We start from the raw sequence: 70,398 nt of genomic DNA on the forward strand, positions 1-70,398 counted from the left end.
AACGTATTTTTTCCACCTCTCGCTCTATGAGAAAACAACAACTCGATGATAAGACAGCCGACCAGTCACAGCCCGGGGGTGAGAGTGTGTGAGGTCCATGCAGTCTGACAGGACCTGGTCTTGGACAATTGTTAATAGAAAACCAGGACAAGGCCAGGCGAGTGTAGGCCACACACGTTACAGACGATGAAGGAGGAGGACGAGGGAAACGACCCCAAGGCTTACAACTTCCTAAATACCCCCCCCACTTCCCCCCGGCTCAGGAGCATGCCGAGAAAACACGCAGCCGACCCGTCTCGGAATGGGGACTTAATGAGAAGCGAGTGGAGGGGGAGGCGGCCAGGGCTTTCATTTTCCTGCCTTCATCAGCGAGTGTGCATTTATTTAAATGCAAATGCCCTCATGCATTATTTATACAGTAAAGCACATTTGAGAGCGATGGCGTTAAATAAAGACTCCAGCTGCCTGGGAGTGGAGCTTGAGCTGCTGGCTATTCTTGCTCTGGACGAGGTTAGTGAGGGGCTGCTCAGCTCAGCAGGGAGGGGTGCACTAGGGCCCCATCTGTCAGCGCCCCAGGGATGTGGTCCTTTCACAATATTAGCGCCTCTTACATTTTCAAAGTGTGAATCTCAGAGGGCGGGGAGAAATCAACCAAAGACCTTGATGCATGTGCTTGTAAGCCATGGACACAGACAATGGGAGAGGGAAGGAGGGAAGGCCTGGGGTGGGGGCGGAGGTGGGTGGGAGAGGTCAAGGCGGGGGAGGGGGGAAGGGGATGAATGTAATACTTTCAACAATAAAGATTTTTAAAAAATGCTAACTTTCCTTCAACTACTTTTATCAGCCAAAGATGACAACCTTTTAACACACACACACACACACACACACACACACACACACAGGAAACTGTTCTTGTGGTTTGATATCCCATCCAACAAGTCTTTGCATGGAGTCTGGGGGGGTCACGAGGAGCACTGAACCCGATCTTGGCTCCCCAGGATAGCCTGAGCCCACTGGTCTGCAGGCGAAGAGAAGAGAGAGCAATGGCTTTTTTTTTTTTTAAATATATTTTATTAATATTTTACAGAGAGGAAGGGAGAGGGATAGAGAGCTAGAAACATCGATGAGAGAGAAACATCGATCAGCTGCCTCCTGCACACCTCCGACTGGGGATGTGCCCGCAACCCAGGTACGTGCCCTTGACCGGAATCGAACCCGGGACCCTTCAGTCTGCAGGCCGACGCTCTATCCACTGAGCCAAACCGGTTTTGGCTCCTCTTATTTTTACATATATTTTTATTGATTTCAGGGAGGAAGGGAGAGGGAGGGATAGAGACATCAGTGATGAGAGAGAATCATGGACCAGCTGCCTCCTGCGCACCCCACACTGGGGATCGAGCCTGCAACCCGGGCCTGTGCCCCGACCTGGACTCAAACCGTGACCTCCTGGTTCCTAGGTGGACACCCAACCACGGAGCCACCCGGCCGGCCTCCCTCTGTCTCTGAAATGCTGTCTGCTGCTCAACGACGATCAGAATAAACGTCTCCTTTCCATATGCTCCCGTGCCCGGAAGCCGGTGTGCCGAGGTGGAGGCGTTGTGGAGGCTCAGAAACGAGGAATGCCATCGGAACGCTGGCTCCCTCAGGGACCCGGCGAGTTTCCTTCTGTTCCCGACCTCTCTGAGCTTTATTTTCATGGGAAGGGTGCTAACGACACCTCCCTGGAGGAGTTCTGCTAGGCATTAAAAATGGAATGCGCGAGGCAGAGGGGCCACTCCGCATCTTAGTCGCTACTCATGCCGGTCCACCGAGCGCTCTTGTTCTATGTGGGTCCCTCCCCCATCCCATCGAAGCACCTTCCTCACAGTGGACACCAGTGTTACATCAGTTTCAGGGGTACACCCCGGCGATGACACCTGACCTGACATGACCTGACATGACTTACTTAGGGATCGTCCCCAGTAAGGCTCACGCCCTGGCACCACACATGGTTATGACGATAGCATTGCCTATATTGCCTGTGCTGTTCTCACACCCCGTGACCGTTCTGTAACAGCCAATTTGCACTTCTCAATCCCCTCACCCTTGTCACCCAGCGCCCCAGCTCCCCACCCATCCGGCAACAATCAAAATGTTCTCTGGATCTAGGAGTCTGTTTCTGTTCTGCTGGTTCATTTATTTTGTTATTTAGATCCAGTCGTGGATAAATGTGTATTTATTGACGTTTTATTGTTCGTATAGTTCGCCTTTTTAAAATGTTTTTCTTCTTAAAGAAAACCCTCTAATATTTCATGTCATACTGTGTTGGTGGTGTGGACTCCTTTAGCTTTTCTTGTCTGGGAAGCTCTTCATCCGACCTGCGATGCTAAGTGATAGCTTTGCTGGGTGAAGTAGCCTTGGTTGTAGGTTCTTGCTGTTCATCACTTTGAATGTTTTTTGCCACTCCTTCCTGGCCTGCAAAGTTTCTGATGATAAATCAGCTGACGGTCTTATGGGAGCTCCCTTGTAGGTAACTAACTGCTGTTCTCTTGCTGCTTTTAAGACTCTCTCTTTGTGTCTAACCCTTGGCGTTTTAATTAGGATGTGTCTCGGAGTGGGCCTCTTTGGGTTCTCCCTGTTTGGGACCCTCTGTGCTTCCTGGACTTGCCTGTCTATTTCCTTTACCAGGTTAGGGAAGTTTTCTATCATTATTTTCAAATCGGTTTTTAATTTCTTGCTTCCTCTTTTATATAAACTCTTTATATTAGATGTCTGCCATTAATTTCCAGATTTGATGTCTAAACTCATGACAAGAAAACAATTAGTGCCCCAACAAGTGTAGTTCAACAGGCTTCAGGAAAATTTGCTTACTGCTGTGTCAAAAATATACATTACTCAGATGATATGAACCTGGAATACTTTATTTTAGGTGATCAAGATTCTGGGTTTTAAGGAAATGACTTTAAAGCAGTTAATTATGTTTACATTTATTTTGCAACCATTTGAATACAAACATTATAAAAATATACTTATATTTGTGTACCCCATCTTCATCCCTTATCACCACACAGTGCTAACGAACAATTCGTCATTCTAACAGCTCCTTTTCCCAGCCCTGCACCCCAAAACTAAACCAATGAAGCAGGCAACCTGGCCAAAGATCTCTGAATAATGAAGGTTAATCTGTAGTTAAGTATTAACTAATTAAGAAGGAAGAAACATAGGGGTGCAGACACGTGCATGTGTGTGTGTGTGTGTGTGTGTGTGTGTAAAACAAGAACATAAGAATGATGCCAGTAAGTTTATTTCCCATTTACTTTAAAACTATGGATTTCCCCATTGCTATAATTTGAATAATTATACCTAACTACCCATCGGATCATGAAACTAACTGTAGACTCTTAATTCAGCCCCCTAGCAATTTAATGAATTAAACGTATTTGCATTTCCTAAATAAAATGTCTCCCAGTGTGTTATCTCCCATTAGAGATCAGCTATTGTGAATCCTGGTGGAGAATTCGGCAGAAATGTGTGTTTAGTGTTTCCTATGCATATTCATTTGCCCAGAAACCAATAAAAATGCTAGAAACAAGGCTCCTGAGTGACATATATGACTAACAGGGCATTTATGCACCTAGTGAATATGCTCTTATATAAAAATGGGAAGTTTTTATTTTCTGTAGGTGTTGTCCTCATAACTTAGATCTGTTGTTAATATTTAAGCAACATTCTACTCCTGTGTTGTCGTAAGTCACAAACATAATTTACAAATATCTTATGTAGGTTTGTGCATTAAATGTTCCATAAAATTCAAGGATTTAAAAATATTAAGTGTTTAGAAGGTAACCTTGGAGAATATGTCTGTATTTTCTGAAATTGGGGCGCTTATGCATCTTAAAGCAGTGTCGTCCATGCATATCCCAGATCCCTCAAGTGACCAGCTGTATGCTCTGCACATGCTCGTTATAGTTGCAATTAATCCTATCTAATAAAGACACAATATGCAAATTGACTGTAACTCCATGACAAAGATGGCAGCGCCCAGGGACAATAAGGAGGGAATATGCAAATTGAGGTGACAAGGCGAGAGGCGGAAAGGCGGCTGCAGCCAGAGCGAAGGCGGTGCCGGCAGCCAGGGGAAGGAAGGCCTATTCTTGCCAAATCTTCGTGCATCGGGCCTCTAGTCCTACCTAATAAAAGAGTAATATGCAAATTAACCATCAGTCCGCTACACCCACAAGCCACGCCCACCAGCCAATCAGGAGAGAGTATGCAAATTAACCCAACCAAGATGGCTACGGCCACAGAGAGCAGGAGGGAGGCTTGGGTTTCCCCGGCGATGGAGGAAGCCAAGCTTTCCGCCTGCCCTTGCCGGCCCAGGCCTCCACTCAAGGCTACAAAGTTTCAATTGTAGAAGATAAATAAACCCCAGATACCAGGGCCTCCGCTTGGGTCGCCGGGGGGCGTGGCCGGCCTGCAAACCACCACAGGCCCCTCACCCACGCCACCCCACGCCCCAAGGGAACCCCCACCCTGATCTGGGACACCCTTCAGGGCAAACCAGCCAGCCCCCACCCATGCACCAGGCCTCTATCCTATCTAATAAAAGAATAATATACAAATTGACCATCACTCCAACACACAAGATGGCTGCCCCCATGTGGACAAAAGATGGCCACTACAAGATGGCCAGCAGGGGAGGGCAGTTGGGAGGGACCAGGCCTGCAAGGGAGGGCAGTTGGGGGGGGACCAGGCCTGCAGGGGAGGGCAGTTGGGGGGGGACCAGGCCTGCAGGGGAGGGCAGTTAGGGGCAAACAGGCTGGCAGGGGAGTGGTTAGGGGGTGATCAGGCTGGCAGACAGAGCGGTTAGGGGCAATCAGGAAGGCAGGCAGGCGAGCAGTCAGGAGCCAGCAGTCCTGGATTGTGAGAGGGATGTCCCACTGCCGGGCCTAAATGGGCAGTCGGACATCCCTCGAGGGGTCCCAGATTGGAGAGGGTGCAGGCTGGGCTGAGGGACACCCTCCCCTACCCCCCCCCCCCGCCCCGGGCAGGAATTTCGTGCACCGGGCCTCTAGTTAATATATAAAAGCCTAAGTGACTGTTTGACTGTCCAACTGGTCACTATGACGTGCACTGACCACCAGGGGGCAGACACTCAACGCAGGAGCTGCCCCCTGGTGATCAGGGCACTCCCACAGTGGGAGCGCCGCTCAGCTGACTGAGGGGCACCAGACGCCGGGCTCGCAGCTGGCGAGCGCCATTCTGGCAGTGCGCGCCTCTCCCCTGGACACTCCCCCTGCACGCCCCTCCCCCAACTGGACCGGGACCGGGATCGGACCGCCCTCAGGACTGATGGGCATGAGCCTGTGGCCACTCCTCAGTCATGGGTGTGCTGGTCTCCTCCGAGGACGGGTGCGCGGAGACCTCAGTGAAGTGGCAGTGAGCCTGCCGTGGGCGGCGGAGGCCGGCACAGCCAGGCCGGGATGAGCGGGAGCGTCATGGCGCCCAGCCCCGGCTCGGGCTCCTTCCCCGTCGCCTGCTGCTTCGCACGCTGCGCCATCCCTCGGGGGATGTGGGACTGCCGTTTTTGGCCTGATCCCTGCCGGCCAGGCCGAGGGACCCCACCAGTGCACGAATCCATGTACCGGGCTCTTGTTTATTTATAAGGAAACTTCTTGAGACAGTTAAAGTGGAAACCGGGGTGTCCCCCCCAAAATGTATATACACTTTAACAGCTGATATCTCACTTCATTTTCATTCCTTTGGGGGTTTAACTGATTTGAAATAATGGGAGAAGCCAAAGTAAGTTTTTTTAAAATATATTTTATTGTTTTTTTTTTACAGAGAGGAAAGGAGAGGCATAGAGAGTGAGAAACATTGGTGAGAGAGAAACATCGATCAGCTGCCTCCTGCACACCCCCTACTGGGGATGTGCCCGCAACCAAGGTACATGCCCTTGACCGGAATCGAACCCGGGACCCCTCAGTCTGCAGGCCGACACTCTATCCACTGAGCCAAACCAGTTAGGGCCAAAGTAAGTTTTGAACAAAGAAAATTCACCCTAGAGTGCGATTGGACTGTTTTTACGGGGATGCAGGAAAGATGACCGTCGGTGAGTGGAGGGCATGCAAACACGGAACAGAATGATTTTTGATGTTTGAGATGCTGTGGCTTCCCATTATCAGCAGCGCCTGGACCAGAACGGCCATCCGTTTGACATCAGGCGTTAACAAAAAAAATTTAAAAATTACTCATTTCTGGGGATTCTGTTAAAGGTTGAACATGAACTGAAGGTTAATAAACACGGACTTTGTAATCGTTCGAAGCGCGTACACACTTTTGGGGACACCTGCCACAGGCCTCGCGAACATTTCTGCCGTCCCCCCTCCAGCGGCTCAGACCCAGGTTAGCTCTCCTCTCCCCGCGGCATTCTCCTTTCAGCCGCCCTCGCCCTCGCCTTGCCCTCGCCCTGACCTCGCCCTGGCCCGCACCCCGACCCTCGCCCTCTCCACGGCTCCCCCAGATTTGACCAAACAAGAGATCTTCTCCGCCTACAACACCCTGGGCCAAAGTGGTAAACAAAGCCACGGGGTTCTGGTGCAGGGCCTTCCGTGGCCAACCCGGAGGCTCACCACTGCCCCCTGGTGGTGAGACGTGTGCCTTTAGGGAGGAAAGGGGAGGCTGCCCCCCCAGGGCGGGGCGGAGGGGGGGGAAGGGGGAGAGGACCTGCCTTCCTTCCCACGGGAATCCTGGTCACAAAAGGATGCCCTCCCAGGTGTCTCAGCAGGTCACCTCGTCATTTAACCCCAGGCTCCCTCTGCTCTGCGCTTCCCCTTGAATTCTGAACCCCCGTTTCCGAGCACCTACGTCAGCAGCTCGTGTGGGGCAGATCCAGTAGCAGAAATGCTCGGGGACAAGACAACAAAGGCAGGTCAAACAGACGGGGCAGCGTCTCAGACCAAACCCCGTTTTCCTGGATTCTAGCCCCCAGGGCTGTGGGGTGCAGCCGCAGCAGCAGCAGCAGCAGCAGCGTGAGCCCCGGCCGGTGTGGCTCCGTGGTTGAGCATTGATCTGTGCACCAGGAGGTTACGGTCGGGGCACAGGCCCGGGTTGCGGGCTCGATCCCCAGTAGGGGGTGTGCGGGAGGCAGCCCATCCATGATTCTCTCTCATTGTGGATGTTTCTCTCTCTCTCCCTGTCTCCTGTCCTCTCTGAGAGCAATAAAAACCTGGGGGGGTGTTTTTAAAGAAGCAGGCACTAACATTAACGAGGTTTCCCCAAGCCCCACGCCAGAGGCAGGCCCTGCGGCGAACACTTCCTGGCGCCTGCGGCCAGCGATGGAGACCACATTTCTGTGTAGAAAGGTCCCAGCGGCACCTTCAAAGGCTCTGCTCTCCCCGAGGGCGACTGGGAGGGGAGCATCGCAGAGTCCAGCAAGGTTCTGAGTGACTTTCCCCCAGGGGACACGGGACGGGCCTGGGACATCCTTTTTCAATTGTTTACTATCTTGGGGGGACGGAGGGGATGGTATCCAGTAAGCAGAGGCCAGTCCAGGGGTGGGCAAACTTTTTGACTCGAGGGCCACAGTGGGTTCTTAAACTGGACCGGAGGGCCGGAACAAAAGCATGGATGGAGTGTTTGTGTGAAGTAATATAAATTCAAAGTAAAGGAGCGGAGGGGAGAGCAAGAGAACCGGATAGAACAGCTGGATCCGGCCCGCGGGCTGCAGTTTGCCCACGGCTGGGCCAGAGATAATGCTAGGCATCGTCCGATGCACGGGAAAGCCCCCCCCCGGCCCCCCTGCTCCCCCCAAATGATCCAATCCAAAGTATCACTAGCTCCAAGGTTTGGAGACCAGGTGGAGCAGTGGTCGGCGAACTCACTAGTCCACAGAGCCCAAGATCCACAGGACAACGATTGAAATTTCTTTTGAGAGCCCAATTTTTTAAACTTAAACTTCTTCTAACGCCACTTCTTCAACATAGACTCGCCCAGGCCGTGGCATTTTGTGGAAGAGCCACACTCCAGGGGCCAAAGAGCCGCAGGTGGCTCGCGAGCCGCGGGTTGCCGACCGTGGAGGTGGAGGGTGCGGCGGTCCTGGAGTCAGTCAGACCGACGTAGCTCCTCAATCTGTCGTCTGGGCCCGTAGCCTACACGTTCCCACCGACCAGGAACAGCCAGAATCCCACCCCCCCCGAGGGTCGCGGGCGGGCGGCTGGGTGAGCTGAGGACACAAACCGCTCGCCACGGGGCCCCCAGGGGAGGCCTGCGACGTGCATGTTGTTACGATCCCGCTTTGATCACCAGTTTTCCACTCAAGAGGGAGAAAGGGCTTTTTACGTGCAAATGGAAGAAAAAATATAATTAGGAAAACTAGAGAGAGACACATTTTTTTAAATATATTTTATTGATTTTTTACAGAGAGGAAGGAAGATGGACAGAGAGTTAGAAACATCGATGAGAGAGGAACATCGATCAGCCGCCTCCTGCACACCTCCCACTGGGGATGTGCCCGCAACCCAGGTACATGCCCTTGACCGGAATCGAACCCGGGACCCTTCAGTCCGCAGGCCGACGCTCTATCCACTGAGCCAAACCGGTTTTGGCAAGAGAGACACATTTTTATTCAATAAAAGCTTAATTCTCACCCTCCCGCGTCAGCACGGGAGCTGGCTTAAAGGGCCGTCCACCCGCACCATCGCTCGGCTGCCCCACACTCTCCCGCGCCTGAAGATGACTACCGCGTGGAGCCGTCCTTCAGATCATCTGAGCCGCGTCCTGCCCTCGCCTCTCCGTGTACATTTCACAGGCACCGAGGCACCGTCTGAAAAAACCTGGCTGAGACTTGTGTGGAGATGGCGTTGAACGGAGAGAGCCGTTGGGATTCACGTGGGAATCAGTACCTCCATCTATTTCGGCCTTCTTTGACAAAATGTCCAGCAAGGTGCTCATTTCAATGCCATTAGTCCGCTTTTGTGTTTTATTTTTTTAGACCAGCCGTGGGCAAACTACGGCCCGCGGGCCGGATCCGGCTGTTCTATCCGGTTCTCTGGCTCTCCCCTCCGCTCCTTTACTTTGAATTTCTATTCGTTCACACAAACACTCCATCCATGCTTTTGTTCCGGCCCTCCGGTCCAGTTTAAGAACCCATGGTGGCCCTCGAGTTAAAAAGTTTGCCCACCCCTGGCCTAGGGCGACCTGGCTGCCTGCATTCATTTGCTGTCACAGTGTACCTACAGCTGGCTTTGGATAGCCTGGGCATGCGTTTGCACTGAAACAGCACATTTGTGCTGTGGTTTCTGCTCCAAATTCATCCCTTTTCTCTCCTTACGCGGCCGCAGCGGACCGGCCTGCGGTTCAGAACCCCACAGCAGGGCCCCGGTCCTCCTCGCCCCTCCCTCCGCCGCGGGGAGCCGGCTCCGGGGGTCCCCACGGCCAGATCACGAAAACCCTCTGTTCTGTCAACAATAGAGATACGTTTTCAAAAATTCTTCTTTTGTTCCCGTTTGCAAAGCCGGGTTACTTTTTCCCGAGCGAGGGCAGAGTTTTGCACGCACGCTCTCACCACAGCTGTTGAGAACAGCCTCAGCTACTTCCCCGGTCTCTTCCCGTGGAGAAGGAACGGAACCGTGTTCCACGTGGGACCAAGCGAGCGTTCCGAGAAGAAAGCGCTCTGTCTGCGGCCCATTGTGCTCTGAGACACGGCAGGACGCGGCCGGCTGGCCTCGGGTTCACACCGCTCGCACCTGAATTCGTGGGCGGGAACGGCGTCGGCCTCAGCTCTGGCTTGTCCCCGTGTGGTGTCTGCTCTCTCTCTGGACACGCGTCCCCACACCCGTGATGAGCGAGAATCACGGACCGCCTGCCTCCTGCCCACCTCACTCTGGGGGTCCAGCCCCCAACCCGGGCCCATGCCCCGACCTGGACTCTAACCCTGACCTCCTGGCTCCTAGGTCGACACCCAGCCACGGAGCCACACCGGCCGCACTCCTTCTGTCTTTTAAATGCTGTCTCTGCCCAACGACGATCAGAATAAATGTCTCCTTTCTATACGCTCCCGTACCCGGAAGGGACACACGCCTGAGGGGACATACCTGAGGGGACACACGCCTGTGGGGACACACGCCTGAGGGCACACGCCTGAGGACACACGCGGAAGGGGCGGAGGCAGCCTTCCCCAGTGACTAGTCCTCAGGGCCCCACCGTCAGGGCCCCCCCAGCCTCCCAGGAACCAGCTCTGCACGTTGGTGGTGCCAGGAGGTGAGCCCTGCTCCTGCCCCCGCTCTGAGCTCTCACTGAGGGGAAGGCCCTGCTCCTGCTCCTGCTCCTGCTCCTGCTCTGAGCTCTCACTGAGGGGAAGGCCCTGCTCCTGCTCCTGCTCCTGCCCCCGCTCTGAGCTCTCACTGAGGGGAAGGCCCTGCTCCTGCTCCTGCTCCTGCTCTGAGCTCTCACTGAGGGGAAGGCCCTGCTCCCGCTCTGAGCTCTCACTGAGGGGAAGGCCCTGCTCCTGCTCCTGCTCCTGCTCCGCTCTGAGCTCTCACTGAGGGGAAGGCCCTGCTCCTGCTCCCGCTCTGAGCTCTCACTGAGGGGAAGGCCCTGCTCCTGCTCCTGCTCCTGCCCCGCTCTGAGCTCTCACTGAGGGGAAGGCCCTGCTCCTGCTCCTGCTCTGAGCTCTCACTGAGGGGAAGGCCCTGCTCCTGCTCCTGCTCTGAGCTCTCACTGAGGGGAAGGCCCTGCTCCTGCTCTGCTCCCGCTCTGAGCTCTCACTGAGGGGAAGGCACTGCTCCTGCCCCGCTCTGAGCTCTCACTGAGGGGAAGGCCCTGCTCCTGCTCCTGCTCCCGCTCTGAGCTCTCACTGAGGGGAAGGCCCTGCTCCTGCTCTGCTCCCGCTCTGAGCTCTCACTGAGGGGAAGGCCCTGCTCCTGCTCCTGCTCCTGCTCCCGCTCTGAGCTCTCACTGAGGGGAAGGCCCTGCTCCTGCTCCTGCTCTGAGCTCTCACTGAGGGGAAGGCCCTGCTCCTGCTCCTGCTCCCGCTCTGAGCTCTCACTGAGGGGAAGGCCCTGCTCCTGCTCCTGCTCCCGCTCTGAGCTCTCACTGAGGGGAAGGCCCTGCTCCTGCTCCTGCTCTGAGCTCTCACTGAGGGGAAGGCCCTGCTCCTGCTCCTGCTCTGAGCTCTCACTGAGGGGAAGGCCCTGCTCCTGCTCCTGCTCTGAGCTCTCACTGAGGGGAAGGCCCTGCTCCTGCTCCTGCTCCCGCTCTGAGCTCTCACTGAGGGGAAGGCCCTGCTCCTGCTCCTGCTCTGAGCTCTCACTGAGGGGAAGGCCCTGCTCCTGCTCTGCTCCCGCTCTGAGCTCTCACTGAGGGGAAGGCCCTGCTCCTGCTCCTGCTCCTGCTCCCGCTCTGAGCTCTCACTGAGGGGAAGGCCCTGCTCCTGCTCCTGCTCTGAGCTCTCACTGAGGGGAAGGCCCTGCTCCTGCTCCTGCTCCTGCCCCCGCTCTGAGCTCTCACTGAGGGGAAGGCCCTGCTCCTGCTCCTGCTCCTGCTCCTGCTCCTGCTCCTGCTCCCGCTCTGAGCTCTCACTGAGGGGAAGGCGCTGCTCCTGCTCCTGCTCCTGCTCCTGCTCCCGCTCTGAGCTCTCACTGAGGGGAAGGCCCTGCTCCTGCTCCTGCTCCCGCTCTGAGCTCTCACTGAGGGGAAGGCCCTGCTCCTGCTCCTGCTCCTGCTCCTGCTCTGAGCTCTCACTGAGGGGAAGGCCCTGCTCCTGCCCCGCTCTGAGCTCTCACTGAGGGGAAGGCCCTGCTCCTGCTCCTGCTCCCGCTCTGAGCTCTCACTGAGGGGAAGGCCCTGCTCCTGCTCCTGCCCCGCTCTGAGCTCTCACTGAGGGGAAGGCCCTGCTCCTGCTCCTGCTCCTGCTCCTGCTCTGAGCTCTCACTGAGGGGAAGGCCCTGCTCCTGCTCCTGCTCTGAGCTCTCACTGAGGGGAAGGCCCTGCTCCTGCTCCTGCTCCCGCTCTGAGCTCTCACTGAGGGGAAGGCCCTGCTCCTGCTCCTGCTCCTGCTCCCGCTCTGAGCTCTCACTGAGGGGAAGGCCCTGCTCCTGCTCCTGCTCCTGCTCCCGCTCTGAGCTCTCACTGAGGGGAAGGCCCTGCTCCTGCTCCTGCTCCTGCCCCGCTCTGAGCTCTCACTGAGGGGAAGGCCCTGCTCCTGCTCCTGCTCTGAGCTCTCACTGAGGGGAAGGCCCTGCTCCTGCTCCTGCTCCTGCTCTGAGCTCTCACTGAGGGGAAGGCCCTGCTCCTGCTCCTGCTCCTGCTCTGAGCTCTCACTGAGGGGAAGGCCCTGCCCCCGCTCTGAGCTCTCACTGAGGGGAAGGCCCTGCTCCTGCTCTGAGCTCTCACTGAGGGGAAGGCCCTGCTCCTGCTCCTGCTCCTGCCCCCGCTCTGAGCTCTCACTGAGGGGAAGGCCGTGGCCGGTGGCTTTGGTGTGAACGGAGCAGGACCGGTTACAAGGACATGGCTGCGAACTTGTCTTAAAACGGGAGCGAGAGTGAGAGTGTGGCGGCGTGGCCCAGTGCTGAGAGCCTCCGCCTGCGCACCCAAGGGTCCAGGGTTCGACTCCCGACCAGGCACGTACCTGGGTTGCAGGTTGATCCGGGCCCCCGTCGGGGTGCGTGCGGGAGGCGTCCAATTCACGTGTCTCCCACATCGATGTCTCCCTCCCTCCCTCCCTCCCTCCCTCCCTCCCTCCCTCCCTCTCCTTCCCACCCCCCTAAAAACCATGGGAAAACACCTTTGGGTGAGGATTCACAAGCACAAAAAAGGGGAAAAGAGAGAGGGGTCGCGTAGAGAACGAAGGGCCTCTCTTCATGAAGGCTGAGATGCAGCCCGCGTTCCCTCCACACGGAATTCCCAGCTGGAGGCGAAACTACGTCTTTACTTAAAAACGGAGCCGGTTTGAGGACTCCGAGTGAAGTCGTCACAGATTGCCACCAGAAACCCCTTCAGAATTCACCGGCCGACTTCCCTCCCTTCCGACGCGACTTCGCGGGTCATTTCTCGCTCAAAGACGCGTCCGACTTAACGGGCTCGGGACGCGGCGGGAGGCGTGCCCTGGCTGACGTAGTTTTCAGGACGATTAATGAAAAGCGGATTCCTGCTCTCGCCTTCTCCGCGTGAGTCTGATCTGCTTCACTGCAGCGAGTTAAGGGGGTTCCGGCGGCGGCTCCTCACAAACACTCTGCTCCCCAAGACCCGTTAGTCCTCAGCCCCCCACCTTCTGTCCTGTGAGAGAACAGAGCACCCGTGACGTGGACCCTTCCCCCCAGCGGGGGGGGGGGGGGGGAGGTGCTGGGGTTCTGCTTATAAAGCACAACACCCTCCAGAACCAGAGACCACGAAGCGGATCACGCCAGACGTGGGTTCAAGACCACAGCCGCCGCCGAGGAACCGTGGGCGACACGTCCGTTTCCCCACAGCTCGCTGCTCCCACGCGGCCCTCGGGGCGAAAAAGGCTTCTTCCCTGAATGACAATCCCCCCTCCCCCCGCCCCCCCCCCCCGACCCCCCGTGTGTGGGGCGATACGGGCCGTCCTGAGGGCAGCCCCGGGGATGAAGGGGATCAGAGGCCATGTCCGCGTGACGTGGAACTCGGCCTGCTTTCCGGGTGAGACTCTGGCCCTCGTGGCGCTGCCCAATCGTGTCTCCACCCGGCGTCACCCCTGCGATCCCGCAGGAGCTGGGTGTCCCCTCCAGGAGCCCAGGGGGCTGCCCGACCCCTCGCACTGTTCCCACGCTGGGCGGGCCGACCCGGAAAGGCAGGCCCCACCCCTCACCGTGTGCAGTGGGATCAGTGACGGCGATCGGGGTCCAGAGCACAGAGCGACGCTTCCCGGAGAATCAACGGACAGGCTCCATGGCCAAACCTGGGGTCAGGACGCAACCCCCTTCGGCAACAAACCCCGTGGGTGTGGGGACAGAGGGCGACGCCACGAATGACACGTGTTTTCATCCCAAGTCGGAGGTTTTGGGGTCTTTTTTACAAGGATTTGAGGGTCACGCAGAGAAGTACAATGTTTTACACAGGACCGCAAACAGCAAGCTTCTGAACAAGAATGAGCTTGGTACACAATTCGTATCTTTCGTTTCAGCCGAACGGCGAACGGACAGGAAAGCTCGCCATGACCGTCTATCGGCTGTCGTAACCCCCTCGCCAGGACGGTGGGCAAAGGGGAACGGCGAGCGGGCCCTCCCCCTCAGTCTCCTTGCTGAGTGTAACATCCTATCTACCTAAGAGAAGGGTGTATGCAAATGAACCGTCACTCCGTCACAAAGATGGTGGCGCCCATAGCGGCGGGGTGGGACGCTGGTGGCATCACCCTGGCAACGCGAGCCCAGGGTCTTGTGCCCCAGCCACGCGGAGGGAGGGGAGGGAGGGGCCTCTGGGGCGACGTGAGCTCAGCGTCCTGCACCCCAGCCACGCGGAGGGAGGGAGGGAGGGAGGGGCCTCTGGGGCGACGTGAGCTCAGCGTCCTGCACCCCAGCCACGCGGAGGGAGGGAGGGGCCTCTGGGGGCGTCGCGAGCTCAGCGTCCTACACCCCAGCCACGCGGAGGGAGGGAGGGGCCTCTGGGGGCGATGTGAGCTCAGCGTCCTGCACCCCAGCCACGCGGAGGGAGGGAGGGGCCTCTGGGGGCGTCGCGAGCTCAGCGTCCTACACCCCAGCCACGCGGAGGGAGGGAGGGGCCTCTGGGGGCGATGTGAGCTCAGCGTCCTGCACCCCAGCCACGCGGAGGGAGGGAGGGGCCTCTGGGGGCGACGTGAGCTCAGCGTCCTGCACCCCAGCCACGCGGAGGGAGGGAGGGGCCTCTGGGGGCGACGTGAGCCCAGCGTCCTGCACCCCAGCCACACGGAGGGAGGGAGGGGCCTCTGGGGGCGACGTGAGCTCAGCGTCCTGTGCCCCAGCCACGCGGAGGGAGGGAGGGGCCTCTGAGGGTGATGTGAGCTCAGCGTCCTGCACCCCAGCCACGCGGAGGGAGGGAGGGAGGGGCCTCTGGGGGTGGTGTGAGCTCAGCGTCCTGCACCCCAGCCACGCAGAGGGAGGGAGGGAGGGAGGGGCCTCTGGGGGTGGTGTGAGCTCAGCGTCCTGCACCCCAGCCACGCGGAGGGAGGGAGGGGCCTCTGGGGCGACGTGAGCCCAGCGTTTTGCACCCCAGCCACGCGGAGGGAGGGAGGGAGGGGCCTCTGGGGGTGACGTGAGCTCAGCGTCCTGCACCCCAGCCACGTGGAGGGAGGGCGGGGCCTCTGGGGGTGACGTGAGCCCAGCGTCCTGCACCCCAGCCACGTGGAGGGAGGGAGGGGCCTCTGGGGTGACGCGAGCTCGGCGTCCTGCACCCCAGCCACGTGGAGGGAGGGAGGGAGGGAGGGAGGGGCCTCTGGGGTGACGCGAGCTCGGCGTCCTGCACCCCAGCCACGCGGAGGGAGGGAGGGAGGGAGGGGCCTCTGGGGGTGACGTGAGCTCAGTGTCCTGTGCCCCAGCCACACGGAGGGAGGGAGGGAGGGAGGGAGGGGCCTCTGGGGCGACGTGAGCTCAGCGTCCTGTGCCCCAGCCACGCGGAGGGAGGGAGGGAGGGAGGAGCCTCTGTCCAGAGGCCGGGGTGCCGGATGCTGGCGTCGTTGCAGGCCGATCTGAGGGACTCCCCTCCCCCACGCACGAATGTCATGCACCGGGCCTCTAGTCATTTACAAACAGTCACCGGGGTCTTTCTCCACATCCAGAAGACCCGGCGGGGTGAGCATACGCGGAGGGAGGCGTGGGATCATCTGCAGATGGCAACGTGCACCCACTAGCGACTTGGTCCCACGGCCGCTCGCCTGACATCGCCGGCAAACGAGTGACTCTCAGCGCACGCCGTCCGCCGCGCGAACACGGGTTTCTCCTGCTGACACGTGTCCCGTGACACGCGGATCCGAACTCCTAGGCTCACTTTGAACCACGTTCCTTTCTCCTGTTTTTTTTCAGGTTTCCTCTCTCTGACGTCACTTTTTTTATAAAGTTCCGGGTTGGAGGTAAGTGACCCTAAGGTGAGGAGCGAGACGCACCTGAACGGCACGTCGTAGAAGCCGTGGGGCGCTCCCTCCTCGCGTTGCCGCTTAACGGAAAGTCAGCGGCTCCGCGGAGGAGAAGCTCCCGTGCTGATCAGGAAGGCGGGCGTCGCTGCGTGTTCGGGGCGACGGGAGGCGGTCCAGCAGGCGGGGGGGAGCGGGGGGGGGGGGGGGGAGCGGGGGGACAGTGAGCCGTCACTGTGACCTCTTAGAAGCTGTTGCTGAACAAATGGTTAGTGTGTGAGCTTAAAGGGTTCCGTCAGCCCTGGGTCTCCTTTCTGCTGCATCCAGTTGTTATTATTATTGTTGTTGTTGTTGGTGGTGCATTAGTGGGTAGATGAGGAGTGGTCTCTGGTTCTGGAGGGTGTTGTGCTACTGGGGGTCGAGCCTGCAACCCAGGCCTGTGCCCTGCCCGGGAATCGAACCCTGACCTCCTGGTTTGTAGGTCGGTGCTCAACCCCTGAGCCACCCCAGCCGGGCCAGTTCATGAACTTTTATAACCAGGGGTGCTGCTTCCTCCTGTCGGCCTGCCCACTCCCTTCCTTCCTCACCAAGCCCTTCCCGGGTGCTCGTTCTGCGTACGTTAAACCCGTGGCCGGCAAACGGCGGCTCGCGAGCCACCTGCGGCTCTTTGGCCCCTGGAGGGTGGCTCTTCCACGAAATACCCCGGCCTGGGCGAGTCTATGTTGAAGAAGTGGCGTTAGAGGAAGTTTAAGTTTAAAAAATGTGGCTCTCCGAAGAAATGTCCATCGTTGTCCTGCTGATATTTGGCTCTGTGGACTCATGGGTTTGCCGACCACTGCCTTCACGGCGTCTTTTCCCCGGAGGAGAGATGCCTTCGGCACCAGCCCTGGGCTGTTCTGTGCCCACACGGAGCTATGACACCTGTGTGGTTTGTGGGGTCCAGGGCAGGTCGCCCCACGAAGTGCCTGCCTCTGTGGCGTGCCGATGTTCCGAGCAGATGTTTTGTAGGCCCTTCCTGGCGACCTGGAAGAACTTGAATCTGGGGCCTTACCAGCGATCCCCCCTGTTGACCTCTGTGTGTAGGGAGGACAGACTGATTGACTAAGGTCTGTTCATCTCATCGTCCTGCGGGGACCCCCCCCCTGACGCCCTGGGCACCTCCCTCGTCCCCGGCTCAGGGTGTCTTACATCCCTTGTCCCCACTCGTACCCCTGAACCTCTCGCGCACGTGGGGTCTCGGACTCTCCTGTGTGGGGATCCCCTACAGACGCAGGCGTGGAATTCGTTTTCTTCCTCTTGCTGCTCTGTCTTGTGCGTTTGCTTCTGAGACCAGCCAGGAGGACCTTGAGGACAGAGGGAAATTTCATCCTTCTGGATCAAGAAATTCCATGTTTTCATCTATACTAATAAAAGGGTAATATGCTAATTAGACCGGGAGGCCTTCTGGATGTCCTTCCGGACAAAGCCATGGTGGCAGGGCTGAGGCACAGGCAGGTTAGGGGCGATCAGGCCAGCGGAGGGTGGGGGGCAGTTGGGGTGAGCAGGCTGGCAGGCAGGTGAGCAGTTAGGAGCCAGCAGTCCCGGATTGCAAAAGGGATGTCCGACTGCCAGTTTAGGCCCGATCCAAATTGGCATTCGGACATGCCCCGAGCGGTCCCAGATAGGAGAGGGTGCAGGCCGGGCTGAGGGACACACCCTCCCCCCCTGCCCCCATGCACAAATTTTGTGCACCAGGCCACTAGTTAAATATATTTTTATTGAGTTCAGAGAGGAAGGGAGAGGGAGAGAGAGAGATAAAAACATCCATGAGGAAAGAGAATCACGGATCGGTTGCCTCCTGCATGCCCCCTACTGGGGATCAAGCCTGCAACCCAGGCCTGTGCCCTGCCTGGGAATCGAACCCTGACCTCCTGGTTCGTAGGTCGGTGCTCAACCCCTGAGCCACCCCAGCCGGGCCAGTTCATGAACTTTTATAACCAGGGGTGCTGCTTCCTCCTGTCAGCCTGCCCACTCCCTTCCTTCCTCACCAAGCCCCGAGGACATCAGATTGTGATCGGCACCAAACCTTCCTAAGAACACAGCCTCGGGCCTGCCGGCTCCAGAAACAGAGCTTCAGCCGCCACAGCGATAAGGTCTGGCTCTCAGCTGTGCTTCAGCCCCGGGCCCGTGACACGGATCGGCCGCGGAGCGCACCCTCACGGAACAGGGAACACCCCGTGGCGGCACCAGGACCCACCAAGGTCAGCCGCTCCCTCCCTGCCCAGGCCTGGCGCCTCCGCACCGAGCGGTGTGATCCTCCCCATAAACCAACCCTGGAAGCCGGCGGGAGCCACGTCGTCCGTGAGCACCAGCTCCCCGAGACTCGGCTCCGTGCCGTTTCCCCGACTAATACACTCCCTTCCCGGCTGCGAACTCGCGAGTGCCGGTGGCTCAGGCCCAAGGACCCTTCCGCCCGCACCGTGTTCACTCTGCTCTCATTTCCTGCTGCTCTGCACGATTAAATGCTAAGCAGGGGTCTTCACACTTTTTAAACAGGGGGCCAGTTCCCTGTCCCTCAGACCGTGGGAGGGCCGGACTATAGTTTAAAAAAAACACTATGAACAAATTCCTATGCGCACTGCGGGCCCGGGACGCGTCGGCTGCTAAGCAGGACGGGCAACGGCCCCCGGCGGGCCGGATCCATGTCCTCGGCGGGCCGCCTGTGGCCCGCGGGCCGTCGTTTGAGGACGCCTGGCTAACCCCAACCATCAGATGTTTCCCTAGAACAAAGTGACACGGAGCCACATAAGCACAGGCCTGCCTCGATTTATATTTAAATACATATTTTTATTGATGTCAGAGAGGAAGGGAGAGGGAGAGAGAGAGAAGCATCCAGGATGAGAGGGAATCATGGACCGGCTGCCTCCCGCACGCCCCACCCTGGGTTCGGAGCCCGCAACCCGGGACTGTGCTCTGACTGGGAATCGAACCCTGACCTCCTGGCTCAGAGGTCGACTCAACCCCGGAGCCACGCGGCCGGGCTGATCATTTAAATGATTATTCACTCTCTTCTTGGAAAAGGTGAGCGGGATTTCATTACATGGCACAGCGTGCAGTACGGCGTCCCTTCCTCTTCTCCGAGAGTGAAGGCCGCTCTCTCTCCTCTGGGCGCAGCGGTGACAGCATCGGCCTGGGGCGGGGGGAGGGGGCGGGGTGCTCAGCTCCTTTATCGGGACATCTACGTCCTCCCTCCCGGGCCACTGGCTCCCGGGACATTCCAGACGTGCAGGTTCTGCTCTCCTGGGTCGGCATGGAAACCAACCCTGAGGGCCCAGCCACAAGGCCAGCAGGAACTTTCCGGTTGGCGATGGAGGGAGGAGGCCCCTGGGCCTTGGCGAGGGGCTAACCGCGGGCGAACCCTCGCCCAAAGTGTCCCGCACGCTTGTTGGGCAACCATAGCGTTGGCAGCGCTGAAATGGGAGAATTCCCCTGAAAAAAAAAACAAAAAAACACCCAGGTTTCGACTTCCGGTGAAAAGGGGAAAACTCTGGCCCTAGCTGGTGCGGCTCCGTGGCTAGAGCGTCGGCCTGAGGACTGAAGGGTCCCGGGTTCGATTCCAGACGAGGGCGCGTACCTCGGTTGCAGGTTCCCAGGCCCTGGTCGGCGTGTGTGCAGGAGGCCACGGGTGGATGTGTCTCTCCCTCTCCCTCGCACTCTCTCTACAAACCAATGGGAAAATATCCTCGGGGGAGGATTGACACGATGAATGAATGAATGGATGAATGAATGGATGGATGAATGAATGCATGAATGGATGAATGGATGAATGGATGAATGGATGAATGGATGAATGAATGAATGAATGGATGGATGGATGGATGGATGGGAAAGCTCTGAGGGCCCGCGGTGCACCCTCAGGAGCCGCACCTGCTGGGTCCGGTGGCTGTGGCACCGGGGATCCTGCGCGTCTCGCCCGTCCCCTCCCCGGGTCCCGAGGGCACCCATGTCCGACACCGTGGGCGCGACAGATGCCGTGGCGGAAGCGGGGTGCCGGTCCGCGTCAGCGCCTCCCGGACGGGCCCCCGGCTCCGAGGCCCGGCCTGTGCCTCCCTCACGGCTCGGGGCTCAGCTCAGCGCTCACTGTCCCCCCGTCGCTGAGCCGTCGGCTTTTCCTGTCTGTTTCTGGAGACGAGGCAGAGTTCCACTGGAAACGGGGGGCTGGTTGGTTCTGATTTGAACCATTCGTGCGACCTCCTTCCCTTAGGTCCTCCCACACTCCGCGTTTTTCTGTGGTTTCCAAGCACAGATGCTCCCTCGTCCTGGCATTTCCCCGTCGTGAGGAAATTCAGTGTATTCTTCTTTTTTTTTTTTTTTTTCACATTCAACATTATTTGTATAAGTTTCAGGCACACAGCACGGTGGCCAGATGATGACATATTTTACAAAGCCTCCCCGCCCCCCCCGATATTCCATCCCGCCCAGCCCCGTACCTGGGGTGATGTGAAGCCCGCGGGGCAGGTTAGGGGGCGCAGAAAGCAAAGCAGGGGAGCCCCCGGGGTGAAGGCAAAGGGAGAGACACAGGCTCCCTGCCCACGGGAGGGGCAGGCACTCCCAGGGAACGGTGCAGCCGTGGAGACGGCGTTCGGGACCGAGAGGCCAGGACTCCACGTCCTGCTCCTCCCGACAACACGCCTCCCGCTGGGGTCTGGAGCGGGTGGTCAGGGAGGCGCTTAATGTCTAACCAGGGGTCCTCAAACGACGGCCCGCGGGCCACGTGCGGCCCGCCGAGGACAAGGATCCGGCCCGCCGGGTGCCGCTGCCCGTCCTGCTTAGCAGCCGACGCGTCCCGGGCCCGCAGTGCGCATAGGAATTTGTTCATAGTTTTTTTTTTTAAACTAGAGTCCGGCCCTCCCACGGTCTGAGGGACAGGGAACCGGCCCCCTGTTTAAAAAGTTTGGGGACCCCTGGACTCACCCCATGAGAATGTGCCCATGCTGGCTGCCTGAGGCAGACGGGTCTTAACGTAAATGGTGGGAGGGAGGTAATGGTTTTGTAAATTAATCAGTATCACAGCCCAGAGCTCCATTTGCCTGGTTAACTACTTTTCCCTGCCTCACCCACTCCACCTTCACCAGAGAAAGTCATCCGTGGGCTCCGCATTCATGTCTGCTCAGCGGGACACGTGTCCGTGCGTGTCTATGCGTGTCCGTGCGTGTCTACGCGTGTCCGTGCGTGTCTATGCGTGTCTGTGCGTGTGTGGCCTGTGGTGGCCTCTCACGCGTCAGTTTCCACCTTCGACGGCCCGCACTGACAGCGTGGACGCCTTTTTCTCCCGTCAAACTGCCCCGAAGCCACGGGTGTGTGCTCCCCTCCGGAGCGGGGCGAGGGCTCAGCTTTACCGTGACCCACTCTACGAGGTCCCGGCAGCGGCTCGAGTGGGAGCAGGTCACCCCGAGTCAGGCGTGGGCTCCGGGTCTGGAGACTGGAGAGCCTGCACCCGCCTTCCCAGCTGGGAGTGGGGGGCTTTGGGCCTGTCACTCGTAAGACCCAGCTTCCTTCATAAAACTGATACGGTAATAGTTCTGTCCGAATAAGGACCAAATCATAGAATCATCAACTGTGTCACTAAATAGTCTTCATTGTTAACATAACTTGATAATGACTGAATAGTTTTCATGACTCACATAGTAATATTTTAAAAATATATTATATCGCCCGGTCGGTGTGGCTCAGTGGCTGAGCATTGACCTATGAACCAGGACAGCGGTCAGCAAACTGCGGCTCGGGAGCCACATGCGGCTCTTTGGCCCCTTGAGGGTGGCTCTTCCACAAAATACCATGGCCTGGGCGAGTCTATTTTGAAGAAGTGGCGTTAGAAGAAGTTTAAGTTTAAAAAATTTGGCTCTCCAAAGAAATTTCCACCGTTGTCCTGTTGATATTCGGCTCCGTGGACGGATGAGTTTGCCAACCCCTGAACCAGGAGGTCACGGTTCGATTCCCGCTCAGGGCACATGGCTGGGTGGCAGGCCCGATCCCCAGTGTGGGGCGTGCAGGAGGCAGCCGGTCCGTGATTCTCTCTCCTCATGGATGTTTCTCTCTCTCTCCCTCTCCCTTCCTCTCCGAGGTCAATACAAACACCCTTTACATGTATGCACACACGTGTGTATACTCTAATGGGCACAGGCTGTCAGACTGAAGCTGTTATTCCACAGCCTCTCCTCTTCTCCTCCTTCGTGTACACGGACTCATGCTGGAACTGCTGTGGGGTCAGAGGAGAGTCGCGGGAAGAGCCGCAGGGACCCACTCGTCCCCCGAGGTCACTGAGGAACGTGCCCCCCTGGTGGGCATCGTGCCTCCCCTCTTGCGGGAGACCACCCCTCTGTGTGTGCGTTGTCTGCGGGGCCCTCCGCTCTGTGTCAAGGGGTCACAGCCTCTAGCCCAGCCGTGGGCAAACTATGGCCCGCGGGCCGGATCCGGCTGTTCTATCCGGTTCTCTTGCTCTCCCCTCCGCTCCTTTACTTTGAATTTATATGAGTTCACACAAACACTCCATCCATGCTTTGGTTCCGGCCCTCCGGTCCAGTGTAAGAACCCACGGTGGCCCTCGAGTCAGAAAGTTTGCCCGCCCCTGCCTAGCTGCACAGACAGGCTCCTGCGGGGTCAGGGCGTTCGCAGGACCCGCTCCTCCAGCCGCCCCACCCACAGCCACGGCGGGCGGTGTGGGGCAGCTTCACGCCTCACGTTGGCTTTGGGCGAAGGTGGGACGTGGCCATGAGTGGCCGAGAGGACCTCAGTGGATGGACAGGGTCGTCCGCCAGCTCCTGTGAAGCACGGGGAGCCCCCGGCGTCCCAGCGGCCGAGGGCCCCGGTGCCCGAGCTGTCGGTGTCACGGCACTGAGTCCGTTTAATTCCTCTCCCGGACAAACGCGTGCTCAGTGGTGGTGGACCATTGGGTACCAAGGCCCCCTCTGAATATATATCCTGAGGGTCCCCAACACCAGTCAGAAAGAGGGCATGCGCCCCTCTGTGCATAGCAGCACAACTCACCACAGCGAAGATCTGGACGCAGCCACGTGCCCATGCGTGGACGAGCGGATAGAAAGAGGTGGTGCAGCCCTAACCGGTGTGGCTCAGTGGATAGAGCGTCGGCCTGCGGACGGAAAGGTCCCAGGTTCGATTCCGGTCAAGGGCATGTACCTTGGTTGCGGGCACATCCCCAGTGGGAGGTGTGCAGGAGGCAGCTGATGGATGTTTCTCTCTCACCGATGTTTCTAACTCTCTCTCCCTCTCCCTTCCTCTCTGTAGAAAATCAATAAAATATATTTTTTTAAAAAAAGAAAGCTGTGGTGCATTTACACCGTGGAACACTACGCAGCTGTGAAAAAGAAGGATCTCTCACCCTTGGAGACAGCGTGGAGGGACCTGGGGAGTATTATGCTGAGTGAAATACGTCCGTCAGAGAAAGACAAGGATCACATGATCTCATTTACATGTGGAATCTAATGAACAAAATGAACTGATGAGCAGAATAGACCCAGAGACACTGAAGCATAGAATAGACTGAAGATCCTCATAGGGAAGGGGTGTGTGTGGGGGGGGCGGGGTGGGGAGTGGGAAGATTAACCAAAGACCTTGTATGCATATGTGCTTAACCCATGGATACAGACAATAGTGGGGTGAAGGCCAGGGGGGCGCAGGAACTGGGTGGAGGGGGGCCACGGGGAGGACATGGGGCCATCTGCAATCCTCTCAACAATAAACACCAATGAATACACAGAGAAAACCACAAGATGCAGACGAGAACAGGAGGTTGCTGAGAAAGACGGGCCCATGGTGACAACAGATCCGCGTCGTTAGGAAGGGAAGGAAGAGAACTTTCCAGACCTTCCTCGTCGCGCCGCCCCGAGGGCCCAGGGCGTGGGCGGCTGCCTGCGATCCAGGAAGGGGCTCTGACCAGACCTGCACGCCTGGCCCTGACCCCACTTCCCACCTCCTGACGGGGAGAACGCGCCTCTGCGCTCACGCCTCGGCTGCACTCGCTCAAGGGGACGGAGCCCCGAGACCATGACCAGGCTGGGAGGAGATCCTTTTGGATCTGCGCAGTCGCACGTGCGTCGCAGCGAGCCGTGGACGTGGGCACCGCTTGCTAATGACCACGGGGCTGGGGACAGTCGTGAGCCGCTGGGGGACACGCCACGGAGGACACGCCGCTGGGGGACACGCCACGGAGGACACGCCACGGAGGACACGCTGCTGGGGGACACGCCACGGAGGACACGCCACGGAGGACACGCCGCTGGAGGACACGCCGCGGAGGACATGCCGCTGGGGGACACGCCGCGGAGGACACGCCGCTGGGGGACACGCCGCGGAGGACACGCCGCTGGGGGACACGCCGCGGAGGACACGCCGCTGGGGGACACGCCGCTGGGGGACACGCCGCTGGGGGACACGCCGCGGAGGACACGCCGCTGGGGGACACGCCGCGGAGGACACGCCGCTGGGGGACACGCCACGGAGGACACGCCACGGAGGACACGCCGCTGGAGGACACGCTGCGGAGGACACGCCGCTGGGGGACACGCCGCGGAGGACACGCCGCTGGGGGACACGCCGCGGAGGACACGCCACGGAGGACACGCTGCTGGGGGACACGCCGCGGAGGACACGCCGCTGGGGGACACGCCGCGGAGGACACGCCGCTGGGGGACACGTCACGGAGGACACGCCACTGGGGGACACGCCACGGAGGACACGCCACTGGGGGACACGCCACGGAGGACACGCCGCTGGGGGACACGCCGCGGAGGACACGCCGCTGGGGGACACGCCGCGGAGGACACGCCGCTGGGGGACACGCCGCGGAGGACACGCCGCTGGGGGACACACCGCCGCTGGGGGACACGCCGCGGAGGACACGCAGGTAGGAGTTCAAGGGCAGGGGCGAGCACGGTGTTATTTGGGCACAACTCACACAGGGACCTGTTGAAATGTGCGCTGGGTTCTCAGGACGAGGTGGCCAGCCAAGCCCGGTCATTAACAGGGAAAATAATTAACAAGTCACTGCGGGGAGAACTGTCAACACCAGGGAAAACAATGACTCAGCGCCAACCCAGCGCCTCAGGGACGGGCACGACAGAAACGATTTCAAGCCGCGATAAGAACGGCCCGGGCCGGTCAAGGACTCACGGCTGTCGGGACAAGAACGACGGCGTCGAGGGCAGAGAACGACGGGGCGGGTGCTGCAGAGAGGAAGGCGTCTGCACGTGTGAGGCCGTCTGCAGGACGGAACTGAACGCGGTGCATTCTATGGCCACACTGAACCCCGCCTCTGACAACGCAGAAAACGGGGACCCCGCCAGAGACGGGGTCGCTGGAGCCCGCCGCGCTTTCTCGGGTTCTGGGTCCCATTCGGTTCTTCCTCGACGCGACGTGCCGGCGAGGGCGGTCTGAGCGGGTGGTTCTGCATTTTAAGACGAGACCGCTCGAATGGCGTCACGTCGAGGGCTTCTGCGTCCCTTGGCAGACATGGCATGAAAGAGGGTTCCGTGAACAGCTGATAGAGTTCAGTTCAATGACTTCAGTCCCCTCACCCTATCCAGCCGTGGGCAAACTACGGCCCGCGGGCCGGATCCGGCTGTTCTATCCGGTTCTCTTGCTCTCCCCTCCGCTCCTTTACTTTGAATTTATATTAGTTCACACAAACACTCCATCCATGCTTTTGTTCCGGCCCTCCGGTCCAGTTTAAGAACCCATGGTGGCCCTCGAGTCAAAAAGTTTGCCCACCCCTGCCCTATACTCATCTTATTTAGAAATAGTAGGCATTTGTGGACATTCCTGTACCACCTGCAGAATCCTAGCTGCTTTGGCCTAAGGCCGTGGTCGGCAAACCGCGGCTCGCGAGCCACCTGCGGCTCTCTGGCCCCTTGAGTGTGGCTCTTCCACAAAATACCACGGGGCCTGGGCGAGTCTGTTTTGAAGAAGCGGCGTTAGAAGAGGTTTACGTGTAAAAAATTTGGCTCTCCAAAGAAATTTCCATCGTTGTCCCGTGGATATTGGGCTCTGTGGACGAAGGAGTCTGCCGACCGCTGGGCTGAGGAGACGGAGCAGTTGAAGGAGCAGCCGCAGCCGCCCCTTCGCCCTCATCGCCACGCCGCGTCCCGGCCGCAGCAGGTCATGCCGATTCTTGTTCTCTCCTCACCGGCGGGAACTGTCTGTTTGCATCTGCATTCTTTTCTGAGAGATCAAGATTCCAATGCCAATGTTTATTTGTTTGTTTTCTTTTTTTAAAAAAATATATTTGTATGGATTTCAGAGAGGAAGGGAGAGGGAGAGAGAGAGAAACATCCATGATGAGAGAGAATCATGGATCGGTTGCCTCCTGCAGACCCCACACTGGGGTTGGAGCCCGCAACCCTGGCCTGTGCCCTGACCGGGAATAGAACGCTGACCTCCTGGTTCATAGGTCAATGCTCAACCCCTGAGTCACCCTGGCCAGGCAGGTGGGTTTTTTCTTATACAGTTTTTTTTCCTTCTAAATCAAGTTCAAATGCCATATCAGGGGTCCTCAAACGACGGCCCGTGGGCCACATGCGGCCCGCCGAGGACATGGATCCGGCCCGCCAGGTGCCGCTGCCTGTCCTGCTTAGCAGCCGATGCGTCCCGGGCCCGCAGTGCGCATAGGAATTTGTTCATAGTTTTTTTTTTAAACTATAGTCCGGCCCTCCAACGGTCTGAGGGACAGTGAACTGGCCCACTGTTTAAAAAGTTTGAGGACCCCTGCAAGTAGTTTTCCTGGCTCAGAAGAAAACAGCGTGTTTGGCACCGCAGGGGACCCCCTGTGGTTTCACGACATCGCCTGTCCCCTGGCCCCTCTGTTCCTGACTTCTCCCCAGCCCGGCCTGCTTTCAAGTTGTGGAAAAATTAACCCCCGCCCCCCCGCCCCCGCCAGGTCCCATGTGTCCAGAGCACGCGGTTCCCCAGGTCTGAGGACCACCCACCGCTGCCCTTCCCCTCGGCCCCGAGAGGCCCAGCCACCTTCTCAGGCAGCTCCTGCACGTTATTCCTCGCCACAGCCGCTCCTGGCCGCATCTCCCAACGGCCTGGGCGAGGGGCACCTTCCGCGTCACAGGGGCTCGGTGGGGGCAGCTTTGGGTGAGCCGAGGACGGTGCCCACATTCAGGATGATGCCCCGGGCAAACGCACCTCCCGGCTTCTTGGAAACTGGAGAAGCACCAAGCGTGTTTGTGTCCAGATTCCAAGTACCTCTGGCCGCTCCACAGGCCTGGCCGCCTGCCTCCGTCTGCTATTGGCCCGGAAAGCTGCTCCACCTGCTTTGCCAGTTTCCCTGCCACAGGGGAGGGAGGCCCGCAGCGGCACTGGATCTAATCTCAGAGCTGGAGCAGCAGCAGCCGCTCTGAGCGAGAAGCCAGGCTCTGAGCTCATTCCTGTGGGACTGTTCTCGCTGGGGCTCAGGCGCAGGAGCCCCGCTGGAGAGCCGCTAGGACCAGGACCAGGACCAGGACCAGGACCAGAACCAGGACCAGGACCAGACCCGGACCAGGACCAGGACCAGGACCAGAACCAGAACCAGGACCCAGATCAGGACCAGGACCCGGACCAGTCCAAGAACCGGACCAGACCAGGACCAGGACCAGTCCAGGACCGGGACCAGGACCAGGACCAGGACCAGACCCGGACCAGACCAGGACCCAGATCAGGACCAGGACCAGGACCCGGACCAGGACCAGACCCATGGCCAGCTCGGCGCTGCAGTGGGTGGGCCTGCTGCTGGGCGGGGCGGGCGCGGTGGGCACCGTGGCCGTGACCATCATGCCACAGTGGAAGGTGTCCGCCTTCATCGGGAGCAACATCGTGGTCTTCGAGACGCTGTGGGAGGGGCTGTGGATGAGCTGCCGCAGCCACACCAACCTCCGGCTGCAGTGCAAGGTCTACGACTCGCTGCTGGCCCTGCCCACCGACCTGCAGGCGGCCCGCGGGCTGATGTGTGCGGCCTGCGCCCTGGCCGCCCTGGCCTCGCTGGCCGCCGCGCTGGGCATGCGCTGTACCCGGTGCGCCGGGGCCGAGGCCAAGGCCAAGGGCGCGACCCTGCTGGCCGCCGGGGTCCTGTTCATGGTGGTGGGCGTGGCGGTGCTGGCGCCCGTGAGCTGGGTGGCCGCGTCCATCATCCGGGACTTCTACGACCCCACCCTGGACGACGGCCGGAAGCGCGAGCTGGGGGAGGCGCTGTACCTGGGCTGGGTCTCCGCGCTGCTGCTCGTGGCCGGGGGCGCCGTCCTGTCCTGCGTGTCCTACGTCCCCGGGGAGGGCGGGCGCCCCAGGTACCAGCTGCCCGCCCGCCGCGCGGCCCCCAGGAGCTGGCGCTCGGAGAGGAAGCCTGGCAGCCTGCCCTCCCGAAGCCAGTACGTGTAGGTGGGCAGGGATTTTCTCTTCTTTTTATTCTTTATTCTATGGAGAGTGTACTATTCTACTTCTGAATGTTTTTTTCTTGAGTATTTTCTTGATTTCAGAGAGGAAGGGAGAGGGAGAGGGAGAGAAGCATCCATGATGAGAGAGAATCATGAACCAGCTGCCTCCTGCACACCCTGCGCTGAGGATGGAGCCCGCAACCCGGGCCCGTGCCCTGACCGGGAATCGAACCCTGACCTCCTGGTTCACAGGTCGACGCCCAACCCCTGAGCCACGCCGGCCACACCGTGTGGAGGTTCTGACTTGACCAAGCAGGTGGCCGCAATGCCCACTGTTCCCTACGAGCGGAGCCCGCGGCCTGGACTCCTGGTTCTCACCCGCGGAGCATCCACCCGCCCCGTCGCGGAGGGCGGTTCTGTGGGGCTCAGAGCGCAGCCGAGGAGACAGGGAGACGCGCGCCTCAGCGGTCCGTCCGTCCGTCCGGAGGTTTGCTTCTCACCGTGTGCATGCCCTTCCCCCCGTGACCTGAGCCGGCCTCGCTGACGACCCGTCACCAGGATCCCCCCAGGACCCGTCACCGGGATCCCCCCAGGCCCGGGACACAGCCGTGTGCGCGGATGGGAGGATGTTTGTGACTCCCGGAGTGTGGGTCCGGCTCCTGTGGTTCTTATTCTAAAGGAGAAGCAAGCGGATCCATTCCACAGTCAACAGGACCCACCCCGGGCCCCTCAGGGCCTGGGGCAAGGCTGGAGGCGGGATATGAAAGGTTGAAACCAGCTCTGGGTTTGGACAAAAGGTTTTAATCCGCAGATAAAGGCAACACCGTGGCCCTCTGGCTCCTGCCGGCTCTTCCCCGGGGGCCTGCCTTTCCTCCGATTAGATCAACGATCTGTAACGGCAGGTCTGTGTCAGGGGCTGCATTCTGCAAACGGCTTTCGCCAGACCTACACTCAGGAGGCGGCCAGACCGGGACCAGGAAACTTTAAAGACGGCAGGGAGCGAAGCGTCTTCCTTCTTAACTGCGTCTCAGCTGGGGGTGTACGTTCTGATAAGAAGTCACGTATGTAGGTAGATGAATCGCGTGATGACTGCGCGAATAAAGACTTTGGTTTTTACCAACATAAACAACAGGACAGGAAAATAAAATGCCTTGATTCTATTTGCTAACCAAAATCCAACCGACCGGAAAAAAAACAAAAAACCCACGCGAATTCTTTCTGAACGTGGTCTTCTCCCGTGGGGGCCCCCATCAGGATCGTCATTCCGGGGGTCCAGATAAATTCCCCACGCACCCCGTTTTTGTTGTGTTTGAGGACGGTGTAGAAACAGTCTAGTGCTGTGTTTCCTCCAAATTGGATGCGATGGATCGTCTCATTTGAAAGTTTGTATCCACATTTTCTTATCTTACGTGACCTGTATGTCACCTGCTTCATGTCCTTTGTATTAATCAATTTGCCTTTTATATAAATTTTATGTTTTTCACTGTTCTCCATTTTTTTCTGTTTTGTTAACTTGAAACGAGTTTTTGAAAACCTAATGCTTTGGGGTCTCTAATGTTAAAAAGAATATCAAGGCCACATTTTAGAGATAAAAGTAGATCAGCATTAGCTTTCAAGACTATAAAATACTGTGTAGTTTTTAATAATAATATACTTACCTGGTAATCATTGAATTCATACACTAGTAATTGATGAATATAATACACTAGTAATTTATTAAGGTAGTGCTACAGGTCCCAACATCCACCTACTACAAATGTCGCGTATGTAAAAGCCATTTCTAGAAAACTTTCCATTGCTAAGTGCATTTTTACCTCCAGGAAGTAGTATCTGTACTAACAAAAGGATAATATGCAAATTGGTCAGGACGCCCTCACAGTAACGACCAAACAGCAGGCTGCGTGGGGCGACCAGGCCAGCCAGTGGGGCAGTGAGGGGCGACCAGGCTGGCAGAGGGGGGCCGTGAGGGGTGACCAGGCCAGCGGGGGGGGGGAGGGCAGTAAGGAATGACCAGGCCGGCAGGCATAGGTGGTTGGGGTGATCAGGCTGGCAAGGGGGGCAGTTGGGGGCGACCAGGCTGGCTGGGGGTGGGCAGTAAGGAATGACCAGGCTGGCAGGCATAGGTGGTTGGGGTGATCAGGCTGGCAGGGGGGGGCAGTTGGGGGCGACCAGGCTGGCTGGGGGGGGGCAGTAAGGAATGACCAGGCCGGCAGGCATAGGTGGTTGGGGTGATCAGGCTGGCAAGGGGGACAGTTGGGGGCGACCAGGCTGGCTGGGGGGGGGGGGGTGGGCAGTAAGGAATGACCAGGCCGGCAGGCATAGGTGGTTGGGGTGATCAGGCTGGCAGGGGGGGGCAGTTGGGGGCGACCAGGCTGGCTGGGGGGGGGGGGCAGTAAGGAATGACCAGGCCGGCAGGCAGAGGTGGTTAGGAGTGATCAGGCTGGCAGGGGGGGGAAGTTAGGGGCGATCAGGCAGGCAGGCAGGTGAACAGTTAGGAGCCAGCAGTCCTGGATTGTGAGAGGGATGTCTGACTGCTGATTTAACCGGCAGTCGGACATCCCCAAGGGGTCCCGGATTGGAGACGGTGCAGGCTGGGCTGAGGGGACCCCCCCCCCGTGACTAATTTCGTGCACCAGGCCTCTAGTTAATTAATAACAGTGGTTCATGTTTAGGGGCTTGTACTGTATGCTGGGACCTCTAGTACTTTATATGAATTAGAGCATTAGATATTTTACGATATGGACATGATTAGTTCAATCCACAGATGAGCACACCTTGGAACACACAGTTCATGGTACAAACGTAAGAAACATTCAAACCTGTAAGAATTTTTTTATGAATTTATTTACGCCAAACTGATGACAATGGCCGGGAAGCAAAACCTCGACAAGTTGAGAAAACATCTCAGAGAAAGGCAGTTTTCAGCTTATTCTATACAGTAGAGGCCGGTACACGAAATTCGTGCACTTGGAGGGTCAGGGGGGAGTCCCTCAGCCCGGCCTGCACCCTCTCGCGGTCTAGGAGTCCTCGGGGGATGTCTGTCGGTCGGACATTTTTAGCGCTGGTGCAGAGGCCGGGGAGGCTACCATCACCGCCGCTGCGCTCGCCAGCCATGAGCCCGGCTTCTGGCTGCACAGAAGTCCCCCCTGTGAGAGAGCACTGACCCCCAGGGGGCAGCTCCTGCATTGAGCGTCTGCCCCCTGGTGGTCAGTGCGCGTCATAGCGACCGGTCGTCCTGCAATTTGGTCAATTTGCATATTAGCCTTTTATTATATAGAATTAGACTCAAAGGAGGAGAGTAAGGGGGTTTGTTACATGAAGTCCATGGGGTGGTGAGGGGGCGGGAGAAAGCAAAGCAGGGAGACCTCTGGGATGAGGTCCGAGGGAGAGACACACGCCCTTTCCACGGGAGGGGCAGGCGATCACAGTGAACAGTGCAGCCGTGGGGACGGCGTTCGGGGACCAGATGACCTGTGGGCCCTGTGGCTCCGCTCTGGGGGAGGGTGGGCCCTGTGGCTCTGCTCTGGGGGAGGGTGGGCCCTGTGGTCTATGCTCTGGGGAGGGTGGGCCCCGTGGTCTATGCTCTGGGTAGGGTGGGGAGGGTGGGCCCTGTGATCTATGCTCTGGGGAGGGTGGGCCCGTGGTCTTCACTCTTGGAGAGGGTGGGCCCGTGGTCTTCACTCTTGGGGAGGGTGGGCCCTGTGGTCTACGCTCTGGGGAGGGTGGGCCCGAGGGTCTGAAAAAGGGGACGTCGACATTCGAAGGTGAGTTTACAAGATGCAAACAGACAACGGCTCAGTGAAGGCAAAGACTGACGTCGTCAGGGAAGCTGAGTCCCGGACACGACTCCCCGTGACCTGCTCCGGCTGGGAAGCCTCACGTCACACCCTCCTGTGGTGACTTCCGGCCCTGACTCTGTGGGGGCCGCCTGCAGGCTCCCCGAGCTCGTGAGGGGCAGCAGGCGGCCCCTGTTCGCTCACGATTGATCTCCCAAGAATCAGCAGGAAGAATAAGGACTGTCTGACTTCCCAGCTCACGTCCTTTCTCTCCAGAAAACAGATTTTCTCCAGCCCGGTGTCGATCACACACGGCACTTTGTGCAAACACCTGCTCAGCGGCTGTGGCCGGAGCACTCGGCTGGCGATTCCCTGGCGGCGAAGTGCTGTCGGGTCCGAGGCACTGTTCCTCTCACCAGGAGAGAAAAACAGGACTGCCACGGAGCCCTTGGGAGAAGAAGCCCGATCGTCTAAGGCAGGGGTCCTCAAACGACGGCCCGCGGGCCACAGGCGGCCCGCCGAGGACATGGATCTGGCCCGCCGGGTGTCGTTGCCTGTCCTGCTTAGCAGCCGACGCGTCCCGGGCCCGCAGTGCGCATAGGAATTTGTTCATAGTTTTTTTTTTTAAACTATAGTCCGGCCCTCCAATGGTCTGAGGGACAGGGAACTGGCCCCTGTTTAAAAAGTTTGAGGACCCCTGGTCTAAGGTCTGTCATTCATCGAACAACCGTGTTGACTTAGGGGCTCCCCCGGGTGTCCCACACCCCAGGGCCCGTCCCTCATCTTTTCCCAACAGAGAGGCCAGGCTGCTGGTTCTCCTAGGGACCCAGCCTTGAGCAGCTCAAACCCCGTTCCACTCTCCCCCCGTGATGTCAGCGCCCTCTTCCCTCCGAGGCTGAACACGCCTCCCAGGTGTGTGTTCCCGCCGACCTTCTCCCCAGGCTCCCCCTCGGCTTTATTGTAAAACTAGGGGCCCAGCGCACGAAATTCATGTAAGGGCAGGTTCCCTAGCCCTGCCGGCTGCCGGCCGGGGCCTCCCTTCACTCTGTGCTGCCCCCTGGTGGTCAGCACACATCACAGTGAGCGATCGAACTCCCCGTTGGTCAAACACCCAAGGGGACACTTTGCATATTAGGCTTTTATATGTATAGACTAGAGGCCCGATGCACGAAGATTCGTACAAGAATTGGCCTTCCTTCCCCTGGCGGCCAGCACTGCCTTCACTCCAACCAGAGCGGCCTTTCCACCATCCCAACTGCTCAGAGGCCCAGAGTGGCTGGGGCGCTCAGCACCTGTGTATGCAAATTAACCTGCCATCTTTGTTGTGTTAATTTGCATACTCACTCCTGATTGGCTCGTGGGCTTCGTGAAGGTACGGTCAATTTGCGTCTTACTCTTTTATTAGTGTGGATGCAGGTCAGGCTCCGTAACTCCATGCCTGGTGTCCGCAGGGACGCTCCGCTGCCTGGGTGGGGCGGGAGGACCCTCAGCGCAGCTGCCGGGAGCCTGTGTCACCGCCTCCACGGCGAGGCACCCCAGTCACACCCGTCAGAGCCAGCGCGATAGCAGCCCACAGGGCCGTCCAGAAACCAGCTGACCCACACGCCAAGGGGCGTGTGCCACATCCTTAGGAGGAACCTGGGATTGAGGGGGGCTGGTTGGAGGCAGATTATGTGCCAGGGGACATCCTATCGGGAGCTTCCCAGGCAGGTCTGTGGGAAGAGGGGGATGTGATGGAAGCAACACCGCTGGCGGGGGACGGGTGTGGCCCCCTCACCAGACGCCCCCCCACACCCTTTCCAAATTCGTGCAGGGGTAGGGTCCCTAGGCTTGGCCGGCAATCAGGGCCAGTCTGTGGGGTGACCAGCGGGGCAATCGTGGGGGCCCCCTGACACCCACCTTGGCTGACCTGGCGCCACCCGCCACCTCCACCAGGTGATCGGGGAGTGGCGCCACCCACTCACCAGCTGGCCCCCGGTTGCCTCCCTCTGCGGGGCAACCAGTGAGGCGATTGGTGGGCCCCCACGGGCACCCGCCTTTACTGGCCTGGAGCATGCGGGCTGGGGACAGCTCCTGCGTTGAGCGTCTGCCCCCTGGTGGTCAGTGCGCGTCACAGCGACCAGTTGTTCCACCGGTCATTCCGCTGTTCGGTCGATTTGCATATTAGGTTTTTATTATATAGGATTTTTATTGATTTCAGAGGGAGGGGGAGGGAGAGAGAAACATTAGTGATGAGAGAGAATCATGGACCGGCTGCCTCTTGCACGCCCCACACTGGGCATCAAGCCCACCACCTGGGTATGTGCCCTGACCGGAAATTGAACGGTGACCTCCTGGTTCCTAGGTCATTGCTTAGCCTCTGAGCCACCCGGCCGGGCATTGGTGCTTTGGGTTAAGCCACCAATCCTCTAAGAACTCTGTGAATCACACATGGAGTCATGACAACACCGAGTTCAAGGAGGAGACACAGACACAGATAATCTACCTCCCCTGCGTTTGAACCTCAGAGGTTAAACAGATGCATGCGCGGGGGTCGTGAAAATGCAAACACTCGTCAACCGCCGACTCCATCACCCTTTGAGAACGAAACGCATCTTCGTGAGCTGCCTTGTTATTCGACACGTGCCTGCACTTTGGGGGACACGTGCCTGCACTTTGGGGGACACGCTGTGACCCACTGACTCAGAGCCTCTGCTCTTCCTCCTACATAACTCACCAAGAGCACCTACAGCTCCAACAGGCCTTAGGATAGTGATTATATGTGGCTTTAAATTCTAGCTTTAAAAAGTCTCTCTCTCTCTCTCTCTCTCTCTCTCTCTCTCTCTCTCTCTCTCTCATATCCCCCCCTCAGAGACCTAGTCTTTCCCCAGATAATCAGCCTCCCTGTCCCCTCCACCCCCCCCACCCTACCCCCAAGGCAGTCTGGGCCCAGTTAAGGTCACAAGGTCGGGACCCTGCCGGCGAAGGGACCACCTCCCTCCGCTCACTCAGCTCAGCCCTGCTTCCCCCCGGAACGCACCCAGCCACCACCCGCTAGTGTGGATGCCCCGGCTCCTGCTGCGAAGGCCTCGGGCTGCCTCAGCAGAACCTCTGCCCCTCCTCCCAACTCGGATGCGGCACTCGGCCCGGCAGAGCAGCGGGCGCGTCCCCAAGGCAGCGCCTGGGGGCTTCCTTCTCAGTCCCAGCTCCTGCCGGATCCCAGGGGAGGACAGCGGGCGGCCTGTGCCCAGCTCTGCACACGCCCAGCGCCTCTGCGGTAACCAGAAACCTGGATGCGGCCAGGGAGGCCCCAGGCTGGCCTGTGGAGCGGCCCGCGGTGGGCAAGGGCCGCCGGGAAGGACACCCTCACCTGACACCCTCACCTGACACCCTCACACGCCTGACTTCTGCCGTCTCGGGGGGTGGAGGGGGGATCTCAGGACCAGAACACGGAAGACGCTGCGGAGGTTCCTGCTGACCCAGGGCCCGGCGCTGTGACTGAGGGTGAGGGTGCGGAGAGCGGGCATCACACAGGGCACCTCCCGGGGCTCCGGGAGGGAGAGCGAGCTCCTGGCCACAGCTGCCAGCCAGCACGATGCTGCCCCCGGTGGCCACTCGGGACAGGAACTGACCTCCCGGGGGAAGAGCCAGGTGAGAGCAGAGGGGCAGACCCAAGGGCCAGGGAAGGCCGTGCCAGCTGAAGCCCAGCCTGGCGGCCCCCCCCCCGGAGGAGGCGGTCCTGGGAGAGAGGACTTCGTGCCCCACACCTGGAGAGCCTCGAGCAGACGGGATCACAGGAGCGAAAAGCTTCTCCAACTAAAATAACGTGACCTCACATTTTAAACGTCTGCAGGGACCGAGCCAGTGTGGCTCTGTGGATAGAGCGTCAGCCTGCGGACGGAAGGGTCCTGGGTTCGATTCCCGGTCAGGGCACAGGCCCAGGTTGTAGGCTTGATCCCCAGTGTGGGGCGTACAGGGGGCAGCCGGTCCATGATTCTCTCTCATCGTTGATGTTTCTCTCTCTCTCTCCCAATCCCTTCCTCTCTGAAATCAATAAAATACATTAAAATAAATAAATGAATGAATAAATGAATAAATAAATAAATGAATGAATAAATGAATAAATGAATGAATGAATGAATGAATAAATAAATGAATGAATGAATAAATGAATGAATGAATGAATAAATGAATGAATGAATGAATAAATGAATGAATGAATGAATGAATGAATAAATAAATAAAAAGTCTGCGGGGACGGAGAATTCGGGGGTCAGGGCTGAGGTGGACACTGGCTGTGTGGGGGATGGAGGCGCACCGAGCAGACCTGGGAAGAGGTGTGATTCACGAGGAAGAAGGAAAGGCTGACCTGTAGAAGCCACAGAGGTGCCGACAAGTCCTCCTTCATCGTTCGTCTCCACAACGTGTGAGGGGTTGTCTCCGAGGCTCCACAGAAACCCGAGGTTCTGTCTGTCTTTGCCATCGCTTCGCCATCGCCCACGACGCGCCTCCCACCCTGTTCTAACGCTCACCCCACAGCGGGCGTTTCCTTTCTCTGCTGCTTTGTGGAGAGGTTTCCGGGTCCGATGATTTCCTTTTAATTCTATCTCCCCCGACACCGGACACGGTCAGAAGACACGTGAGAAACAATCCCATCGTCTGGAAGCCGATGGTCGGTCATAACGTACATATTTTATCTTATTTTTTTAAATATATTTTATTGATATTTTACAGAGAGGAAGGGAGAGGGAGAGAGAGCTAGAAACATCGATGAGAGAAAAACATCCATCAGCTGCCTCCTGCACACCTCCCACTGGGGATGTGCCCGCCACCAAGGCACGTGCCCTTGACCGGAATCGAACCCGGGACCCTTCCGTCCGCAGGCCGACGCTCTATCCACTGAGCCACACCGGTTTCGGCATAACTTACGTATTTTATAAACTCATGTTTGTCTAAACACGTTACGATGAGGAGAAGCTGGCGAGAACCCCAGCGTCCCACCGAGGGTGGGGGGACACAAGACTGACTGTGTGTCTGCCACTCGGGTCCATGCTGTCCCGCCATTAGGTCATCCCTGACGACGTAACGTACCACGACCCAATGCTGTCAACGTAGAACAAAAATGTTAAAACTTTATTGTCACAGGAATCATGATAAAAAAAAAAAAACCTCTTTCTCTCACACACACACCCGCACACGGACCACACGCACCAACACACATGCACACACGTCCACGTGAACTTCCACGGGGTTATGATTCACTTCCCTAATGGTTTGTGCTTCCCTTTCTTACTATGCCAACATGATCACCGCGGGGAAATCAACACACTTGTGAGCGAGCCAACGTTCAAGAGGGGCGTCTATTAGAGACAATGATGGCGGACTTCCCGTCGCAGAAAATCAAACCGGGGCCAGGAGGGAAGAGAGGAGGCGAGGGCGTTCAGCTCGGAAGGAAATAATACACCTGTGGGGGGAGGGGCAGGCCAATATCAAAAGAGGTTAAAAGGGACAGAGCACGAAGAACGAAGACTGTGGCGAAGGTCGCAGGGAATCGAGGCCCGCGACGGGGAGACAGCGGGCCTACGACGTTTCCGGGACCATCAGCGATCTTTAGTGAAGGCCACGAGCTGGTTTGATGGCAGCTCCGTAGTCCCAGTTTAAGGGAAGCGTTTCGGGAATATCTAAGTGAAAGGGAACGTCGTCCAGTTAAGTAAACAGACACACGTCGAACGTTGTATTTCTGCCCTTAACTAACCACACGAGAGAGCAAGTGGGTTTTCTTTCGTTTGCCCTTTAACGTTCGCATTGAATCCTCTGCGCTGTATTATTTCACGGGGAAAATGCACTGTTGTTTTTTTAGCACGGTCACAGGGAAGAATGTGAGCCCCACATTTCCCAAGCAGCTAGTTCAGCCGTGGGCAAACTACGGCCCGCGGGCCGATCCGGCCCGTTCGGCTGTTCTATCCGGCCCGCGGAGCTGAAAGAGCGGAGGGTTCTCTTGCTCTCCCCTCCGCTCCTTCACCAGCAGCAGTGTTAACATGGCAACGTCGGGAAACATGGCCGCAGCTCCTTCTTCTGAGCGGGCGGATTTATATCCCCATTCAGTAGAAGGAACAACCTCTCAATCTTCCAGAGGCTCCTTGGAATGCCCGCGGACGCGTCCCCCGACATCACCCTGGGAATGCGGAGACACGTTATCGGTGATGGAGGGAGACACGCCCCTGGAGGGCACAGGATCAGAGCATTAGCTAAAAAGGAGACCAACAACACTGTTCCCACTGAAGTGGATGTTTTAAAGACCAAAAACCTTTCAACCCAGTCTACATTGCCATCTACATCGACGTCCCGGGCATAATTTGGAAGTTGCACTAAAGAAAATGTTTAATTTACTGTTTACACATTTTGTTCTTTTCTATTTGTTTTAGTTTTAAATCATTTTATTATATTTAAGTTTAATTTGAAAGGCTGTTGTACCTTTCCTTTGTTAGGCAATTTTATTTTGCCTTTGCCATCTTCAATATAAGGTATGTTATTGTGCTGTGATTCCTCCATTTTTTGAAGTTTCAAATTATAATAATTAGTGTTTACATTCTTCTTGTTAAAATGTTTGAAATGAATAAAACTATTGAAATAAAAAAAAAGACCATACCCTTTTATGTAATGATGTTTACTTTGAATTTATATTCACACAAACACTCCATCCATGCTTTTGTTCCGGCCCTCCGGTCCAGTTTAAGAACCCATTGTGGCCCTCGAGTCAAAAAGTTTGCCCGCCCCTGAGCTAGTGTCTCAGCTGCATTTGTTAGATAACCCATCCCCTGTGGTTTGCTGACGCATTATTTTATCAAGCAGTAAGCGCACACATATGGCACTGCTTGGCTGCTCTCTGGAATGTAAAGGAGGTTATCGCTAATTGATGTAAAGGTTGCTGGCTTCACCGAGCCTGTGGATACTTGTCTGGAACACACTTCGTATTCCACCGACATCGAAATGGAATTACCTCATGGAGAGCTCGCCCCATCACGGCAGAATGAAAGCAAAGAAGGGGGAAATGCTGGGCTAATGTGGAGACGCCGGTAAAGTCTGCCTCTTCCTTCCTCATTAGAGCAGCTGTGTCGGGCGCACCCAGACGCCGACGCGGTCCCGTCTATTCTAACAAAAATGAAAATAAACTGCGACGTCAGTAGCTCTGTCTTGGAGCCCAGATGGCATGATTTTGTGGAGCGGGCACTTATGCATCCACATGTAATTACTATTTAACGTACTGAATTTAATAGTTTTACTAGTTACCCCACCGAGACTCTATCAGGCCCGATGCAGAGGCTCAGCCCCTCTCTGGAGGCCGGGATTGTGGCTCTTCCCCAACACGAACTGACAATACCGGAGACCCCAATCAGTCTCTAAAAGTCTGGGTTTGGGGGAGAATATCGGGGTCAACAATAAGGATCCCCTTGGATTTCCGTCCCTGCCCTCAACAGGAGATCATCGTGCGACGCTGGAATATGAATCTTCCTGTGCCACTTGCTCTCCTGTATCCCCTCCCACGGTGATCGCCTGGAGACCTGACTCGGGGACCCACGTACACGAGCGTCCCCATGGCTGAGACATGTAGGCACCGACCCATTGCTGCGGCCACGGGAAACAAGCAATAGTCTTTTAATGCCCGGCTGGCGTGGCTCAGTGGCTGAGCTTGGACCTATGAGCCAGGAGGTCACGGTTGGATTCCCAGTCAGGGCACATGCCCGGGTTGTGGGCTCGATCCCCAGTGTAGGGCGTGCAGGAGGCAGCTGATCCATGGTTCTCTCTCACCGTTGGTGTTTCTATCTCTCTCCCTCTCCCTGCCTCTCTGACATCAATAAAAATACATTCAAAATTAAAAAAAAAGATTGAGCCCAGAACTCAGTATTAGGTGCAGACATTACAGCCTCAAAACCTGTCTCCTTCACCTGAAAACACAGAAACCCCTTTGTGAGCAGGAAATCCAAGGCAGAGCAGGGACGTCGCCCAAGCACCAGGGGGCGCTCCAGGTCACGCTGCGAGGCAGAAGCCAGCTGTCACCTTCACCTGTGAACCTGGGATGACAGGTGTCCGTCAGAGGCTGAGGGCAGAGGAGACCTGGGGAGCTGACTTTGCGCCTCTATTTAAAGTTCATCACAACTCCAACTTTTCTTTCTTCTTGTTTTGTTTTCAAAAGTAAGCCTTCGCCCTGCCAGTGCTGGAAGGCAAACCTGGCAGAGGCTGGCTGAGGGCCGGGCCGGGAGGGGAGGGGAGGGGCGAAAACAAAAGGCGTGAGGATCACAGACCACAACAAGGCCTTTGGCTGCGTGACCTGACGGACAGCGGGGCCCCGAGGAGGGCAGCAGAGGGGCGGGCGCTGGGGCAGCTGGAAAAGTGGCTCCGGTGACGCTAAACCTGAGACGCCTGGAGGTTTTCCACGGAAATTACCGGAGCTGCAGGCGGGGACAGGGCAGTGCGAGGCATCTGGAGGCGGGAGGTAAGGCCCACAGGGGTGGGCACAGGGGTGGGCACGGGATGGGCATAGGGGATGGGCACAGGGGGTGGGCACAGGGTGGGCATAGGGGTGGGCACAGGGGTGGGCATAGGGGGTGGGCACAGGGGTGGGCACAGGGGTGGGCACAGGGATGGGCACAGGGGTGGACATGGGGTGGGCACAGGGTGGGCACAGGGGTGGGCACGGGGTGGGCACAGGGTGGGCACAGGGGTGGGCATTGGGGGTTGGCATAGAGGCTGGGCACAGGGGTGGGCACAGGGGTGAGCACAGGCTGGGCACAGGGGTGGGCATTGGGGGTGGGCACAGGCTGGGCACAGGGTGGGCACAGGGGGTGGCCGGCCCAGGGGTGGTGCTAGGTTCAGCTGCAATCAGGTGACCAATTCAGAGGCAGAAAAACCTCCTCCGTTTCCTCGTGACGTAGAAAAGCCACAGCGGCCGACACTGGAGCGGTGGAGAGGGCTGGGAGGAGCCGTCGTCCCCCAGGGCGGAGGGCGCGCAGCGACCAGGGCAGAGCCACGACGGAGGGCCCGCAGGGGTCAGGCCCACCCGTGTCTGTGTTAATTTTGGCTTCCGTTCTGCTTGGCTCCTGGACGTACCAGAGTCCACGGGAAGTCGGGTTTCACCAAAGGGGAGGTTCGGCCAGAGGCACGCCGTGAAGAGAAGCGGGGTTAGGAAGTGAGGGTGTGAACAGAGGGATCGGAGGAGCTCCCGGCGGGGAGTGAGGACAGGAGGAAAGGGAGACGTGAACATGTGAACCGACGGATGGTAGATTCCGTGGGGTCAGAGGCTCATTGGCGGTGGCGGTCAGAGCGTGGAATGTTCCAGAATGATGTTCGGGGAGGGCCAAGTTCAGGAGGAGGAAAAGGTCGGGACCGCCATCCCCCGGGGGCTGCCAATTAGCCTCCCCGGGGTGTTCGAATCGAGATGGAACCGAATCAGCGTCGCAGGGGATGGGACCACATGAGCACGTCCTCGGAGGCTTGTCGATGCCGGTGAGACCCGCACGCGGAGGGGTGGCTGCGGGGAGGAAGAGCCATCGGGGCGGGGGACACTGGGGGAGCTGTGAGGACGAGGAAGGCACCTGCCAGGGGGTCCCCCTCTCCTGGGAGAAGCAGCGAGGGGACCCAGCTGTGCCGCCACGTGGCGTCCCCCATTCTCGTAAGCCAGGCGCCGTCTTTGTCGGCACAAAACACCTGAGCGCCACCAAGCGAACCGTCTTTCCTGGGGAACCGTGGGCAGGATGGCGCCTGACAGGCGTCCTCAAACGACGGCCCACGGGCCCCATGCGGCCCGCCGAGGACACGGATCAGGCCCGCCGGGGGCCGCTGCCTGTCCTGCTTAGCAGCCGACGCGTCCCGGGCCCGCAGTGCGCATAGGAATTTGTTCATAGTTTTTTGTTTTTTTTTTAAACTATAGTCCGGCCCTCCCACGGTCTGAGGGACAGGGACCTGGCCCCCTGTTTAAAAAGTTTGAGGACCGCCGAAACCGGTGTGGCTCAGGGGATAGAGCGTCGGCCTGCGGACTGAAGGGTCCCAGGTTCGATTCCGGTCAGGGGCATGTGCCTTGGTTGCGGGCACATCCCCAGTAGGGGGTGTGCAGGAGGCAGCTGATGGATGTTTCTCTCTCATCAATGTTTCTAGCTCTCTATCCCTCTCCCTTCCTCTCTGTGAAATACCAATAAAATATATTAAAAAAAAAAAAAGTGTGAGGACCCCTGGGATAAGAAGTAGGTGTCTTTCCGCTCCCGTTCTACCGCCGCCCCCGGGACGCGTTCACAGAATTCCACGTCAGGGCCCAGGACCCACACAGGGCCTTCCATCCAGGCCACGGAGGAGAGCAGTCTTGTGTTGCCAGTCCTCCCACGGGGATCTTTCCCACTGAATTTCCGAGAGAGTGGGAGGGAGAGGGAGAGACAGAGAGAGGCACTGATGGGAGAGAGACACGTGGATGGGTTGCCTCCTGCGTGAGCCTCACCCAGGGCCGGGGAACCCGCAACCGAGGTAGCTGCCCTTGACCGGAATCGAACCCAAGACCCTTCAGTCCGCAGGCCGACGCTCTGTCCACTGAGCCAGCCGGCCGGGGCCACAGCAGTCTTGTTTAGAGAGACACGGTCACCCCCCAGGATCAACCACAGGCACTGCGGGTACCTCACCCCGAGGGAGACCCGGCTCTCACGCATACACAGGGTGCCCCCCCCCAAAAGGACACACACTTTGAGTGATTATAAAGCAGCCGTGGGCAAACTACGGCCCGCGGGCCGGATCCGGCTGTTCCATCCGGTTCTCTTGCTCTCCCCTCCGCTCCTTTACTTTGAATTTATATTCGTTCACACAAACACTCCATCCATGCTTTTGTTCCGGCCCTCCGGTCCAGTGTAAGAACCCATGGTGGCCCTCGAGTCAAAAAGTTTGCCCACCCCTGTAGAATATAAAGTCAGTGTTTCTAAACATACAGTCCGTTCTCAAAATGTAAAGGAATCTACAGCCGGGGGTGGGGAACGTCCGGCCCCCGGGGCCATAGAAGGCCCAGGGGATCGTGGGGTCCGGCCCTGCCCAGGCCTTAAGCGGGGAGTGAACTAAATCTGGGCCAAATGGAGCAGGCTTGTGTCTAAGTGGATCGTGCCCTGTAGCCCACGAGTGGTGTTCTAAACGCCCACAGGGTCCTGGGCCGGAACCAGCTCCCCCACCCTGCTCTACCGAGATGAGTATATTTTTTGGGGTCAAAGCCTGTTTTCAAGCCGATGACTGTTCTGGTCCAGGCACCCCAGATAACGCAAAACGGTGGAACTGCCAACATCAAGAATCATTTCCTTCAGCTCTAGCCAGTGTGGCTCAGTGGATAGAGCGTGGGGGCCTGCGGACTGAGGGAGGTTCCATTCCGTGCCCCTGGGTGGGGCGTGCCAATTGATGTGTCTCTGTGTCTCTCTCACATCCATGTTCCTCTCCCCCTCTCCCCCCTCCCCCCCGCCTTCTACTCTCTCTAAAAACCAACGGCAACATGTCCTTGGGTGAGGAGTCACAGCAACAGCACCAACAGAAGGATCGTTTTGTTCCGTGTCTTTGTGCTCTAATCCGACGAGGTTGCCGGTACACTCGATCTTTTATGCGTTTCCATAAAGAACACCCAGGGGTGCTTTGGGAGAAATGTTCTCTGTTCAAAGCTCAGTCTGGCTTCACCCATTATTTCAAGTCAGTTAAACCTGAAAAGGAGTGGAAACGGAGTGAGTTACCAGCCGTTAACACGTGCGTACGTTTTGGGGGGACACGCCCTCTCCCCCGTGGCAGACAGCGGTACTTACCTGTCCGGAATCCACGTGTCCTTGGCCAAGAGAATCTCCATTCTGGTTAGGGTAGAAACGCGCCCCCTCCCAGCCCTGCCTGGGCCCCTGTTCTGACGGGGGTCGGGGGGACCCCCTCTGGCCAGTGTGAGCGCAGTGGGGTCTCCAGGTCAGGCTTCTGAGACAGTTAGGGATAGACCAGGGGTGGGCAAACTTTTTGACTCGAGGGCCACCATGGGTTCTTACACTGGACCGGAGGGCCGGAACAAAAGCATGGATGGAGTGTTTGTGTGAACTAATATAAATTCAAAGTAAAGGAGCGGAGGGGAGAGCAAGAGAACCGGATAGAACAGCCGGATCCGGCCTGCGGGCCGTAGTTTGCCCAAGGCTGGGATAGACGCTGACTCCCAGCCGAGCTGGGTCTCTGCCAGTCCCCTCCCTCAGGCCTGAAGGTGACTCAGCGTTTCTAAGCCTGAGGACAGATGGCCCCTGCGAGGGAGGGACGGGGCCTCCTGGAGGAATTCCAGGCAGCGGGCCAGCCTTGAGACACCCAACGCCACACTTAATTTTGTTTAAGGGAGAAAAATAAGCATCTCGCCGGTTTGAAGCAGTGCCAGTAGAATACCTGTCACATAAAGCCACATGTAACTGCTAGCTAACGTGATTTTCTGCAAAGAGCTTTAAAAATGGCTTGCTCTCTCCTTCACTATAAGTAAAAAATCAGCAGATGACACACACCCCCCACACACACACATGCACACACACGCACACATGCTAGAGGCCCAGCACGTGAAATCGCGTGATGACCGGTGACCGGTTCTTTGTCACGGCGTTACGGCCACGGGCCATTTCTAATATGTATATACATGTAATCCTCACCCAGGGATATTTGTCCATGGGTTTTTAGGGAGAGTGGGAGAGAGGGAAAGACAGAGAGAAACATCGATGTGAGAGAAACACATCCATCGGTCGCCTCGACCAGGGGCCCGGGCCGGGGAGGAGCCTGCAACCGAGGTCCGTGCCCTTGATCGGAATCGAACCCCAGACCCTGCGGTCCCCAGGATGACGCTCTATCCGCGGAGCAAACCGCCAGGGCCGGTGACACCATGTGACTGTCTGCTCGAGTGCACATGGGGGACAGCGCCATCCATCCTCCTCCCCCACACGGGAGAGGGGCGGCGACAGCGGCGGGCAGAGGGAACGCAGCTAAGCCAGCGTGTGTGGGGGTCCGGCCCAGACCGGCCCCGGCTGTGCCCAGGCCTGGCTGGGCGAGCCGGGGCGGGGGGACCAGGGAGCCGGGTCCTGGGAGCGGCTGTGGGACACGGGCCCGTGCAAGGGCGGGTGGTGGCTGCCGGGCCCGGGGAAAGGAGCCTGCGTCCCCCCTCTGGGCAGCTGTCACGGCTACGGAGCCTCGAAAACCTCATAAACCCGCTTTCGAGGAAGTTTTAGAAATGATAACTTATCATTTTCCTTCTTACCTTTTTCGGCTACTATTTCACCCCGAGACCCCCTGTTGGAGAAACGAAAAGCTTTCACCCGCAGAGCTGGGGGGCTGGGGGATCAGTGGCTGATAGCGCTTGCATTTACCAGAAAAGGCCTGGGGCTTTTTAAATAGCTCCTTAGGGTTCAAGAGGCCTCGAGCCTCCAGTTACTTCCTATGTGGGGCTCACGTATTCGCAGTCAAACTTCACTTATAATCTGGCTCCTATGCTCACACTGGACACGCTCCAGGGCACATGGGTTTTCGTGGTTTTTATGCTGTTTTATTGCCGCATGTTTAATTACATGGAAAAGGTAAAGCAGAGGACTGCCCTGGATCACGGCTGGGCGTGTGGGCCGCGGCATATCTAGTCAGCCCTTGTACTCACACACATGCACACGCACCCACACGCACACGCGCGTGCAACCCCGGCCCAGTGCCCGGCGTCACGTGTCACGTGACCAACGACACCTTCCGACAAACAGCTCGCAGGTGCTTGGAAACCCACCAGCCCCACGTCTGACCTTCCCCTGGGCAGGGGTGAGCGTGATCGAAAGATACCCGCGTTCCCACAACACCGAGGGCGATGACTCTCGGCCAAGGGCGGCCTTTGCCGAGGCTGTTTGCGTGGCCGGCCTTCTGCATGTTTTCAGGAAGGGCTGCGCTCGGCGGCCCCTGCCTGGTCGGACTGGAGGATTTCCGCTCGGGTGGAGGGAGGTTTGACGTCTCACTCCCGAGACGGGGTCGCACGCAGGCAGGCCTACACGCATCGGGAGGCGCACCTACACCGAGTCAGGGAGGGCGTGCGACCAGTGATTCTCTTAGGCTGCATGTGCATGTGCATGTGCATGTGTGTGCGTGTGCGTGTGCGTGCATGCATATGTGTGTCCACGTGCCTGTGTGCGTATGTGTGTTAGTGTGGGCATGCATGCACATGTGTGCGCATGTGCCCGTGTGCCTGTGTGTGCACATGTGTATGTGCATGTGTGTTAGTGCGTGCATGCGCATGTGTGTGCGCGTGCATGTGTGTGCATGTGCATGTGTACACATGTGTGTGCGTGTGTTTTCTGTGTGACTGTGGACCTTTCTCTAATTATATTTGCAAGGACAGCTGGTGTATGTGGCGGGTGCTGTTTCTCGGCAGCACACAGACTGGCCAGTGGTCACGCCGGCCTGGGGCTTTCAAAGGACAAAACTTGAGCCCTGCCCTAACCGGTTTGGCTCAGTGGATAGAGCGTCGGCCTGCGGACTGAAAGGTCCTGGGTTCGATTCCGGTCAAGGGCATGTACCTTGGTTGCGGGCACATCCCCAGTAGGAGGTGTGCAGGAGGCAGCTGATCGATGTTTCTCTCTCATCGATGTTTCTAACTCTCTATCCCTCTCTCTTCCTCTCTGTAAAAAATCAATAAAATATTAAAAAAAAAAAACAAAAACTTGAGCCCTGGCCCGTGTGGTCAGTGGTCAGAGCGTCTGCCTTTGGACTGAAGGGTTGCGGGTTCGATTCCCGGTCAAGGGCACTTACCCCCTTTGCAGGCTCCTCCCCAGCCCTGGTGGGGGTGCATGTGGGAGGCAACCAATCGGTGTGTTTCTCTCACGTCGATGTTTCTCTCTCTCTCGTCCCTTCTCCCTAGAAATCAACGGAAAAGCATCCTCCCGTGAGGACTAACAAAACAAAAGAGGGAAAATTGAAATGCCTTAAGAACAGAGTAAGCCCGGCCGGCGTGGCTCCGGGGGGGAGCACCGACCTAGGAACCAGGCGGTCAGGGTTCGATTCCCGGTCAGGGCACAGGCCGGGGTTGTGGGCTCGATCCCCAGTGGGGGGCGTGCAGGGGGCAGCCGGTCCATGATTCCCTCTCGTCATGGATGTGTCTCTCTCTCTCTTCAATCATCTCTGAAGTCCATAAAAACATTGCTTTGCAACCAGCACCTGCTTCACCCCCGTAGCCGAACAGGCCCATCCCCGACGGATCTAAAACTGGGTGCTTCCTTCCCACGTGGAGGGGCTGACAGACGGCAGCTGCAGGACAGGCTGCCAGACGTGAGTGCGGCTCGCGGGCCGGACGCCGCCGCCGCCAACGCCACATTGTTTAAAGGACAAACAGCCATCGTGTGAGTCCCAAACCAACAGGGCTCGGCCGCCCCTCCACGTGGCGAGGAGATGCCGTTGGATGTGGGTGTCAAGGGGGTTCCAGTGGCCTGAGCGCAGGACACGCCTCCCCTGGGCGCCGTTCACGGTCCTGTTTGTGCAGGTGCCAGCGGCTCCGGGGGTTCAACGCCAGGACGGTGCCGGGGCGGGTGACGTCACAGGGCCGCGCACCTGGAGCCGGTGTGATTTCATCAGCCGACGGCACCCCAATAAACACGACCAAATAAACACATAAACACAGAAATATCCACAAACGCCAGGACCTCCCAGTCAGCGCGGCAACCGCCTCCCCTCCCAGACGCACAGGCGTTTTCAAAAGGCCCTCAGCCCGCCGCCCGCTGCCGCCGGGCCCGGATGGAGGCGGATCTCACGGATGAACGGCCGGTTTGGCCTTCGCCGTGCGGCTCCGTGGATAGAACATCCACCTCCAGACTGAAGGGTCCTGGGTTCGATTCCCCATCGGGGCACAGGCCCGGGTTGTGGGCTGGACCCCCGGTTGGGGGCGTGCAGGAGGCACTGGTCCATGATTCTCTCTCATCACGGATGCTTCTCTCTCCCTCTCCCTTCCTCTCTGACATCAATACAAATATACACACATCTATTTCATAACGTCAGTGTCAGGATGCAGAGCAAACTGCAAACACTCCCACAAAAGCAGGACCAGCTACTTTCCCACCCCAGTGCCTGCGCCTCTTCTTCCCCCTCCCCCTCCCTCTCCCCCTCCCCTCCTCCTCCTCCTCCCCCTCCTCCTCCTCCCCCTCCCCTCCCCCTCTCCCTCCTTCCCCTCCCCCTCCTCCCCTCCCCCTCCCCCTCCTCCCCTTCCCCTCCCCCTCCTCCCCTTCCCCCTCCCCCTCCTCTTCCTCCCCCTCTCCCTCCTCCTCCCACTCCTCCTCCCCCTCTCCCTCCTTCCCCTCCCCCTCTTCCCCTTCCCCCCTCCCCCTCCTCTTCCTCCCCCTCTCCCTCCTTCCCCTCCCCCTCCTCCCCTTCCCCTCCCCCTCCTCCCCTTCCCCTCCCCCTCCTCCCCTTCCCCTCCCCCTCCTCCCCTTTCCCCTCCCCCTCCTCTTCCTCCCCCTCTCCCTCCTCCTCCTCCTCCTCCTCCTCCTCCCCCCTCGGGCATGTTGTGAGGTGCAATCACATATGGGTGGGCAGCCTTTGTTCCCAGGCCAGGCTGATGATCTGTCCTCATTAAATGTCTCTCCCCCGGGGGCACCCCTCATAAAGGGTCTTGTTGCATCGGGGCCTCCTGTGGCTTTTGTCTGCTGGAGACAGGCAGGCGGGGAGGGCAGGTGTGTCTCCTTTTCTTCCCAGGAACCACACAGGACACTCATCGCTGTGACACGCCTGGGAGCGCCCAGCCCGGTGTCCCCACCTCGGCTTTGTGTCCCCAGAAAGAGTGCAGGGGAGGTCAGTGGGGGGAGGGGACACATGGAACGCTTTCAACAACGAAGAAGGAAAAACCGGGGCGCAGAGGACACAGGGAGGCGGGGGGGAGCCTGGGTTCTGTGCCCGCCTTTCCCCGGGGAGCGAACGTCCAGGGGAGCCGGGGAAACGACCCTCCCCACCGCATGCGACGGGGTTAGCAGTGCGCGGCCAGCTGGGACTCGCGGTTTGGAGAGAAACTCGTGCATTTTCACGGCTAACGGAGCCTTTCCCTCCCGTGGCGTGACCCGAACTCGGCCAAGGCAGTGTGTGGTGCTGGGAAGTGCGGCTCCGGGGCCACGGCCTGAGGCTGCGTCTCGGATCCCCCCTCTTAGCCAGGCCACGAACCCCGTCCGTGCGGCTGGGAAGAGGGGGAGGCTGTGCTGCGAGCAAACCGGGGTGGGGGTGGGTGTGGGGGGGAGGGGACGGAAGACCCCAGGCCCAAAGGGGAATGTGAGCAAAAGCAAGCGGCCTTTCGTCTTGCTTCCAGCTCGAAGCGGGAAATGCACGTTCACACGTCCCCACGACGTAACTGGGGAGGAAGTGGGCGGGTAAGGGGGGAGGCGAGCACGTGGGGGAGCTCCAAGGGATGCCCGAGGCCCTCCGTCCCCGAGGGGGCTGTGCCGGGACTCCCTCGAGGGGCCGTGTCAGGGCTGAGGGCGCCTCGCGGTGAGAAACGCGACCTCCCCCCCCCTCCCCCCCCCCGCCCCCGTGGTCCCAGCCGGGGACCAGGGCCTCGTCTGCAGGTGGCGGGAGGAGAGCTCTCCCTCTGGGACCGTCCCCCCACCCACAGCCTCCTGGGGGGGGGAGGGCCAGCAGGGACACAGGAGGCGGTCACGGTACAAGGGCGGCCGACCCACCGGAGCCGCACGCCCCTCAGAGTCGAGGTCACTGAGGGAGGGAACGCCTGGGGAAGGTCACGGCCGAGAGGACCCCCCGGACCTCAGAGCTGAAGGCCGCGGTGCCCGGGGTGGGGTCTGGGCACAGAGCGAGGACGCCGGGCGGAGCCAACAAGGGCGCATCAGCCGTGAGCTGTGGTCAGGGACAGCGTCCGGTCCGGTCGGTGACGGTCAGTGACAGCGTCCGGTCCGGTCGGTAACGGTCAGCGACAGCGTCCAGTCGGTAACGGTCAGCGACAGCGTCCGGTGACCGTCAGCGACAGCGTCCAGGTGCCGGTCGGTAACGGTCAGCGACAGCGTCCGGGGCCGGTCGGTGACGGTGACACGTCCCGCACCAGGAACGACGTCAGTGACGGGAAAACTCCTTCCTTGGTCTCTGGACCCCAAACGTCCTCCAGGAAAACGAAGTCTACGCGGCACGTAGCGAATGCACTGTCAGGGGCCCCTCGGCTCAGAGGACCGTCCCGGAAACCACTGTGAGGCCCCGCGTGGCTCAGGTGGTGGGAGCACCGTCCCCCGCACGGAAAGGGGCGGGTTCGATCCTGATGGGTGTTTCTCTCTCCCTCGCTGTCCCTTCCTCTCTCTCTCAAATCAATAAACATGTCCAAGGCTGAGGATTTAAAAAAGAATAAAAATAATTATTAAACGCATATATTTTGATCAATTTAGGTTCCCAGCACCTGCAGGTCTGCACGGGGACCCTCTGCAGCCTCCCCTCTCGCCTTGTCACCCCCCCTCCCTCGGGCCCCCTTCCCAGGAGCCCTGAGCCCTTTGGCCTCACGTCTGACCCCACCCCCCTCCGTCCGAGATGCTCAGGCCAATTCCGGCTCAAGTCTCCGGCGACGGCTGCAAGTGGTTTCGTCAGCAAGTCTTTCTTCACTTCACAGTTAACATAAAGGACTCCGCTGTTCAGACTCTTTTACACCCTAAGTTTTCTACGTTCTATGCTCGACATTTTTGTCTACAGTGATGTCTCCACTTGTAATTCGAGTCAACTTAGCCTTTTATATAGAGAGAATAAACTTGCTCAATTAGACCTGCTTTCTGATTTAGCTAAACTTTTCCCAGCCCAGGGAAGCACCCCAACTTCTCTTTCAGGCAATTGTCCGCCACACAGCAGTAAATATCAACACGAAGCAGATGATTATTATGGATCACACAGGGGGGAAAAAAGGGTGAAATATTTAACGGCAGCAGTGTCTGACTGTATTCTGCGCAGTGAGAAAACCTGAAGTCATTGTCAAGGTCCACCATTTCTTACTTCTGTTCAATCGGGTCAAGTTTCTAAGCTTTCTAAATCTCTGTTTTCTGGCTAATGAAAATAGGATTCCACCGAGTCTCCTATCTGCCTACTCCAGGACTTCTGTGAGGATCAGATGAGATGAGGCAGGGAAAACGCTTCACAGACATGTGGTTAAAATGTAAAATGTGTGCACCTGGCTGTAAAGCAAGTCGTGTTCCTGGGCTGGAGAAACTGCAAGGAGGCTAGTTGTCACTAAGGAGAGGAAGCCGAGCGTTGCTACGTGACGTCATTACCCAGTGCCCACAGCCACCGTTTCCGGGCTGCGCCCATCTTGCGCCGTGGGGTCTCGGCAGCGTCGGCTGCGACTTGGTGGGGTGTTGCTCTGGGTGGTGGCGGGGCCTGTGTCCCACGTGGGGGAAGCCGAGTGTTGCTCTGTGGGCGGCAGGTCCGCGGTGCCGTTTCTCTGTAGATGGGAAGTGCGCGTCACGGCTGCTCCTGCGTTGAGCATCTGCCCCCTGGTGGTCAGTGCGCGTCATAGCGACCGGTCAGACAGTCAGACACTGAGCATATTAGCCTTTTTATATATATATATATATATATATATATATATATATATATATATATATAGACTGAGAGTGTTGAATCCTACAAAAATATCCCGGTGGTACTGGGTCACATACCAGCTGTTGGCTGGGGTTGACTCAAATGAAGGGCTTTGCAAAGGTAGGGTCTCCCAGCAGGAGTCCGCGTGCTGTACCCTGAGTAATGGCTACACCTTCCAGGAGTTTCCATCCTTGAAATGGATTCCTTGCATCAGGCCATGAAAGGAAAGTGGGGGAAGGTCTGCTCCCCACACGAAGCCCCTCCCCTTCCCCCCCTCGGCTCCAGGGAATGGGTGGAGGGGGGAGGTCAAGGAGGACAATGCCCCCCTTGAACTTTGAAACAGCGTCGATTAAAGTTCTCTTGTGTAGAGGGCTGCCTGGGAAGGCACATGGGCATTTCTTTAAATTGTTGTCAGCTGAGCCCGAGGCGACTGGCAGAGCTGCGTCTCGGTTACGCCCTCCCCAAGAAGGTGGGGGGCGGTATCAGTACTGACTTTTTACCTTTGTCCAGGTGCCGGGGAGCGGGCTTTGATAGGTAAATCCAGGCAAGCACCAGGAATGCTAGGCCTACTCAAGAATGCAAATAAGCTCCTTGGATCCTAAGTTTTGGTGACACTTCCTGGTATTTGGGGGAATAAAATAAATGTGCTGCTGCTTGGGCTCCGGGGTCCCTGCCTCTCCATCAGAGAGGATGGCGTCCCACCTGGCTCCCAGCTTTGTTTCTATCTTTCTATCTGGTCTCTTTCTTTCTTTTATTTCTTACTCCCCGGCTCCTCCACTCAGGAACCGGACCCGTTCCTTTTCCGTGCTGACGCGGAAAAGAGAGAACACCTCTACACTCTTGCTTTGAAAACTATCTGGGGAAACTACAGAGGGGTGGCGTTCCATTTCTGGTTTCGTCCCTTCCGAGGAAAAGGCCGGAGGAAGCCGTTCTCCCTCCTGGGGTTGGCTCAGACGGGACGGAAGACGCGCTTCGTGGGTCCAAGATGGGTGTACTCCTGATCGGCACCCGCAGAGCTGGCTTCGCTGCGCCCTCTCACAGCCTGCGTGCGGCCCGATCACTTGGAAGGTAACTCCTGTCCCTCAGAAGGTTTCTCTGCATTTAACCCGCGGCCCAGCTTAACCCCGAAGGACACTTTTCATGGCGTTTCGTGAGAATGGGAGAGATGTTTTTCGCTTTGACAAATGTGCTGTATTTCCAGCTGCCACTGGGGAAAAAAAAAACATGCAATGAAAGTGTAGAGGCCAAGCAGCATTTCACGAGCGAGCAGGGTGTTGCCTCAAAGATAATACGATAATTACCAGCCCATTATGTCAATAGCAGGCTTCCCTCTCTGTCTCCTTTCTGGATCTTGGGAATCTACTGGGACATTGGCATTTCTTGCTCCGGGCTCCTCCGTGAGTAAAGAATCACTAGTTTTCGCCGAAGTCCTGAGACTCACACCCCAGCATTCCCCCACGGCCAGGCGTCCGGGTTAAACCAGGACGGACGGACCGCGGGAAAGAAAGATGGCTTAGCAGCGTCTTCGCTGCCAAGAAGAACGGGCGAGAGAAGAGAAACAACAACACACACACACAAAGAAGCTCCAGGCGTTGGCGTGTCTCCTGTGGATTAGCTGGTGCCTTGGGCCTCTCCGTGGAGAGGTCGCGGCAGGAAGTCCTGGGCTCGTCATTAACATTCCACAGGGCTTCTCCGACAGGAACCACAGCATCGCCAAGGCGATCAGAGGATGAGACACGCCGGCAGCCCCTGGGCACGCCTCTGCTTCCTCCTCACCGGCCGGGCACCACTCTGTGACGAGCACACAGTCCGCAGACGCGGGCGCGTGGGGCTCGAGGCGGCATCCCCACAGCAGGTCCTGCGGCTGGCCACGTCCCGGGCTGCTGCTGCTGCTGCTGGGACTCCACGGGTTGGGCAGTCGCCGTGGAAACCACCCTCCGAGACTCCGGGACGAGACCTCCACCTCCAGGGTCTGTTTTCTGTGGGGTCGATCCTCCCCACCCCGAGGACATTTTCCGTTGATGTTTTAGAGACAGTGGGAGAGAGAGGGAGGGAAGGACGGAGAGAAACGTCCACGTGAGAGAAACACTTCGACTGGCTGCCTCCTGCACGCACCCTGACCGGGGCCCCGGCTGGGAGGAGCCCGCCACCCAGGTACGTGCCCTTGAGCGGCATCGAACCCAGGACCCTTCGGCCCGCAGGCCGCGCTCTGCCCGCTGAGCCACCGGCCAGGACACGCCTTCGGGATCGCCAAGCGACTGCCAGGTCTGACCATCTCCCTGCCCAAGCCATGGGCTTCTACCCCCTGCAGGTGGCGGGGCTGGTGCTGGGCGTCCTGGGCCTGGCCGGGGCGCTGGCCACCACCCTCCTGCCCCAGTGGCGGGTGTCCGCGTTCGTGGGCAGCAACATCATCGTCTTCGAGAGGATCTGGGAAGGGCTGTGGATGACGTGCGTGCGGCAGGCGTGGGCCACGCTGCAGTGCAAGCTCTACAGCTCCCTGCTGGCCCTGCCCCCCGTCCTGGAGGCCGCCCGGGCCCTCATGTGCGTGGCCGTGGCCCTCGCCCTCACGGCGCTGCTCCTGGGCGCCTGCGGCCTGAGGCAGGTCCGGTGCGCGGGCTCCGACGAGAGGGTGAAGGCGTACCTCGTGGGGGCGTCCGGGGCCCTCCTCCTCCTCACAGGCCTCTTCGTCCTCATCCCCGTGTCCTGGACGGCCCACATCGTCATCCGGGATTTCCACGACCCCGCCGTCCACGTGGGGCGGAAGCGCGAGCTGGGGGCCGCGCTCTTCCTGGGCTGGGCCAGCGCCGCCGTCCTCCTCGCCGGAGGGGCTCTGCTCTGCGGGTTCTGCTGCTGCAGCCGGAGGAAGCGAGGGCGCCGGTGCCAGGTCCCCAGGGACCGCGTGCCTTGCAGGAGGCCACACAGGGACCCGGCCGCGCCCAGGAAGCCCGCCACCAGCTACGTCTAAGCCTGCGTGGCTCCAGCTGGGGGGCAGCGGGGGAGACGGCCGGTGCATTTGACCATAAGTACGTTGGGCGGGGACGCCCCTCATGGCTCCATCCAAACTGAGGGGGAGAGGGACGGGCACACGGGTGGGACTGTCGCCGGCGGCACGGGGCGGGGATGGAGACGCACCGTGGACTCCGACCTGGCGCGGTAAGGGCGGTTACCACCCTCGGACTCGGCCTCTGTTCCTGTCTGTGGTCCGCACTCACGCAGGCCCCGATCACAGGAGAGGGCGGACGCCTTGTGTTGGACAATCCGTTACTGTCGCTGAGAAAGCCGACGGACATCGCCGCCCCGTGCAGAGCAATGAGGCTCCGGAAACACTCCGTGTCCCCCACCGTGTCCCCCACCAACTAACTCCCTCCTGACCTCACGGATGACCTTGTTGAGGACCCTCAGCTGGGAGAAGAACAGGCAGCATTCCGGACTCTGATTGGATGTTTCAAACGGCGGCCAAGCCCGGCCCAGGGCTGACTCCTGTTCGCTCCTAGGGGCTCCCGGGCGCAGCCGCCGGCCCGTGCGGGGAAGGGGCTGTGACTCGCCTTCGGATGCGTAAGAAGATGATTTTAGGGCAGTTCACGTTCCCAGTTAGACTCGCGTAGGGTCACAGATTCAAAAAACGACGTGTGATTAAATAATAGGCTTCCCTAACCTATGATGGTCACCGTAAGCAGACCTACCTGTCTTTTTTTAAAATATATTTTTGTTGATTTCAGAGAGATAGAGACAGCAATGAGGAGAGAGAATCATGGATCGGCTGCCTCCTGCACGCCCCCCCACTGGGGATGGAGCCCACCACCCGGGCCTGTGCCCCGACCGGGAATCGAACCTGGGACCCTTCAGCCCGCAGGCTGACACTCCATCCCCCGAGCCTGCGGGGGCCAGGCCTGTCACGGGGATGAGCCGGTCCCGCGGACGGACGCAGCGAGCGCCGTTTTCCTCGTGGGAGGCGCGGCCCGGGCAGGCCCTGGGGCTCGAGGGGAAGGTCCTGTTCCTCGTTTGATCCTTTAGTCACCGAACAGGTCGCCCCACGGGGTGAAAGCTGAGACGCAGGGCGATGACTCAGGCAGGCAGGCAGGTCCCGCACACCCTTCCGCTCAGCCTCCAGCCAGCACCCGGGTCTGGCTAGGCACCTGGTTCTGTGTGAATTACACGCACTGTGCTCTGCTTTCCGCCTCCGTGGGTATGAGCCAGTGTCGGGGTGAAACGTGGTGTCGGGGTGCGGTGGACGTGGGTGGAGAGGGGTCATGGGGTCACTTCGGAATCTCTCCACTGTGTTGCGAACCGATCAGCGTTTATCCCTTCCATTCTGACTCTTCAGAGAGTGTGTTTATTGTGTAGTAAAAATGCATTCCCTTAACCCCGCCCCCCTCATTGCAAGGAACAGATTGAATGCATTTACGGCATGTCCATCCTGGTTACAATAAAATACGGTCGTTACCTATTCCAATCGCGTGGATTGAACGGGGGGAGGGGGTCCCTTTGAGAATGAATTTCTGTCCTTAAAAGACATTAAAGGTCTGAAACTTTAAATCAGAAACAACGGCCGAAACCAGTTTGGCTCAGTGGATAGAGCGTCGGCCTGCGGACTGAAGGGTCCCAGGTTCGATTCCGGTCAAGGGCATGTACCTTGGTTGTGGGCACATTCCCAGTAGGGGGTGTGCAGGAGGCAGCTGATCGATGTTTCTCTCTCACCGATGTTTCTAGCTCTCTATCCCTCTCCCTTCCTCTCTGTAAAATATCAATAAAATATATTAAAAAAATAAATAAATAATAAATAAATAAATAAATCAGAAACAACGCACAGCTGGCTGCCAGCACACACCTCCCCGGCCAGCCTTCCACAGGTCACCGCAGGTCAGCCCTCGACGCTCTAGGTCACAGAGGTCGGCAAACTCCTCCGTCACCAGAGCCAAATATCCACAGCACGACGATAGACATTTCTTTGGAGAGCCACATTTTTTAAACTTAAACGCCTTCTAACGCTACTTCTTCAACATAGACTCGCCCAGGCCGTGGTATTTTGTGGAAGAGCCACACGCCAGGGGCCAAAGAGCCGCGTGTGGCTCGCGAGCCGCGGTTTGCCGACCACGGACGGCTCTAGGATCCTGGGCAGCAAAGGCTGCTCCAGCGGAAGCGTCTCAGGACAAACAGGGTTTATTTGATTTTTCCTGCGTGGTCTCCGTCCCCCCTCATTCACAGAGGTCTGATCGTGGGGGCGGGAAGGAGTCCTGGATCTTCTTTGCAAATAAGTGCGACCTCGGAACAACGAGGCGCGGGCGGGAGTGGTCCTGGAGTCACCGCCTCCGTCTCCGTCTCAGCGCGGCTCCCGACAGGAGGGACCGGCCTGCAGGGCGGGGTCCAGGGCCTGCGAGAGGCGTCCTCCCGCGATGGCCAGAGGGTTGGGAGCGAGAGAAGCAGCTCTGGTGGCGTCACACGTGGCTGAACGGGGCTGAGAGCCGCTGTCCTCGCTCCTTCGCGAATCCGTGTGCCATGAAGGTCGCCTCTCCCTCCGTCCCCGCTGCAACGTTTCCTACCGAACCCGCGGGCAGAGCACGTTCCTGACCCCCCGCCCCACCCCCCCCCCCCACACACACACACTGAACGACAAGGCTGCCTCCCAGCGTGGAGAGGGCAGAAATGAGCCCGTCAGGTCGGTTCTGAGAAAGCGCTGGGTCAGATGCTGCCGAGGAGGACGGCGGGCAGGAGATGGAGGTAACACACAGGGGGGCGCATCCGGGGCCGGAAGGGAAGCAAGACCTTCAGCAGGTGCAGGGGTGGGGACAAGGGGCGCTCAGCCACCCCCTCCCCCAGCCCCCGCCCCGCCCCGCACCCCCCAGGGGAGCAGTGCCAGGGCCTGGCGTGGATGGAGTGAGTTTTCTCAGAAGCAACCTGCTGAGGGGCGGCCGGGGGCCGGGGAAGGAGCCAAGGCCGAGGCAGGTGACGCCGGCCCCTCCTCCCCTCCTCCCCTCGCTCTGCTCAGGCCACAGGCAGCGGGATTCACAGACTCACATCTGCCTGCCGCACCCCCCCCCACCCCGCCCTCCTGCCTCCGCTGGCCCTTCGTCCTCTGTCCTCCTCTCTCTTCCCCTTCACCCTCCGCGGGCCCCAGACCTGTCCACACAGCGCTCCCACGCCTGCTGCATTGTGCACCCTGGGAATGCCTTCTGTTTTCCCTTCTCTTTAAAAAAATACTCTTTTTTATTGATGTCAGAGAGGGAGGGAGAGGGAGAGAGAGAGAAACATCCGTGAGGAGAGAGAATCATGGACCGGCTGCCTCCTGCACGCCCCACACTGGGGATGGGGACGGAGCCCACAACCTGGGCCTGTGCCCCGACCGGGAATCGAACCCTGACCTCCTGTTCATAGGTTCACAGGTCGATGCTCAGCCCCTGAGCCACGCGGCCGGGCCTGTTACTTTCCTTCCACAGGTTTAAACCGGTGCCCGAGGAGGTTGCCTACCTTTTCGAAGGACACGCAGGGCCTGCCCCCGCCACCCCTTCACGTGCCCATGGACTGTGCCTCCTCCTGTGGCTCCTCCCTCCCCTCCCTCCCCGCAGGGGGGCACCCCCTCCTCAAGGCCACTCGGCAGAGAATGAAGCCATGCTCCTGAGAGCATGGTGGCCAGGAAGCTTCGTGCAGACGCTACGCCTGTTCCCGTGCTCGCCCCCAGCAGCCCGCCCCGCGCTCGGTAGCTCCCGTTCTCTCCGCCCGGAGAGCCGTGCACTTGTATGTCCGGTTGCCCTTCAACTTAGACACACATGACACGTGTGTCCCCCGCGTTGCCCCCGTCACCGGCGTTCCTTCACCTGCCTCGGCTCTCGGCTCCCTCAGCCCCGAGTCGCTGGTGGCCGTCACCGTGTCTACCCCGTTTTCCTGGACTGATCATTGACCGCCGGTCCCTGCCTCCTCCATCCCCGCTCTCTGTGCGCAGGACGCTGCTGGACACCCTGTCCCTTCGCTGTCTACACGCACTGACCCTGCCCCTGCCCCTGAGCTGACCCTGCCCCTGCCCCTGCCCCTCAGCTGACCCTGCCCCTGAGCTGACCCTGCCCCTGAGCTGACCCTGCCCCTGCCTGCTCAGCTGACCTCGCATGACCTCTGCCCTGTCACCTCAGAATCCCCCTATTTCCTGCCCACGGAGGGACTCCCCTCTCTAACCACAGGCATTTACGGGTCCTGGTCCTGAACTTTGTGTTTTTGATCCCCGTGTTCTCTCCTCTCCTCTCCTCTCCTCGGCGTCCTCTCTTTACAGCCAGGAATTCCCGCTCCAGGGGCCCGTGACCGGGACGGAGCCGACCCACATCCTGTCAATCCTAACAGGTTTGCTCCGACCCCAGCTCGGACCCCTGGCGGCTCCCAGCCCTGCCCTCCCGGCGGCTTTTCCTCAAGCCCCGGGGGCGTGCGGTCGGTTCGGTCTCCGCACAGAGCCCGGCGTAGAGACGCCAGCGATCAGCGTCGTGGCCTCCACTTCAGAACAGCCTTCGGGGGGATGTTTACGTATGTCATTGCTGGGTCATCGCCGAGGAGCGCGGACTAGGGGACCCCCCTCCTCCAAGTGGTGTCATAAGACACACACACGCTCTACTCGTCCCCCACGTTCTCCTAAAATGAGGGGCTTGCGTCTCAGTGCTCGGGCCCCCCTGACGGCGCTCGGGCTCCTTCTGCGTGGACTTAACCGTGGCGTCCCTGGCGTGCCAGCACGGAGCCGTCCTGGCAGGACATGAGCGCGGTGAGCTGCTGGCACAACCGTGCACCTTGCCTTCGTTTACACGCAGGGGTCCTCAAACTACGGCCCGCGGGCCACATGTGGCCCGCCGAGGACATGGATCCGGCCCGCCGGGGGCCGCTGCCTGTCCTGCTTAGCAGCCGACGCGTCCCGGGCCCGCAGTGCGCATAGGAATTTGTTCATAGTTTTTTTTTTAAACTATAGTCCGGCCCTCCCACGGTCTGAGGGACAGGGAACCGGCCCCCTGTTTAAAAAGTTTGAGGACCCCTGGTTTACAGCCTCATGGGACGGGGTTAGACCGATAACCCTGGGTGCGTCTTAGCCGTGGGTCTGGCTGCGTTCAGTCTTCCTGGGGGGAAGGGGGGTGACGCACGCCCCCTGGGGCAGCCCCGGTGAACCTGGGGGTGCCTGCACACACCCGAGATTGTTGACCTCGTACAGAAGGCGCAGGCCCAGGCCCCGGCCCAGGTTCTCCGACCGCTGCTTTCAATCATTCTGGGAGAATGTGTTCATTGTATTGATTTTATTTTATTTTATTTATATTTTATTGATTTCAGAGATGAAGGGAGAGGGAGAGAAACATCCATGGTGATGAGAGAGAGTCATGGACTGGCTGCCTCCTGCACGCCCTCCACTGGGGATGGAGCCTGCAACCCGGGCCTGTGCCCTGACCGGGAATCGAACCGTGACCTCCTGGTTCCTAGGTCGACCCTCAACCACGGAGCCACGCCGGCCGGGCCGTTGTATCGACTGTTATGCTTCTGAAAGTTTGTGAATGACACCAACTGCCATTCAGCAACGTTTCCCAACATGCCTCTTTTTAAGAGAATATCTCACCAATGCTGATGAATCGGGATGGAATCCGAGACTTTTGAACTATCTAGGACAGCCTTGGGCAAACAAGGCCAGCGGGCCGGATCCGGCTGTTCTATCCCGTTCTCTTGCTCTCCCCTCCGCTCCTTTACTTTGAATTTATATGAGTTCACACAAACACTCCATCCATGCTTTTGTTCCGGCCCTCCGGTCCAGTTTAAGAACCCATGGTGGCCCTCGAGTCAAAAAGTTTGCCCACCCCTGATCTAGGATGTCACCCATGAATGTGTGCGGTAACTGTGTTTCTGTCGACGAGGCCTGTGTGTGGTTCTGACTCTTATTCTCTCGTCTACTTAGCGACAGGCTCGGGGAAGGCGCTGCGTTTCCTCCGCGATCGTTTTCCCGTCTCTGTTAGATCGTTGTCAGCGGCGCACAGACTGTTCTGGGTACAACGTGCGAGGAAAGCCTCTGCCCGATCCCCACATCTTAGTTTCCCATTCACTTTCTGCAAATAACCTGGGCAAAGTCTGCCTGCCACCTCGGACCAACCATCTCCCTCCGAGGCCCACGCCCGCAGGCCTCGTCCCACCCTCGGGACGAGGCTTTTACAGGGTCTCCGGGGACGTCAACCCGAGACGGCCCTCCGTCTCCACCTCCTGCTCTGTCGGCGGGTCTGGCTCAGCCACTCGCTCCCGTTCACTGCCGGCATTTCCCACCCGACCTCCCTGCCCTCTCTCGCTTCCCTCCTTCCTTCCAGATGGCACCTCCTTGTTCCTGTCCCACCTCTGCCATGGGGTGGGGGGTCCCCTCACCCGCCAACCTCCCAGGTATTGGAAAATGGGTGCACTTCTCATTTCTGCTCCTACGAACGCTCAACATCTTCTCCTCCGTCCCCGTGGTGGCTGCCAGGATCATCCTTGCTCTGAGGACGCAGACACAGACCCCCAGCCGACCCCCCCAACCTCCGCCCCGAACTCCACACACACGCACAACTGTCTCTATTGCACGTCTACCAGGCATCTCATGTTGAACGTTTCCAACATCCAACTCTTTTTTTTAAAATATATTTTATTGATTTCTTACAGAGAGGAAGGGAGAGGGATAGAGAGTTAGAAACATCGATGAGAGAGAAACATCCATCAGCTGCCTCCTGCACACTCCCCACTGGGGATGTGCCCGCAACCAAGGTACATGCCCTTGACCGGAATCGAACCTGGGACCCTTCAGTCCGCAGGCCGACGCTCTATCCACTGAGCCACACTGGTCAGGGCTCAACATCCAACTCTTGATTCTCCTATGAGCTTTCTCTTTCCCCTCCCGCCCAGTCTCCCTCAGTCCCAGATGGTAAGTCCGATCTTTGGGTAAATCGGCTCACGAATCTCGCAATTACTTCTGCGTCCTCTCCCTCCTCCCACCCGACGCGGGAGCCGTCAGGGAGCTCGCTGCTAAGAGCATCCGGGATCCGGCCACCACGCTTCTCCGTCACCCCAACACCCACCCACGCCGTGGCCTCCTCTGCGGGATATTAGCAACGGCCCTTAGCTGGCCTCCTTGCTTTCACATTTGTTTCGACAAACTAGTTCCGCTCAGCAACCAGAGCTGCCTTCCTAAAACCTGAGTCCGAGGCAGCAGAGACTCACAGCCAATGGCGTGGACTGTGGAGACCAACCCTGTGGACATCGCCCCCACCAGCCACGTGGCCCCGCGTGGACCACTTTATCTCTACAGCCTCCATTTCTTTCTTTCTTTTTTTTTTTAAATATATTTTTTATTGATATTTTACAGAGAGAAAGGGAGAGGGATAGAGAGCTAAAAACATCGATGAGAGAGAAACATCGATCAGCTGCCTCCTGCACACCTCCCACTGGGGATGTGCCCACAACCAAGGTACATGCCCTTGACCGGAATCGAACCTGGGACCCTTCAGTCCGCAGGCCGACGCTCTATCCACTGAGCCACACCGGTTTCGGCTACAGCCTCCATTTCTTTACCTACAAAGTGGACGTTAAAATGTGACCAGTCCGGCCCACGTGGCTCGGTGATCGAGCATTGCTTGACCCCTGAACCAGGAAGTCATGGTTTGATTCCCGGTCAGGGGCACACGCCCAGGTTTCAGGCTCGACCCCCCGTGGGAGGCGTGCAGGAGGCAGCTGATCCATGATTCTCTCTCATCATGGATGTTTCGGTCTCTCTCTCCCTCTCCTTTCCTCTCCCTGAAAGTGAATAAAAAATACATTTTTAAAGAAATGTGACCAATGTGCAGAGTCGCCACGAAGATTACGTTACATGACCTAGTTACATAAGATCACGCCTGGTGTACGAAGGTCAGTTAAATAAAACAAGCGAAGACCACGTCTCTGCCCCACACCCTTGGTGGCCCCCTTCATTCCCGTGCGGGTTCTCGGCTCTGTCACAGCCCCCGTCTCCGCAGACCGCTGGCGTCACCAGAGCGAAACCACCCAGACATCTCACGGATCCCTGCCTCCTTCCGTCCTCAGACGTGTCCTCCCGGGTCACCTCCGGTCCACCCCTCGCACATACAGTCGCCCATCCTACGCTGGGATCCCAGGGCCGAGCTCAGGGCTCCTGCCCCGTTGGGGTCCGGTCCTGGTGATGTCTGCGTCTCCCCTCCCTGTGGCGGCGAAGGTCCTCGGGGTCCCCTGCTGGGTAAAGGAGGGAGACGCACAGACCCCACGCAGGGGCTGCGGGAACGGCGGTGGGAAGGAGAGCGCTCACAACAGCAGCTCCACGGAGCCGCCTGCTAACTCGTTCCGTTCCTCCCCGTCTCTCAACATCTGACTTTATGAAGGCCTGACGGGTGCGACGGCGGAGGCGGGTCCCCGGCGCGGACTGCACGCCCGCGTGTCTGTGAGCCCTCAGCCTCGCGTGTCACTCCCTCAACCGCCTCTCAGCCAGGGCTGCTCCGCCTCCCGCTGACGGAGGCTCCCCCCGTCTGCCACGCGTGGCGAAGCGGTTGCTCCTACGTCGGAGGATGAATCCAAAAGCTGCCGGCTGTGCCTTCTCTGCCACGACCTGAGCCAACAAAATGGCATCGCCCACCTGCCAGTCCCAGGATCAGTCCCTCACCCAGGTTCATGGGGTGCACCTGGGCTCATGGGGTGCACTTGGGCTCATGGGGTACACCGAGGCTCATGGGGTGAACCGAGGCTCCTGGGGTACACTGAGGCTCATGGGGTGCACCTGGGCTCATGGGGTGCACCGAGGCTCGTGGGGTACACTGAGGCTCATGGGGTGCACTGAGGCTCATGGGGTGCACTGAGGCTCATGGGGAAAACCGAGGCTCGTGGGGTATGCTGAGGCTCATGGGGTGCACCTGAGCTCTTGGGGTGCACTGAGGCTCATGGGGTGAACTGAGGCTCCTGGGGTACACTGAGGCTCATGGGGTGTACCTGGGCTCATGGGGTGCACCGAGGCTCATGGGGTGCACCGAGGCTCATGGGGTCACCCGGGCTCCTGAGGTGCACCTAGGCTCATGGGGTGCACCTGAGCTCATGGGGTGCACCGAGGCTCATGGGGTGCACTGAGGTTCATGGGGTGCACTGAGGCTCATGGGGTGCACTGAGGTTCATGGGGTGCACTGAGACTCATGGGGTACACCTGGGTTCATGGGGTGCACTGAGGCTCATGGGGTGCACTGAGGCTCATGGGGTGCACCTGGGCTCATGGGGTGCACTGAGACTCATGGGGTACACCTGGGTTCATGGGGTGCACCGAGGCTCATGGGGTGCACTGAGGCTCCTGGGGTGCACTGAGGCTCATGGGGTGCACCTGGGAGGTCGCACCGAGGTCGCGGGAAGGAAGGGCCTCTAATGCACTCTTCTGCCTCTCCCACAACCTGGGCCTGTCCATCCTGTGAGGGGCTGGGTGGCCTGGGCAGAGCCGACCCAGGGACCCACAGCCACTTCTAGCGGCCTCGCCTCCGCTCGCTGTGGGGACGCGAACGCTGCAGCCCGCCCGCCCGCCCGCGTGCTCGCCTCCGAGGAAGGAGACGCCCGTCCCGCGTGACCCCCCTCGGTGCCAGCCCTCCCCTCCCACCACACAGCATTAGTGACCCAACGGAACGGCCGCCCCCTCCCCGAGACGCCTGGGCTGGTCCTGCTGCCCACGGGCCCCTGTCCCCAGCACCGACCACCGGGAGGCCCCGCTCGCCCCTCGAGGTGCTTGGGGGGAAGAAGGGGGTCGGAGGCCCGTGGAACGGACTGGGTGGCATGAGCTGCTCAGCACCCGTTTGCCAGATAGAGAGGAGCATCGTCTGCCGAGAGCGAGACAAGGCGGGCGCGTCCCCGGGTCTCGAGGGAACGAGAGGAGCCCGACGTGTGGGAGGCCTTTCCAGTCACCGCCAAGCCTTTGGGTCCCTCTCCGTCTCACCCACGTGTCCCTCCCTCCCCCACGGACCAGGCCCCCGTCTGGGATGGAGGCCAAGCCCCTCCTCCCACAGGAACGAACGCGACGATTGGCTACTTCAAGCCAATAACGACTTGGAATTACTTGTTTCTGGGGCAGAACAAAGCCTGTCTGTCTTTTTAAACTAATAACACCGCTCATTGTCCGCAGGTGAAATAGGGTTGTGGAGAGGAATAGGAAATCCTGCTGTATTTTTTAAAAATCATAGTAATTGATGTTGTTAGTGGCTCATGGATGGCTTACTTATCTACTTTTGAAAACTCATAGCGACAACGTTTGACAGCCGAGATACGTAGAGAAAGAATATATCCGAGATGGTGCATCTATTGATGAGATATTGCAGAAGGCTAAGGAGACGAGGAATTTTAAGCCCTGAGTAAAATAATGGTTGAAATGATTGGGAAACCAAGACGATAAAGCAGTCAAGTCGGGGAGGAATTAGAACAGGGGTGGGCAAACTTTTTGACTCGAGGGCCACCATGGGTTCTTACACTGGACCGGAGGGCCGGAACAAAAGCATGGATGGAGTGTTTGTGTGAACTAATATAAATTCAAAGTAAAGGAGCGGAGGGGAGAGCAAGAGAACCGGATAGAACAGCCGAACGGGCCGGATCCGGCCCGCGGGCCGTAGTTTGCCCACAGCTGGGCTGGGAGCAGAAGGCCGCTAATCGATGTGTCTCTCTCATGTCGATGATTCTTTCTCTCGAAATCAATGGAAAAAAATAGCCTCACTCCTCGGGTGAGAATTAAAAAAAAAAAAAAATAGCTTGTGGAACGAACGCAGTTCGAATGGAGGCAGCATCTCGGGAGCGACCGGGGGAAGGACGGCGAGGCAGAGGCGGAAGGAGCGCTGTGCCAGGAGCTGTCGGGTGAGGAGTTACGGGGTTAGAATCGCTCCTGTGAACATCAGTACGACCCGTTTCGATAGCCGAGTGCTTATTTATTACACGGTGCGGGGTGTTCCCCACCCAACACTAAATCCTCTCATTGGGCTGCCAAGGAAAATGAGAACAATTACATAATTAATGTTTTAATCATGAGCTTGTCTCGTTAAAGTGTCCGCGTGATAAAAATATGTAGAAAATAGGTTGTTTCTATACGTTTCTGTCTTCCTCCAAACTCTTTTCTTTTAAAAATAGCTCAATAGTCCTGGCTGGTGCGGCTTAGTTGGTTGAGCATCATCCTAGGCACCAAAAGGTCACCAGTTAGATTCCAGGTCAGGGCACATGCCCGGACTGTGGGCTTGGGACCCAGTAGGGGGCGTGCAGGAGGCAGCCCATCCATGATTCTCTCTCACATTGATGTCTCTCTCTCTCCCTCTCTCCCCCCACTCCCTTGATTTCTCTCTACAATCAATAAAAACGTATTTTTTAAAATAGCTCAGCATTTCACCAAGATCCTTTTTAAAATTTGCATATCCTAGATAATAAAAGCCTAATATGCTGTGTGTCCGGTCATCCGGTCATCTGTTCAACCAATCAAAGCATAATATGCTAATGATATGCTAAGGCTGCTCAACTGCTTGCTATGACATGCACTGACCACCAGGGGGTAGACAGTTGTCTGGTCGACCAGTTGCTATGATGTGCACTGACCACCAGGGGGCAGACACTCTGACTGGTAGGTTGGCTTGCTGCTGGGGTCTGGATGGTGAGATGGGCTGGACATGCCCTGGAGCCCTCCCATGGTCCTTCTCTGGCTGGCCAACCTCCCGTGTCCCTCCCTGGCCCCCATCATGCACCAGTGGGGTCCCTCGGCTTGACCTGCGCCCTCTCGCAATCTGGGCTGAGGGACCCCCTCCCTCTGAGTGCACGAATTTTGTGCACCGGGCCTCTAGTCTCCTATAATAAAAGCCTAATATGCAAATTGACCGTCACCCCAACACATAAGATGGCTGCCCGCATGTGGTCAAAGATGGTTGCCCCCATGTGGACACAAGATGGCTGGAAGGGGAGGGCAGTTGGGAGGGACAAGGTCTGCAGGGGAGGGCAGTTGTGGGGGACCAGGCCTGCAGGGGAGGGCAGTCAGGGGCGACCAGGCTGGCAGGGAGGGCAGTTAGGTGTCTATCAGGCCTGCAGGGGAAGGCAGTTAGGGGCAATCAGACTAGCAGGGGAGCAGTTAGGTGTCTATCAGGCTGGCTGGGGAGTGGTTAGGGGGTGATCAGCCTGGCAGGCAGAAGTGGTTAGGGGCAATCAGGCAGGCAGGCAGGCGAGCAGTTGGGAGCCAGCAGTCCTGGATTGTGAGAGGGATATCCGACTGCCAGTTCTGGGTGGATGTTATTGGATTTACATAACAGTAAATCCAATAAAATGGGCAGTCAGTCAGACATCCCTTGAGGGGTCCCAGATTGGAGAGGGTGCAGGCTGGGCTGATGGACACCCCCCCCCCACTCGACGTTCACAAATTTCGTGCACCGGGCCTCTAGTATTTTATAAAATGTCAGAAAGACAGTGTTTTCCCCCAATACTCCCCTAGGACATGCCTGTATAACTCAAATACGCATTTAACGCAGGGATGGGAACCTGCTTTCTGCCAAGGGCCATTTGGACATTTATAACACCATCCGCGGGCCAGGCAAAATTGCCATCTTGGACATGAGCCTGCTCTACTGGGTCAAACATTGAATTCACTCACCCCAAGGCCTCCGCAGGGCCAGACCCAGTGACTCCCCGGGCCTGGACAGCCCACGTGTTGGACACGCCCGCCCCTGGCTTAAAGCCATGCAGCCCATGGGTTTAAGGATGACGGCTTTGTGGAGAGACGGGAGACTGTGATCGCTCCTTCATGGAACCGTCGGGAGACAGCCCCCAGCAGCAACCTCAATTAGGGAGCGTGGGGCCCTGCAAACAGCCGCCAGCAGCACCACCGCCTGAGCCAGCCATTCCCGATGCTGCTCAGCTTCCCCCGCCAGCGGGTCCTGCCCAGGAGGTGACCTCTTACTGATGCTGTGCGTCTACGTCTCAGCAAAGGGGAAGACGAAGCCACAGCCCCGACTCAGGGGCTGGTCCTGGATCCTCTCTCAGCGGTTTGGACACAAACGGTTTCATCTTCGCTCCTAAAGTGCATGGGTTTCCATCTCCATTTGCTGGAAAGCCGCCGGTTCACCGCACAGGAAGGTGACTTCCTGTGGAAACGGTGACCCCTCAGCGCGAGACAGCTGTGCACCCAAGGAGCAGAGCGGCCGTAAAGGCAGAGTCCCACCCTGCTGGAGCCATTGCGTCAACAAAAAACGCTCTGTTCGCAGGTCGACGCTCAGCCCCTGAGCCACACCCACAGGCCTTTCTGGCCGGGTCCGCCCAGACTGGTGACCACTCTGACCCTTTCCAGAGAATTCTGTTTATTATGTATTTTACGCCACCGCCTGCCGGCGTGTATTTAGTTTATTTTTTGCGGGTTAGACGTTGATGATCGATGAAAAGTAGGTTTTTATCTTCGTCCAGGGTTACGTGGTGTCTTCTTTTTATTATTATTATTATTATTATTATTATTATTATTATTTTATTTTTATTTTTATTTTTTTACGTGTCTTTTTTTATTATTATTTATTTATTTTTATTTTTATTTTTATTTTATTTTATTTATTTTATTTTTTTTTATGTGGTGTCTTCTTACACGCAGACTCTTGCCTTTCAGCCGGCGAAGGTGAAATCGTTGTTCTCTGCGTGGCGTTCCGTCCAGAGTCTGAGCCGGTAAGTCCCCGGGAGTCCCTGCCACAGGGCTGTGACCCGCACCGCACGGGTGACCGGGAACAATCCTTTGAAAGGCCCGTCCTGATGGTGCGTAGTGTCTCCGAAAGGCCATGAGCTTGGCGTTTTGTGAATGGAAGCCAACGGCAGGGTTTCAGAGACCAGTGCCCGAGCCTTATTCAGACGACTGGATTCCGTCCCAGTTCTCCCTCTGGTCCTCCTCCCTCACCCTCCGACCCTCTGCAGTGGGAACCGGCTCATTTCCTCCTCTTCACCCAGCCGCTCCCTCCCCTCCCTGGGCTCACTCAGTGACTCATCTAATCCCATAATCCCCCCACATCCAGCCCTCCCTCCCCACCCCCCCTCCCCGCCCTGAGATGCCCCACTTGAGGTATTAGTTAGACTCGCTCCCGCCCAACCCGTCAGCCTGCTTCCTTGTCAGGCCCAGGACCAGGTTTAGCAAAGGGTCTGGGTGTTGTCTGTCGTTCCTGGTTTTAAAATACGCAGAGAAGCAGCCCTGTTTTTTTTTGTTTGTTTTTTTAAAATATATTTTATTGATTTTTTACAGAGAGGAAGGGAGAGGGATAGAGAGTTAGAAACATCGATGAGAGAGAAACATCGATCAGCTGCCTCCTGCACACCTCCCACTGGGGATGTGCCCGCAACCAAGGTACATGCCCTTGACCGGAATCGAACCCGGGGCCCTTCAGTCCGCGGGCCGACGCTCTATCCACTGAGCCACACCGGTTTCGGCAGCAGCCCTGTTTTCACGAGACTTTCATAAAGGCGACCTTAAAACTGTTCTCGCCCGGCCGGGGGGCTCCGTGGCTGAGCGTCGACCTAGGACCCAGGAGGTCAGGGTTCGATTCCCGGTCAGGGCACAGGCCCGGGTGGCAGGCTCCATCCCCAGTGGGGGGGGTGCAGGAGGCAGCGGATCCATGATTCTCTCTCATTATGGATGTTTCTATCTCTCTCTTCCTCTCCCTTCCTCTCTGAGATCAATAAACATGTTCCATAAAACCAACAACCACCTCTGCTCTTGGGAGCAGGGAGGCGAGGCGGTCACCGTCCCAGAAGCCGGACAATGTCGTGATGAGGCGTCGTCGCCTTGGAGGGACTGCACCCAGACGGGCCTCGCCCGGAATGGCAGCTCTGAGCTCCAGCTCCGGGGACACTGTTAACCCCTGAGACTCACTGGGAAGGCGCCCGCCATCTGAAAGGCGTGTTTCCGGCTCAGCGGTGACACGGGTGTGAGATGTGAGGGACGGGTCGCAGGCATCGGTCACGGATCCAAGGTCGCCTGGGGGTGAGCCCGCGGCTCTGCCGAGCGCGCCTCAGCTGCTGGGCCTCAGAGCAGGGCACCCCTCCACGGAGCGGGGGCGGATCCTGGGGACCTGGTCCAAAGGCCAGAGCTTGTCCACGGAAGTCCACTCCGTCCACCGGGTGTGGCCCAGCTCCTCGCTGTCCTGCGTTCCCTCCTGACAACTCGCTCGGGCGGGAGGCTTATCCAAGGGGCCTGGGGAGCAAGGCCCCCGGCGTCTCCGTGGACACAGCGCCCTGCACTCGGAGGAAGCTGAAGAGAAGGCCGCTCGCCTGGAAGGCTCATGGGACGCACTGAACATGGGCCCGGGAGAGGGCCTGGGTGCAGCAGGGGAGAGAGGTGAGGGGACACGCGTGTGGGCCCCAGGGGCGGTCGGGAACCAGCCCTCCCCGCTGAAATTGAACCCTCCAGGGGCCCCGTCGATGCACACCTGCCATTCCTAGACAATCCGATGGGGGCCGCTGTGGACCACTACGGCCAATCCCGACAGGAGCTTCGAGAAGTGCGAGGGTGTCTCCTGTTCCCTAAACCTGGGAGTCGGGGCTGAACTAGGAAATACTAGCAGCTTACGGTTGTGACTCTGTTGTACCTTCAACAGAGTGACCTGAGCAAACACGTTTACACACGTCTGGGAGTGGTCCATGC

At 58.4% G+C, this 70,398-nt stretch overlaps 2 protein-coding genes across 2 annotated transcripts; both read left to right on the forward strand.

The window, feature by feature from the left end:
* The first annotated feature begins 27,413 nt into the window (after positions 1–27,413).
* Positions 27,414–29,926, forward strand: CLDN8 (claudin 8). Its single transcript, XM_080655512.1, has one exon. The coding sequence runs from the start codon at positions 27,770–27,772 to the stop codon at positions 28,445–28,447; it is 678 nt and encodes a 225-aa protein (XP_080511638.1). The 5' UTR covers positions 27,414–27,769; the 3' UTR covers positions 28,448–29,926.
* A 24,140-nt stretch (positions 29,927–54,066) lies between these two features.
* Positions 54,067–54,741, forward strand: CLDN17 (claudin 17; the record flags this gene model as incomplete). The annotated part of the gene is made up of 1 exon (XM_080655600.1): positions 54,067–54,741. One exon carries the CDS (start codon positions 54,067–54,069, stop codon positions 54,739–54,741), a length of 675 nt encoding a protein of 224 aa, XP_080511726.1.
* Positions 54,742–70,398: the final 15,657 nt, after the last annotated feature.

Source organism: Plecotus auritus (assembly GCF_963455305.1).
Source record: "Plecotus auritus genome assembly, chromosome: 2".
NCBI classification, from domain to species: Eukaryota; Metazoa; Chordata; class Mammalia; order Chiroptera; family Vespertilionidae; genus Plecotus; species Plecotus auritus.

Excerpts from the sequence above, each read along its gene's own strand:
- CLDN8 (XM_080655512.1), top strand. The coding sequence starts at position 27,770 with ATGGCCAGCTCGGCGCTGCAGTGGGTGGGCCTGCTGCTGGGCGGGGCG.